Here is a 58,885-nt window from a genome sequence, read left to right as displayed (position 1 = left end):
ATGGGACGGAGGGACCTCTCAAAGAATTGTCTATAATTTTCAATTCGTAATGTTTTTAATATGTAATATGAATCTTGGTTGATAGATCTCAATTAGTTTTATTATACAAAATCTTCAAAATCATAAAAAACATTATAAAATGTAAAATATAAGTATATTTTTGAAAGACACGAATTTCAACAATTGGACAAACAAATTGGGACCGAGAGAGTAGTATTTTGTAGAGAAGTACAGGGAATACACATGGTAACTAGAGATTCCTGTGTCCATGAGCATTGTTCTAGTTTGTGTCCACAACCATGATTTCAGACTGAAATGATGTCCAGATATTTTAGCATAGTTCAAATTATTCCGGAAGACTAGCAAAGTCTAGAAGTTTTAGGAACATTCTAGTTCTGAGGTCTAAATGTTTCTAGAAAAACTTCAAAGTTTTCGGAAAAAATCCCAAGAGAGGTGGTGATGATCTGTAACAGGGAAAAGCTCCAGTGGTCTTAAGGTTTGGAACATTAATTTGTTCTTTGTGAGTTTTGACATTACAATCTATTAGAACCAAGCCCTTTTATTGTTGTTTCATATACCATTCAGCCAAATCCCCTGGGTTGAATGGACTGTACTCTCTCTCTCTTTCTTTCTTTCTTTTTCTTGTCTAACTCTATCTTTTCCTACCTCATTCGATAAAGTTTTCATGAGCTATGTTAGGAAAATATTTTTTAAAACATGCCAAAAATATAATTATTTTTTGTGCCATTTCATGCATGTGGGATTGAATGGCTCTACATATAATTCTATGCAAAATATACATTGTATTATTGTGTTCTTATATTTGTTTTTTGAGTAATTATTCAATAGTCCGGGAGTACTGCTGCGTGATACTCCGGATCACTTTACAACTATGCATTCATGTGAGCTCTACCGTCCAGACTAATGTATAATTTCACTTTTTTTTTTTTTTTTTGGGTGCTAATGTTCCTATGTACCTTAATTTTGAATTCTTACTCGAATTCTCTGTTCTTCAATTTTTTTTCTTCCCCTACTATTTTTTATCCTTCTTCCTAACCCATAAAAGTTAGATAATATAAAAACCATTAAGCACTTTGGTTTTCGTCATCCAATTTCTCGTGATTTTGATAGTCAATTCACCCACTATTAAATGGGCGGTGATATGTGCTGTTGAAATCTCTTAAACCCTTCTCCACATATTAGGCAAATCTCTGGCGCGGTAACCACATGCAGCATGCATATATGTTGCATCCATGGTTGATTAGTCACCTCTAGCCCTAAATACCTGCAAGCAAATGGCATGCCTCTGTCATGTAAGTGAGGAATAGGATTGATGCTGTGCTCATCCTGCTCGGATCCTCAAGTTTCAATCACAATTCCAAAATACTAAATTCTAGAGATCAAACTCAACAACTCCTCTGAGAAAACGCCATCAAAGCATCCATCCGTCACATGAAGTTTCTGCAGGGTCCTTTAATTAGACCAAGTCTTTTTGGTTGTTTTCTCTTGATTTTTATTAGCTTTATGCCAAATTACGTGAATTATTCGTTCGTCTCGACGAGAGGGATCTGAAAATTATAAAAAAAAAAAAAAAAGTCGAAAAAAGATAGGCCAGGCTAGAGACATTTGGCCCAACAGCATTACTGCATATGAGTGCACTTAGGTGCCATGAGTGAATGAGGTGAGGAGTTAAACTCGTGTTCCAAAGTACTAATCTAACTTTTCTAGTAATATTGACTTTTGACGATAAAAAAATGACAAAAAAGATAATCTTTTAGTGTCTTATATGATTTTTTTTTTTTTCAACTATGGTTTATATTTTTAAACTTCTTTGATCACTCTTGTTGAGATTAACGATTTGATGTAAAACTATTCCTTTCTGCTGGATCATATATCATATCATAGATGCTACAACAACATTGTCATTTCTATTCCGCAAACAACAAGATCATTCCCCACAGATGCTACAAGAACATGGTCATCTCTCTCTCTCTCTCTCTCCCCCCCCCCCCCCCCCCCCCCCCCCCCTCACTCTCTCTCTCAAGGTGGCACATGCAAACTAGTTGTACATGAATATATGCACATGTTATATGTCCCCTCCAGAGTGTCAATTACAACTGTCAAGTAGCACAAGTTGTCACTTCTTCACCACCAAAAATAGCCATAACCCACAGATTTGTCACTTTAGGCTCATTACCTTTTCTTGTCACCTACTGTACCCCATGCCATGACCCAAAAAAAAAAAGCTCTCAACTCACCACTCCTGTCCCTTTCCAGATAATTGTCCCCAGCTCATGCATGTGAACTTTACCTGGCATTCCTCAAATAGTGGAAGCTCTATTAGATCCATAAGAAAAGACAGGAAAAGGGCAAAAACACTGGAAAAGAGAAAAATAAAAGAGGATTTTTGGTTGTGAGACTGTAAACAAAGGCTCCTCTGTTAGGGAATTTCTTTTTCTTTTCTCTCAATGTATTGGTAGCTATATCTACATGATTATATCTTAGGATACTTTTATTTCAAGATTTTAACCGTAGTATACACATATATGCAGCAATACTGGAACATTATCATATGTATGTATGGACGCGTAGGATGAACATGCTTTACGATTTAGATGTGTTGACGTATGCTATGCTAGTAGACCACCGGTTAGCATACAAATCGATAAATGCATGTTTGTACCCAAAAATCGTATCCTTAGATAGTGAAAATTGCACACAACACTAATTCCACACGTAAACACTAAACACCGGCCATTATGTCTTTGGGATCAAAACTAGTGACAAGATCGTGCACATCCTTCAACAACAAAAAAATTGCTCCATCAATCAATGCATCGTGAATCTAATATTGATCATATGTGTTCAACAAGGAATTGGATTCTCTCAGGTCCTTAATTTGGACAGAACGAGACAGTCCAAATCGTAAAATTACCAAATGTCATAATGCTCATATGTTGTACATACGTCTATAGGTTCTTAGATCCCAGCCATAAAGAAGAGATCTCTACGCACATATTAAGTATTACGTAACTCATATTAATGCTAAAAACACCCGGTGACTAAAAAAAGTACTCCACTAAGAATAAAGAGTTTTTAGTACAAGATAGGAGACAAAGAGAGACTATCTCCATTTCTAGCTGCAATTTCTAGAGCCCAATTATAAAAGTACTTAAACAGCTAGTTGCTGCTGTTGTTGTTGATGCGAGGCTTCATCTTCACTAGAGCACAATTGGAGCTTTTGTGACCTTACTCCAATATTCAAGGACGATTCTGCTATATTTAGTGGTGGTTCCACCAACAACATCCGCCTTTGCAGGTATGCACAATAGTTGTGGAAAGTGGTGGGGGTGACATTTAAATGGAACCCTAATCCGAAAAGGAAATCCACTTCAAGGAAGTTCATCTCTGCTGTGGTGATTCCTCCCACTTTTGCATAGTACGCATTGTTGTAGTACCTGAAAATTTTCACAACCACAAAAGAGGAACACAAGTGTTACTAGTTTTTGTCAAATTATCAAACTAACCTTAAAAGGGTTACTTCTGGTTCAGCAAAGGGTAATTTTTTTTTTTTTGGTACTTCGAAATATAAAACATAAATTATTCTGGATCAGTTATGGAGTGTGAATCATAAATGTAAAGCTGTTGCCATGGAATTTAGAAACTATGAGAAAAGTTTCCAAATTCACATTGGAGAAACAGAGTTTTACAGCTGGCGCTGGCTGGATGCTTGATGTAAATTGCTTTTCCCACCCCCCCTGACACCACACCCCTCCCGGTCCTACATCTTTTTTCCGTTTTTACCCTCCCTCAGCCCTTTTAATTACCTCTCTCCGCCATTTTAATTTTAATTGGTCCTGGGCTCTGCTAGCCCCTAAAACGGTAACGTTTGGGTTGAAAAAAATTCTCACCATCAATTTGCAATCCTATGGAGCAGAAACGTAATTATGAGAGCCTTAGAGACAAAATTTGATTATGTCTCTTTAGAATAATATGATCAAAATAAAAAGATCTTCACACCCGTTCAAACGCATTAAAAATTGAAGTACTTAATTTTTTAACCATATTTTTTAATATATAAACGGTATAAAAAAACATTAAGTGCTCAAATTTTCGCTTCGTTTGAATCGGTGCAAAGATCTTGTTATTCTGATTATATTGACAAGATCTTTGCACCGATTCAAACGGAGTGAAAATTTAAGCACTTAATTTTTTTAGACCGTTTATATATATTAAAAAATATGGTTAAAAGATTAAGTGCTTCAATTTTTAATGCGTTTGAATGGGTGTGAAATTTTTTTTTATTCTGATCATATTATTTTAATTTATTTCTTTATTTAATTACTCATATCTTTTTAAGGTCTTTCAACAAAACACCTTAAGACTTATTTTTTAGTTCTAAGACTCTCTTAGGCCATCCACAGTGGCATAATCAAAAATGAATAATTAAAAGTTGACACATCAGCTTTTGATTATCCATTTAAGAGGTTGCTAAGCTTAACAATATTGAGGTCCACAATGGTCACTTCTAGTCCATAACTAAAATAAGGGATATACTACAATTCCACTCTCTCCTCTTGTGTTTTCCACTATTGATCACTTCTCTCCATTACACTTTTTTTTTGGCAAAAATATATCGATTTTCTCCTTTAATTTTGAAAAAAAAATTGGTGACTTCCTTCCCTAATATTATGAATTTGGAAAAAAAATGTACTCAAAAAAAAAAAACAACAGATGTGTTCTTGAATTTATAAAAAAATGTAAGGTTTTTTATGTATTCAACCACAGGGGAGAAGAACGAAAAAAGAATAAAAAAAAACGTGAAATACCTTAATGCGGCGACAATGAGTTGAATTGTAAATAATTGAAAAATATGAACTTCACTTTTGGAGGAAAAGAAAAAGAAAGAGTTTGTGGCGGAAGAAAATGAGATATAAAGAAGGCGAAGAAAATAAGAAGAAAATACCATTTGAAACACGCGTGTACATAAATTTTAGAACCAGTTAACTTATGTGGTGCGAGATCCACAAATTTTGATTATTGAAAAATGTTGCTAGTTTTGGTTATCCAAAACCCAAAATTTGATTATTTCTAAGAATGTTGTTAAGTTTGATTATACCATTGTGAGCCATCTTTTATCTCAATATTGTTAACTTTAAAAATAATTTGCTTTTGATTATGACCATTTAAGATGTCCTTAGGATGTCCATTGAAAGGCCTTGGAACCAAAAATTTATTACGACCATTTAAGATGAAATGATCAGAAAAATAACAACTTTGCACCGATTCAAACGGATTGAAAATTGGAACACTTATTTTTGTAACTATATTTTTTAATCTATAAAGGAGAAAAAAATAGTCGGATAAACATGATCAATTGAAACACTTTTTTTCTCTCTCTCAATTACTTTAAAAAATCTAGAATTAGACTTGAACCTATTGTGTAAGAAAGAAAGAACAAATTTTTTAAATGTAAGAAATAATAGTTTGATTAGTAACATGGATTGAAAATTGAAATACTTATTTTTTACACCGTTTATATATTAAAACATAGTTAAAAAATATGTGTATTAAAAAATTTACTACGACCATTTAGGATGAAATATTTGGAAATTGAAACACTTATTTTCGTAACTATATTTTTTAATCTATAAAGGACAAAAAAAGAAAAATAAAACAGTCGTATAAACATGATCAATTGAAACACTTTTTTTTTTCATAATTATTTTACAAAGCCTAGAATTAGACTTGAACCTATTATTAAAGAGAAAAAAAATTCAAACTAAAAAGAAAGAAAATGAAAAAAAATGAAAAAAAAAAATCAAACCGGAATGGAAAGAAAAGGAAAAAAAAGAAAGAAGGAAAGAAACTGTAAAGAAAGAAAAAAAGAAAAGGAAGAGAGAGAGAGAGAGGCGGGGGTAATTTCGGAAAAAGGGAGGTGGGGCCGGGGGGTGTGTGTGTCAGGGGAGGGGGGAATAGCAGCTCTCTGCTTGATTTACAAGTTTATGAGAGAAATTAAAAAATTTCAAAACGTTCGATGCTTTGATTCCAAGAAAGCACAAAAAAGGAATCAAGGAGATGAGAGACCCAGATAGGAAATTCTAAGAGAAAAGCGGCGGGGGAGCTGAGGGGCAGCAGCCTGCTGTCCCGGCTGAATGGGGTCTGCATTGGTTTCGCTCTAATAATCGGAAACGTTCACTTCGTAGAGCTCGTCGAGTAGAACAAGCATACCAAAAATTAGCTCGATCGAATATCATTAAATGCTTGATCGGAACACATATAATTTGCCAATAATGGGTTTCAGTGGATTTGATCCAGTGTTTCGGATCCATTCTTTACAAGATAAAACTGTTTCGATAAGGCTCTTAATGATATTCGTTCAAGCTGATTTTTGGTACACTTGTTCTACTCGACAAGCTCTACGAAGTGAACGTTTCCGATCATTGGAACGAGACCGATGCGGACCCCATTCGGCAGGAACAGCAGGCTGCCAGCTTCCCCGCCTCTGAGAAAAGCCACGTAGACTTGGACTCCGTTCCAAAAAACCTTCTTAAAAAATAAGCAGATTATTTCACATTTTCAAACTCAAAAATAACGTAAATGAAAAATAGTTTTTTTATTTTTTTTGCACCGTATAAAAGATCTTGATGAGATCTATCAAATAAGATCTATATTCGTAAGAAAATTATTTGCGTAAACATATTATTTTTGAGCTTGAAATTGCCTTCTTAAAAAATAAGTACTTATTTACAGTTCTGGAACGGAGCCTTGGTCACTTTAATCATCTTTGATAATAAGCAAAAAAAAAAAAAAAAATTGAGGTCGGGCGGCAAAAATGATTTTTTTTTTGTGAATTCTCTAGTTTCGAAGTGAATAATATGTTTTTGATAAGTTGGGATGCATGGGTCCGGACAACCTGTACCGTCGAACCAAAAAATCCTCCGAGAAAAATGACCAATCAAAAATTGAAAATCTATCTACTCCACAGGGGGTACAGAACTCCGGAAAAGAAACCCAAGAATCTCAATTTCGTATCCACCAAGCACCGAATCTCTACTCAAAGGAATGGAAAAAGCCAGAAAAGAAATCCAAGAATTTCAATTCCCCTACCCACCAAACACCAAATTCCGTCATCAAAAGTAAGAAAATACCCAAATCTCAACTCGAAGGAATTGGAAACCCAGAAAAAAGAAATCCAAGAATTTTAGTTCCCCTACCTAGCAGGCGCTAAATTCAGTTAACAAAATCAGCAATTTATCCAAATCGAAAAGAAAAAGATATTCGATAGAAGAAGATCCTAGAATTTCAAAAACACTCACATATCGTCCATGAATTTCGCGGCGACCATAACACTAGTGATGAGCAACCGATGGACATTGAGAGAGTTGATTGGCAGAGAGGGCTGCTTCTGCATGAACCGGTCGAGATAAACGTACGCAACTACGAAGCAAGACGGGCTACAATTGGCATATTGGAAAATCCTCTCCAAATAGCTCTGGATTGAGATGCTTGGCCTGGTGAGGCCATGAAAGACTGTGATTTTCTGGGGGTGGAATAGGCCGCTGAGATCGTTCGATTCCGCCACCCTTTGGAGGAGAGAGGAGAGATAAGTGATGAGTTTGGGCATCACACTCGGGCTCTCCAACTCTGCCATTTGATGAGCAAAATTGTGTTGATTTGGTGAGGAGTGTTGAAGTAGTAAGGTTTCTATTCTGCTTATATAACCAGCAGACGTATGGTAGTTAATTAGGTAGGTACTGTATTTTTTGTGTTGACCAAAATAGCCCTAGGGATTTAAAGTATGGCTGGAATCTCCCCCACCCAAGTGGTACTAGTGTTTTGGCACTTTTTTTTTATTCAAAAAGCTCATAACTTGTGATGGGTTTTGAATCCTTTTTTCAAAACTTGATCTGTAAAAGAGGGAAAGGCAGATTAAGAGGACTAATTGTTGGTTCATAATTTCCAATAGATTGAAATAATTATGCTTTACTTGAGTGTGTGAGCGTTATAATTCTTGGGTACATGCAATCTTTCGTCTCGATAAGGAGTGAGAATCAAAATTCAACGTTGATTCACCCTGTGTTATTCGTACGTAAGATCCATTGAAGACTTGGGAGTGCGAGCGTTATAATTCTCGAGTACTTGCAGTTCTCTGTCTCGAAAAAAAGTGAGAACTAGAATTAACCGTTGATTCACCTGGTGTTATTCGTACGTAAGACCCATTGGAGAAAAAATGCAAGATCATTCTTTTGTGTTTGGAGATTTTCATGATTAAAGGACAGGCAATGAATAAGATATAGTGATGGGTTGCCATACTTATCATGTGATTACATGTGGATTAATGGTGATCCTAGCTTATGGGTCCCACTTTAGACATCTAGCATGTGTTGTGATTCTCCACATAGTTGGGGCGACATAATAAGGATTTGTATTGTTGTTTCCATGGTGGAACTTCCACTGTGGCATTAATACAGGCTGCTTCTATAATTAGCCATACAAAACAGAAACAGAAAAAAGAAAAGAGTTTTAGAACTCAAAGCACACAATTTAGGTTTAACTTGATCATATAAAATTGTCCAGAGTTTGTTTCCATGCCAAGATTTTTTAGTGCCTAACCTTTTTCTGTTAATTGTATTTTGTTAGTTTACGTAAATTAGGTGATTGCCTTTTAATCTCATTGCTAGCAAACTGAATTTTACGTTAAATTTGTGAAACTGTGTACAATTTTAGTTTGAGGAGAGAAGGAGCATCATGTGACTTGTATCCAGCTAAAGTATAATGTTGTCGTTGTATGAGCACAAAAGAGTATAGCAAAATATGAAATGACGATTCAGAAGACACATTTCCATTCTCCAGTGTTTTTATTGACTACGTACCAACTCATCCAGAAGTGTATCGACTGAAGCTTATAAGCCCAGCTTTTGTATTTTTTTTCATTTCAAAATCTATATCAGTTTATTACGCAAACTTTTGCTGTGAACAACTAAAATAAGTTGATCAAAGAAAAACCCCATGAATATATTGAACTTCTGGCTTAAGTTTGTAGCAGAATGAGTTTTTTCTTAAATTATTGGATTATGAGAATTGTGACAGTCTAGGGTTCAAACCTGTAAGCTTGGTTGACAGGAGTTGTGGGGAGATTTTTACAGACCCAAGTGTAGAAAGGGAAAACATAAGGACAAGTTCTAAAAGGGTTAAAAAAGGCAGGGGCTTTACAGCAAATAACGTCTTGGCGACGCAAAGTTATCCCTTCTATTGGGGGCGACTATTCGCAGTCTCATATTTTCTCCTTTAGCCCGTTAAAAATTTCCAATTATACTCGAAAGTTAGTTACCGAAATTGAGATACATTTTTAGCATACAATTACCGAAATATAATATTTTTTTCAACAGCTATTTACCAAAAATGTATGTTCGGCAGTTGTTTACCGAAGGTTGAATATATTTTCGACATGTAGTTACCTAAATATAATCTTGTTTTCAACAGCTATTTACCGAAATGTTATGTATGATTTTCAACAACTATTTAACGAAATGTAATGAACTAAGGGAGAAAATACGGGGCTGCGAATAGTCGGCCCCCTTCTATTTTGTCTTCCTGCTAGCATATACGTACGTACAATATATAAATAAGCATGTCACAGCCATTAAACATTATTATTTATTAATTTGATACACTATTATTGACAATCTTATCTTTCTGGATTTGTTTATCTTTTCTTCTAATGCGGTAATTGGATTATAGATTCAACTAATGAGATCACTAGTGTTCGATCAAATAAACCTTTTTGCATATTTCTTTTGATAATGGATGAAATAACAAACAATAATTATTTCTACGATTAGTTTATCGAGTAACACTACAGAACATAAGGATATTTGTGGTTTGGTTTGAAAGGTTACGTTTGTGGAGGGCGATCGATCGATGGATAAATCAGTATCCAAAATGATAATACAATAAATTATCGGAACCTTGGAAAAAACCCTAAAATATAATGTGAATCGGTAATACTCAACGGTAGTGTCAAACATAGAAGACGACGTGCGAGGGTTGTGACGACGAGTTTCAAACGGCTTGAAATTCAAAATGCGCTCGCAGTAGTACAATTCTAGCTTCGCCCCTGATTCAAACACAACCTAGGGCGTGTTAATTTCTAACAAAAACGATATCGCAAAACATCGAAAAACAAGAGTAGGTTAAAACTAGAAACGAAGGGCAACAATGGAATAGTACTGTGTGGATCTGGAAAATGGCAACAGGGAAAACAAGAATGACAAGCTGGAAGCATGTTTTTTCCCGTGGAAGCGAAAAAAGGGCAAAGCATGTCGTATAAGAGATCGTGCTTCCCCAGCCTGTACACTTGGGATCACAAGCCTCCCTGTGGGAAATTATTCACTGCTTCTAGACACGCCGCAACGCATTTTGTGTAACTATACATTCATCTCGATTTTACAAATTTAGGTACAGGACCCACAAAAAATTGCGGGTCACAATAACACGTTAAGCTATGTCTATGAGCAGCGAATAACTTCTCCGGCGGTCAAGACTATTTGCTTCATTCTAAAGTCCAAGATTTGAAACTTCTCATGTGTCATCAACTCTTTTGGGACTAGTTCATACAGAGCAAACTGCTGACTTTAAATGGCGCTCCCGTTAGCAGACGGCTGGATTAATTGGTTCTCCAAGATTAGTTGATGCGCGCCAAAGCTGCCCGAACATCCGATTATAAAAATAAAAATAAAAACCTTCTTCAACACCATGTGTTGTCCATGTGACCCTCCTTCTCTCTCTTCTCTGACCCGCATATTTCGCCAACACACCATATAAATTTAGACCTGTGTATGTGCTACCTATACATATATGAGAGATTTATATATAATTGTAAAACGTAAAAAAGCAAGCAACCCACATGGATGATCCATCTAATCTAATGTTGGCTTCCTAGTGGTCCTCCCTCTAAGATTTTAAAAGCTTAGAATATGACCCTTCAATTTTTCCAAAAACAATTTGAAATCAGGCTAGAGATTGGGATATTTTCAAGTTAGTACTATTTTAGATTGAACAAAAACCAGAACATCGTATCGTGGCCTGTATGGTCCTTCTTTGCAATGGGAGTCCCAGATAGTTGTTTAACAGAGTATTTCGGAAGCAATAGTGTCCCTTGTCTCACTTATTCGACTGGATCTTACGGAACCTGCTCATGTATGACATGATTTGAATGTGATCATAGAAAAGATTCTTTTCGAGTGGACCAGCCTAAAAAAGATTCCAAGTTAACCCCAAGGGGTTAGCCGGGTAGTCTTAGCTTGGGACTTAGGGTTTGCTCTCACCTGAGGTCTCACGTTCGATTCCCCTTGCTAGTAACGCTTCGAGCCACCTCATCCCCACGAGTAAGCGTACAAAAATATTCTGGGAGATGCTTTAGGAATTAGTTCGAGATGTGGACAAATTGGCCAGGATATCCTCCATATGTATATCGGAACGGTTCAAGGGATACCCTAAAAAAACACTCATAATCTCAATCTCATAGTTTCTGATTAAATTTTTATGATCCGAACCGTTCAATGTGTGCAGAATGTGATTTTAAGGGTGCACACAAGAAATTAGCAAAAAAAATGACCGGGAAAGGTTTGATTTGAGCAGTTTTTATTTGAACCGTTCAATAAAAAACTGTTCGAAACTGTTCAGATCAAGTCCTTCCCAGTCATTTTTTTTGCTGATTTCTCACGGGTACCCTTAGAATCACGTTCTAATCACATTGAGCGGCTCAGATCATCAAAATTTGATCAGGAACTATGAGGTGTTTTTTTAGGTGTTTTTTTGGGTGTTCCCAGAACCGCCCCGTATATATATGTATAAAGATTGCAAGTTGAATGTTAAATTGGGACCGCTATTCAAATACTAACAAAAGAAGCATTGCACTCGCAGAACCTAACAAAATCTCAAGAACTTGTAGAAGTTTGATAAATGAATTCTGTTGCTTGTGGGGTTTAGGGAATGGGTCTCATTGGATAAAAAAAATTTTTTTTTCAAGCCTTAGGTCTTTTAGTTGGCATCTTGTCAACTACTTGTAATTTGTAGCCTTTCAAAAAAAAAACTAGTAATTTGTTTAATTTGTTTGGTATTTTTATTCTCTCTTCTTCTGAAAAAAATGAGAGGTCGAGAGGTATGGTGAGTTTTTGCTCGTGGCAGCACTAGAGCAGTCCATGTTTTCTATTCGGTGCTCTCTGAATTTTTGTGTGTGTTCTGATAGAACAAGGACGTTTCATGCAGTGCCACGAGATATCCACCAAGGCCGTCTGCGACATTTTTAGGATCCAAAGTGAATCTACAATGCAGGACCTCTTTAGTACTTAAGCTCCGTTTCGGAACGTAAAAAAAACTCTTATTTTTTAAGAAGGCAATTTCAAGCTAAAAAATTATGAATTTATTGAAATCTAAAAATATGCAATATGAATCTTGTTTGAAAGATCTCATCGAGAACAATAACCAGTAACTCAATTTACAAAGTTAAAATAGAACAATGATCATTATAAAAATTCACGCAAATACCTTGTCATTGTTCTTGCATTTTAACAGCAAAAATACTCCCCCTTCCAATTTCGGTAGTCTCCTACGAAAAGATATGTAATTTTTGAATTAAAAAAATAAAGGACTTCCGTTCATAACTTTTTAACTTTATTCGCACCAAATTAAAAATCTTGAATACTTCGCACTGTTCAATTTCGGTGGTCTCCTACGAAAAGACATGTAATTTTTGAATAAAAAATAAAATACTTCCGTTCATAATTTCTTAATTTTATTCGCATCAAATTAAAAATCTCGATTAGTTCTTCAATTTGGTGCGAAGAAACTCGAAAACTCATGTATGAAAGTACTTTATTTTTTTGATCCGAATACTACATGTTTTTTTGCAGAGAACTATCAAAATTGGACGGAAGGAGTAGTAATTACGGGTCTTGTTTTTCAGACTTATTTTTGTCTACTTATTACTAACACTCTACATGGTAGGGTACCCCTAATTAAGTATACTTTGGAAGCCTAGACCTTGTTCCCCTTGCCTCACGGACGGGCATGATACCCACATAAAAGTGAAAGGCACTACTCAATACGCTAATCAAATTCAATACGATTGCCTCATATTTAATCAAATCACACAAGCAAGGGTTTCCAGATGATCGATATACATATCTTGAATTGAAAGAAATCAAATGCGAACCATTCGAAAGGGGGAAAAAAAAGAAGAAGAAGAGTTTTCGGCATATTTAATGAATGGTTGCTTTCATCGAGAATCGAGATCCACCAACTTGTGTCGTTAGATCAAGCAAATCAATAAATTGTGATGCTTTCGGTGACTAAAGCCTGATGTACCATAGCATGAACGGCCATTAACAGGCTTGATGAGTAAATACAAAGACATGTCCAGATCCAGATACTTTCAAGATGCTAACAGGTACTAAATTGTTGAGATAAAAACTTCGAGGACCAAAAAGACGCAAAACACATAATTTGGGGACCGTTAACATGTTATACCCTAGAAGCTATTTTTGGGCCAATCCCTTCAAATATATACTACCAAATAAGGGGACGACTATTCGCAGCCCCGTATTTTCTTCCATAGCTTGTTAAAAAATTTCAATTATACTCGACAGTTAATTACTGAAATTGAGATACATTTTCAGCATACAATTACAGGAATATAATATTTTTTTCAATAGCTATTTACCGAAAATGTATATTCGGCAGTTGTTTACCGAAAGTTGAACATATTTTCGACATATAGTTACCGAAATATAATCTTGTTTTCAAGAGCTATTTACCGAAATGTTATGTATAATTTTCAACAACTATTTACCGAAATGTAGTGGGCTAAGGGAGAAAATATGGAGCTACGAATAATCGCCCCCCAAATAAATAATAAATGAGAACAGCTTTGGGAGGACACCATTGCCTCAATCAAGCTAAACAATTGAAGCTTTTGCGAGTTTGTATGGACGAAGGATGACCTGAAACAGATTCCCAAAAACCATTAGATAAAAGTATACAACAGAAGCAACTAGGTTGATTCACTTCCATGCCCAAATGCACTTTACCCATTCTGGAGGCTCGTTTAGCAAAAGAAAGGTAAGACCCTGGAAGATTCCGAGTTTCCCGAAAGCACTAGATGATTTCCATGACAAGAACTCTCTTTCCTGAACTAAGAGGCGAAAAATAAAATCGGAAATCCCTTCGCCTCAAAATAGATATGATTCTAAGCAAGCGAGACGTCAATAAGACTGTTGGAAAGTAGCTCGTTGATGAGCTTTTCGGATACATGGCCATTCTTATCGTCATCAACCTTGCCATGAGTACTACCTTTCTCCATTCGTCGTTCCTCATCAGAAGTTGAAGAGAGATAAGTCATGTAAGCTTCATCTTCAAAACACCCCACTTGCCTCAACAACCCCATTAAAACGTCCTTGCTTTCCGTATCTTCATTTTGTTCGCATATTTTGAGAATGGAAAACACAGTATGGGCCCTTGGTTTCCACTTCTTCTTTGATCCATCGACCAAAAGAGCCTCCTTCAGGCAAGACAACGCATCAAAAACCCTATTTTCTTTAATGTACCTTTCTGCGAGAGTCTCCCATGTCTTTGAATTTGGCTTTCCTCCTAATACAATCATTTGGTCAAACAAAGCCTCAGCTTTCTCCAAAAGCCCATTTCTAACATAACAAGACATGAGCACATTTACTATTCGAGGTTCATTATTTGACTTCCCGAGCTGCCATTCCTCGTAAAGTTGTTCCGCCCCTTCAATATCACCCAGCCGAACCAAAGAAGAGATCATAGTATAGTAACCCAAATTTGGAATGCGCGGAAATAGTAATTTATACACTTTCCAAACGCGATAAACCTCCTCCCTTTTACCAACACTACTGTACAAACTAATAACATAATGATAAGCAACTTTATCCCAACCTTTGATTCTGCTTTCACCCTTCTTTATACAGCTTTCTGCTTTTTCAAAATGCCCCAGTTTAATATAAATCGCAGCCATGGTGCTGAAAGTACTCCAGTCGGGTCTAATGCTATTCCCCATCATCGTTTCAAACACTTGTTCCATTTTTTCAACAGATCCTTGGGCCCCACAAGATGATAGCCAGATATTATAGGAGTAAATATCTAAACATACGTTTTTCTGCCTCATCTCTGAAGCTACCAAGTCAACTTTATCATACTCTTCAAGGTTGACATAGAGACTCATCATTGAATTGAACGGCTGCGAGTGCATGACGTGACCTTCAGCTTTCATTTTCTCAATTAAAGACTCCGCCTTTTCTCTCGATTTAGCCTGGACATAGGCATTTAGAAGAGCCCCATGTGTTCGCTCATCCTTGAATGTATCTGGCAGCTTCAGGAAGTACTCTTCAGCATCTAAAACTCCACGCACCTTGGCTATTAGACCTAATTGAATTGCTGCATCTCTGGTGGATGTGCTATACTTCTGTGCTCTGTTGTTCATCCACTCGTATACCTGCATGATGGAAAGATGGAAAAGGAAGAAACAGAAAGGAAAGAAAGATAAATGAACCTCAGCTGGAAAATCAATTAGTCACATGCATTGACGTCCCACCTCAGTCCATGATGACGGGACAACATTCAACAATAAGAAAAGAACCATGTCCAAACTCCAACCAACCAAATGAATTGCTTCATGGGCCTATACCAGTTTCCTAGGATAGAACTAATTTCACCGCTATCAACATTGATACATCTGTATACAAACTGCCATAAGTAGTGAAAACTCATCATCACAGTATGAGCATTAACTGTTCTCCGTCCAATCAAGAGGTTCCCAAATACTGTAAAATTTGGATTGATGCAAAGCTGCTTAAGTTAATACACGAAAACATGGATAGAACAATTCTTATGATGCCCAATTATAATACGATATACAACTACTTGCGTGCGTTGTTAATGTAGAATATAGAAGTTGCTGTAGCTTGTAAGTGCAACAATTCAACTGCTAATACGTAATCGTGGAGAATTCTAGCCTGGCACAACTGCAAGCTGACTGGTCTCCTATTTTTTAACTCCTACTCGATGTTGGACAAAGAAAAAAAATTAGGAATGGAGTACATGTCTATGGACATGCAATTATAAGACAAATGTAAACTGATAGCTAAAAATACATAACAAAATGAAAAGTACATCAAGAAAAAGTCATTCGTCAATTACACCAAGCAATTTTTCTGATTGTAATCAAAGCACATATACATGTAAGAAATTATGATCTCCATATCATAACTTTCTGCAGAGCGAATCCAACTTTTCTAAAATCACCAAATTTATGGCTTAACTTTGGTCATCCCACATTTTCCAAATGTCTTTACCATACAGATAATCGACTCTATTTCTGCACCTGCTCAACCAAAATTCAGACCATGACCATAATCTGGTAAATTCGGTGATCCAACAGGCTCTTCATCCAAATGTGCAAATCGTCTTTCTTGATATTCACTGGCTACTTGTAGCCAGTCACTCTCCCTCGCTATGTACGAAATTTACCTCTCTTGTTCAGAAGTTCTCCCCTTTTCTACTCCGTTTGTCCCTCTCTCTTTACATTCTCTTTCCTTCCTTCTTTCATGACCCCTTCTCTTAGATAGGGGTATGAACTACAATTCCATTTCCGGCCAACGACAACACAGTACACAATTTAATCACAAATGGGTAGGTTAAATTATATGCCTTTAATCCACTGCAAAGCATTTGTTTGGAACTTTTAAGACTTCTCTTCCAAATTGGTTATGTTTCTTTGATTGGAAAGCAAAAATAGAGGGTAGTGTTAGAATGCAAGGGTGAAAAAATGGATAGACAAAATCCTCTTTTTTCCTATTTTGGCACTTTTCACTAGCTAGAGTACTTAGAGCATCTCCAGCTCTGACCCATCTTTTTACCCGAATTTGGGTCAAAACTCCATTTGGGCATGCCTTCTCCAATGCTAACCCTTATCTTTACCTAGATCTAGTGTTTTTTGTACTTTCCCTCCAAATTTCGGACCCAAATGCCACATTTGCAAACAATCAGAAAGTAGAAACTAGAAAGAGGTGCAGGCAAAAAAGGGTTCGATTTTTAGTGTGTTTTTACTCAAATTTCGAGTTTGGGTAGAAAAAAAGGGCAAGAACTGGACATGCTCTATAAGTTATAGAAGTAGAGTTGGAGTTGCTCTAAATACCTCACCTCAAGAGCACGCTTGTACCGCCCAACTTTTCTCAGCTCCGTAATAATCCTCCCAAGCTCCCACTTACTGACCCTCTTCCCTTGTTTCTCGTGCTGGTTCAACACTCTCTCAGCACCCATTTCTGTATCCTGCATAAACGATATCCTCTTGTACAATCCGCTCCATCCTATCGTCGATTTTCCGACATGGGATACAGAACACCTTACAATTGGGTATTCCTTATCACTAATATGGGCTTTTCTTCTAACTGTTGGAAGAAAGGTCGAGCTGCTGCCAAACCCAGATGGGAAGGAGAGAGAGTGAGAGAGATTTGAAGAGAGAGAGACTCGGTGGTGCTCAAGAGGAGACTGTGAAATAATGGTGGAGTGATGAAGCATGGCGGTGGTGTTCTAGGGTTTAGGAATGCTGCGAAGAAGTGACGGTGGAGGGTTTTGGGGAGAATTTTTGGTTTGGGTTCGAAAATGGATAGATTTTGGTTTGGGGTGAATTACGGTAAAGTGGACAGAGGGAGCGTGCTGTGCAGCTTCGTGCTGCACAGCGTGCTGCACGGCCTCCGGCGAGGCTTTTCCGGCATCGGTCCGACGATCGGAGACGTTCACCGCGTAGAGCTCGTCGAGTTCTACATGTGCACCAAAAATCAGCTCGATCAAATATTGTTAAGGTCCTCATCCGAACATATATAACTTGAAAAAAATGAATTTAGTAGTTTTGATCCAGTGTTTCGTATCCATTAGGATTCATTTTTTTTCAAGTTATATATGTTCGGATGAGGCCCTTAACGATATTTGATCAAGCTGATTTTTGGTCCACATGTAGAACTCGACGAACTCTACGCGGTGAACGTCTTCGATCATCGGACCGATGCCGGAAAAGCCTCGCCGGAGACTGTGCAGCACGCTGTGCAGCACAAGCTGCACAGCACGCTCCCTCTGTCCCGGTAAAGTGCTATCAAGTTAGAACTGTTTTCATTTTACCTCCTTCGTTTAAAACTTGACGGGTCGATCACTTCCGTCATAACACCGTTAAGAGAGTTAGGCAGAAGATCTCGCGTGGCTAGCGGCAAGGGGTGCAAACGAGCCAAGCCGAGCTTTATCATGTTCGAGCTAATCTCGTTTACTATAAGAGCCTTAGACCGAGTTTGAGTTTGAGCTCGGCTCGTTTACAAAAGAACTTGGTTTTTTTACTTAACGAGCCGAACTTATACAAACGAATTGAGCTTTTTCGAGCTGATCTTTAGAGTGTGAAGCTCGGTTTATTTACTACACGAGCCAAAATCCAAATTCGAGCTCGGTTCGATTTCTAAACAACTCAAGCCTTATTGAGCCGAGTCACAAATTACTTGCGAGCACATCATTTGTTGTTTTAGGCGCCTCCATAAGTAAAAGTAGGGCTAAAATATTAGTAGTACTTGAAACGAAACGCGGCCTTGTGCAAGGCCGCATAGATGCACATGAAAACAATTGGTTATTTTAGGGGTATATATCTTGATTTTTATTCTTTTCTAGTTGTGTTCAGATCGCTGGACTACTTGAAGAGAAATTTCCGAAATAAGGAAGGAACCAAATAACAGCTTGACTTTCCTCCCAAAGCAAAGAACCACACATGTGAAGAAGAAAAATTATCAAAAATTTATTTTCCATTCCTTTCCTCAAGTTCCAAACACCAAAACTGCTAGACACGCACACTTGTGCCCAGATACTTGCACATTTGAGTGTCTGCGCACTTTTATGCGTCTCTAACATTTTTCTCCAGGCGCAGCAAGAATCAAAACACTCCTCACAGTCAGCCTATATTAGTTACATCATGGCTGGTTTAGAACTCACCCAAACACAGCAAAAATCTAAGAAGCATATGATCATCACACAACCTGCTTTTGCACCAACATATCACTCTCTTGTAGACAACGGCTACAGTTTTCTCTCATCACACGCAATCCATATGCGGATCAACTAAGCAATATAGCCGAGACTAAGAAACTGAATGCAAAATTTTTGAGACAGGCAAAAACAAGTCTGCAATAGTTATCAAGAACCAAATGCATATCCCTGAAGTTCTTACAAATTCATAGGCTTTGAATTTAGGTTATAATCTATCTCGGTATAATCTTGAATTCCCTCTCTCTTAAATTTAGACAAATCATACACTGACTGGACACGGCTAGCCATTTCAATGAACTTCAGTTGTGGGTGACATTGGCAGGAAGATGGAATTCCTTTCCTGCAGTCCAGGTTTCTTCTCATTATCTGCCACAAGATGCCAAATTTCAATGACAATTTAGTGTTTCTAGACTCTATGTGCACGCAGGAGAGAGAGAGAGAGAGAGAGAGAGAGAGAGAGAGAGAGAGAGAGAGAGCGCTTCTTCCTTCAAAAACAAATCTTGACGATTTTATTTTTTTCAAATTTGCGCATTTATTATACCACATATCAATTCCATCATTCAAGAAAAAAATTACCCCCATCACACTTTGAGTCGGAAGTGAAGACCCAATCTGCAATGGTAGGAAAAGTAGATGTTTCACCATGCTAGCATCAGTGATAGCAAAGAACAAACAAGCCCTACCTAGCCCTAGCTACAACAGCAGCAAAATAGATGAGTTCACTTACATGTACATATGCAGGATTCCTTTCTGGAGGCTCATTTGGCAAAAAAAGTAAGACTCTGGAAAAGAATTTCAGAATCTCTGCCAATTTTAGCAAGCAAGAATAAAGCACTAGATGATAACCACGAGAAGGCAATAAACTCTCTTTTAGGAACAGAAAGGCACAAAACAAAATGAGAAAACCCCATAAACCCTTCACCTGATCATTCTTTCATTAACACATGGAAAGAAGAATCATTGAAAACTTCCCTGTAGTTGGTTGACAAGTATTTCAGCTCCGTAAATATCCTCCCCTTCATCGCAAACAGTAACCACCCCACCGGTCGAGGGAACATAGGATTTATAAGCTTCATCTTCAAAACATCCAATTTGACTCAACAACCCCATTAAAACGTCCTTGCTTTGCATATCGTCATTTTGCTCACATATACTGAGAATGGAAGAAACGTTAACAGGCCTTGGTTTCCAGTTCTTTGATCCACGAACCAAAACTGCTTCCTTCAGGCAAGACAATGCCTCAGGAACCTTCTTCTCTCTGATGTGTCCTTCGGCAAGAATCTCCCATGTACCTGGATTCGGCTTTCCTCCTAATTCAACCATTCGGTCAAACAAATCCTCAGCTTTCACTAAAAGCCCATTTCTAGTGTAATAACTTAATAGCAGATTTACTATTCTAGGGTTGTTAGTGGGCGTAACAGACAGCCATTCCGCGTAAAGTTGTTCTGCACCTTCAATATCACCCAGCCGAATTAAGGAAGATATCATAGTATGGTAAGCCATCATTGGAGTGTTCGGAAAGATTGATTTACAAACATTCCACACACGATAAACCTCCTCCCTTTTACCAACACTACCATATAGACTAATGACATGATGATAAGGAATTCTATCTTGACCTGTGATTCTGCTTTCAATCTTCTTTATACACTCTTCCGCTTTTTCCAACAGACCGACTCTAATATAAAACGAAGCAATTGTGCCAAATGTAATCCAGTTGGGATTAACAGTACTGTCCTGCTCCATCTGTTGAAACACTTTTTCCACATTTTCAACAGATCCTTGGGCCCCAGAAGATGATAACCAGATATTATAGGAGTACATATCTAGAGGTATGTTCTTCTGCCTCATCTCTGAAACCAACAAGTCAACCTTATCATACTCTTTAAGGTTCATGTAGAGAGTCATCATCACATTGAACTGAAGTGGCTCCATGGGGTAACCTCTAATTATCATTTCCATATGTATAGACTCTGCCTTCTCTCTCATTTTAGCCTGGGCATAGGCATTTAGAAGAGCAGCGTATGTTCGCTTGTCCTTTGATGTATCTGGCAGCTTCAGGAAGTAATCTTCCGCATATAGAGTTCCACGCACCTTGGCAATTAGATCTAATTGAATTGCTGTGTCACTGGTGGTTATTCCAAACATCTCTGCTCTGTTGTTCATCCACTCATATACCTGCACAATGCAAAAGTGGAAAAGATAATTCCAACCGCACTTAGATTTTCTTCTTCTTTGCCATGCATCAATTCGATCAATTTCTTTGGCAAATCGGTAATAACCAAGACACAAGAAGAAAATCTAATAATAACTATACCCAACAAACCTATACCAGTTGCATAGAAACTATTTCACCAATGACCACTATTACTATGTATACTTATTCAGCTCTCCTCCAATCAAGAGGTTCTCAAACATCGAGCTCTTCAATGGTCAGGCAAATACATAGAAACATGAATCCCAAGGGGTTAGCCTAGCGGTTAACACTGGGACTTCGGACCTCCCAGGTGCTATTAACCCTTGAGGGAGCAATTTATACGGGGCTTTAAATGCGAGGGAGGGGATTAATTGAGGGATCAGGATTCAGGATAGTCCGGGCACCCTCAGTTATCAAAGAGCACCACGTAGAAAAATGAATGCAACTGACCATAAGATAATACCCTAAAAAAAAAATTACTACAACAACAAAAAATCATCACCAGCAATGCAATTGGATATTTCTCCAACATCAAGATTTTATAAAACCCAGTTCAGATATCTATCAAGCCAATCAATTTAAACAAAATCCAGAAAAAAAAGTAACAAACACCCATGAAACATGACAAAACCAAATCACAGTACGGGTGAACGCCTTGGCCCCCAAAATTTTGCTAAAATGAGGCCCCCAAAAGTTGTGTAGCACTTATGAAATGTAGGTGTATGAAATTACATTCATGATTCATTCAAAATGAGTATGGCAAATAGTTGAAAATTGATTTTATGAGCATAATTAGTACTTTTTGCCGCTAAAATTGCAAGAAGAGCGATATTAAGTGATTGTGTTAATCCCAAGAATTAGTCGATCTGCGCGTAAGTTGGCCAGAAGCCTGAGATGATTGAGTTAAATTTCGCAACAATATGCCTCATTTGAAAAGTTCATCTTGTTGAATACTACTACGAGTATTTTCCTTTTTGAAGTCACGACATCTTTCCTTGTTGAATAACGAGTCATATTGCTCGTAAAATGCATAAAGGGTACTAATTTTCTTAAATTCGCTTTGCCTGAAGAGAATATCATAGAAACCCAGAAAAGTTTCAAAGCTAGTACCTCAAGAGCGCGGTTGAATCGCCTGAATTTCCTCAACTCCTTAATAATCCTATGAAGCTCCCACTTGGTGAGCTTCTTCCCAGCTTTCTCACAGTCGTTCAACACGCTCACGGCGCTCACCGCGCGGTCCTTCATCAGCGAAATGCTCTTGTATATTCCGGTCCACTTCGCCGCGGGCCTCCTCTCGTAGTCCAAGGTTCCGTAGCTGTGAACCTGCGATATGGAGCACCTGACTGCTGGGTGCTTCTTGCCGCGAAACCCAGATGGGAAGGAGAGAGAGTGAGAAGAGAGAGGTGAGGAGAGAGAAACACGGCGGTGGTGGAGAGGCGACTGTGGAATGGTGGATTGGAGTAGCATGTTGTCTGATCCTCTGGGGATTTTGGATTGCGGTGAAAGTGCTTTTGACGGTGGGAAGGTTTTGAGGATTTTTTGTTGAACGAACGTAGGGTGCGAAATTGCCCAACGACCCCCCTGGTGTAAGCTTTTTATATCAAAAACACCCATAAACGTTTGGGAATTTTCCATTTGGACACCCCAACTTTCATAATTAACAGACATTGTAACCATGTTTTTCTTTGATAACTCAGCTCAACTGATCCTGTTGGAGTCGTTGTAGCCATGTCGACCATGTGTATTAGCACAGAGGTAATAACCATCCTACTTCAAATTACTACTAGTTTGGAATTTGAAGAACACGAAGGCCAGTGGGGGAGCCACAAAATGAAACCGGGGGGGGGGGGGGGGGTGGGGGAACTATGAAAGGACTCATTTCAAGTTTTTATTGAACGGTTTTGATAAATTGAAGAATTAATCTAGAGTATTGTTGTTATCATATCATTTGAAAACATACAGTGTTATTACTGCACGATCTCCCTTACATAATTTAGGGTGCTCAAAATAAAAAGAAATTGGGTTATATAAACTAGCATTTATTAATTCTTACAGATATCGTATTACTATGGACGAATGAAGTTTAAACTTTAGCTGAAGTTTTTATGATTCTTGAATGCAAAAAGTTCGTTGACCAATAAAAGTCGGTATTCAAACCTTCCTCAATTACGAATTTTTTGTGGTAATATACAAAATTTCATGGCTCAAAATACGAATTGCATACCGTACACCTAAAAGCATGGGTGTTTAAAACTTGATGGGTCGATCACTTCCGTTATAACACCATTAGAGATTTAAATGGAAGATCCCACGTGAGCCATGACTAGTGGCGCACAGTGCAAACGAGCTTGGCCGAATTTTGTAGTGTTCGTGTTGAACTCGTTTACTAAAAGAGCCTCAAGCTCAGCTTGTTTACAAATGAGCCACTTCTGGTTTATTAACTTAACAAGTCTCTCTGTAAACGAGCCAAGCATATACAAACGAGTTGAGCTTTTTCGAGTCAAACTTTAAATTGTTGAACTCGGCTCATTTACTACAAGAGCCTAAAATGGATACATGTGCTTAGAGCTGATAAGATCCATTTAGTCGAAGTTTACTATAATGGTCGGACACTCAATTATCAAAAAAAAAAAAAAAACTCGATATGTTAAACAAGTATGCATCCTAATAGTAATATTCTCCCTCCAAAAATCAAATAAAAGAGAGAAGTTTTTTACATAAAAAAGAATGTTATTCATATAGTTTGGTTGAGAAAAGAAAATGACATGAATGTGCAAAACAAAAGGATAAAGCAACTTAAAAGGTAAATACAAGAGAGAGGGAAAAAAGGAAAAAAAGAAAAAAGAAAAAAGGGGGATAGAATGACGAAAGAGAGTGAAAAGAAAATTTCGAGAAATGAGAAACTTCATTGATATCAGATAAGATAGTTCAGTCATACACATAACAATCAAACAAACAAACAAACAAACAATCAAACTAAAAAAAGGGTACGAAGGACCCAAACATAACAGAAGACTCAAACCCATATTGAGAATTTAAGCCTGACGATTCAGCAAACCCCACCGGCAACACGGAACACACAAACATCAACACCTGCAAAACAACTGTGAGGAACATAACCTAAAGTATAAATCAATGGAAAGCAAGACGTTGAGTAATACGACATGTATGAGGCAAGTACGTCGAGGAAAATGTCCAATATAAGAAAGGAACCAAAAATCGGCTCGACTTTCCTCCCAAAGCAAAGAACCAAACACGTGAAGAAGAAAATGATCATAACTTCGCTTTCCATTTCTTTCCTCAAGTTTCAAACACTGAAACTGCTAGAGACACACACTAGTGCACAAATACTTGTGTAGTGGACCGAACCCGGCTCTGGCCTCGCCAGTGTTCGGCTTCACCGAGACATGCCGGTCGTCGGCTTTGCCATCACTTCGCATTCATCAACGGAAAGAACCATGTCAAGCTCGGCCACCTTTAGGAGGTGGCCCCGTAGGCTATTTTTCTTAGCCTGGAGTCCCTTCAGGCTCGGCTACCTTTCAAGTTCGGCTTCCCTTTTAAGGTCGGCTTCTCTTCATGCTCGGATATCCCATACGCTCGGCTACCCGAACGATCGATCATGCTCGGCCACCTGCACACTCACGTGTCGCCCCGCGTGCTGAGGCGGTTACGCCAAAGGATAATCATGGGCGCACGTGGGGTGTGCCAGCTCGCACCAAAACGGTTACCAGATTCACCCGGTGACGTCATGGCGACGTCGCCTGACCCGTGCAAGGCACATGCCCGTGCTTGGAGAGCAAGTCAAGGAGACTCTATAAATATTGAAGGATAACGCCTCTGTAGAGGTACGCACTCTCATACGCGATTAACCACTCAAAACCCTAGTCTCTTTCCTCTCTTCCTACACGTACTTATCCTCTCGCCGGAGGGCCTTGCCGGGCAACCCCCGGCCAGGTCTTAGTCGTGCGCTCATTGTGCAGGCGGCGAGGAGAAGGCTAGGCAAACATTGGACCAGCGGAGGAAGGACTCGAGCCAGAAGAGATCACGGGCCACACAATTGGTGAACCCGACGTGAAACTTCTCAGCCTCTGATCCAAACGGCTCAAACGCTCTTACAATTCACCTTCCTCTCAAAAAGACGAACGAAAACTCAGCGGCGATGGGCGGAGATCCACCAAACGTCTCAGTTTCTGGAGCCAAAGACACCAGTGGAAACGCGATCCTCCCACCGTTTGCAGAAAGGCACATGTCCATCTCACTACCACCGGATTCTGGGCTCTCTCCGGCCGCAGACGACATAACAACGGCCTACATCCGCCTTCTGCAACGGCGAGACGACGAAAGAGACAACGAACTCGCAGCGCTGAGGGCGGAAGTAGCCCAGATGAAGCAACATATGCAGGACGCAACCCCAGCTGCCTCCAGATCCACCGGAGGCGGACGACGGAAGCGAAGAAACTCTCCTCCCCCTCCTCCCCCTCCGCCGCGGGACCACACCAACGAGGCGGGCCATCGCGTCTCCGTCAAAGACCGCCTAGGGTTTACGCCAGAAAAGGGAGACGCCCGGGAAATTATCCTCTACAAACGACCTGCAACATCTGGTACACACCATTCAAGGTCCCACCATGAGCGGACCCGCACCAGGGACACCGAATCATTCACGAGCACGTACTCGACTGGTCGCGCGGAGTTCTCTCGCACGACGGCCTCACGCCGAAGCCGAGACTCCGTCGAAACCAGGCGCCACGTCTCTGAACGCCTCGGGGGGATACCACCAGAAAACTTGGATAATGAAAATGACGTTCGGCGGAATGGCAAAAGCGTGCGGATCGAAGGGGCGGAGGATGGGAACAAAACCTATTACGATAAAGAGAAGTCGGTTAACCACCCCCGTAGGGAGACAACGGACCTACGGGACAAGCTTCGCAGCCGTGTACGCGAGAAAACCTCAGAAAGAGAGAAGCACCCAAAGAGGCCGCGGACGGACGAGCTTGGCAAACCACCGCGCCCTGGATTCGAACGGCAACTAAAAGACCTCGGTATCTCACCCTTCACCTCCCACATCATCAACACTATCGCCGAACCCAATTTCCACCTACCAAAATTCACCAAGTTCGACCCAAGCACCTGTGAAGCTTACACTCACCTCATTCACTTTCGTCAAACCATCGAGTTGTGCACTACAAAGGACGAGATTAAATGCAAAGCGTTCCCATCCAGCCTCGGCTCTCTTGGACTCCAGTGGTTCAACAAATTGCCCGCTGGATCCATACGGAACCTGGCTGACCTTGAACGCGCCTTCAACACCCGTTTTATTACCAGTAATAGAACAGCGAAGGAGCCTGAATCCTTGACCCAGATGAGGAAGCTCCCAAATGAAACACTCAGGCACTACGCGGAGCGGTACTGGCAACTTTTCAATGAAATTCCCGGAATCGATGAGTATTGGGCCGCGCGTACCTTCAAAAATGGGTTAGAATCTGGGAGCAAAATACTCGATGAACTGGCCATTCGACCTCCGCACGGCATGGGAGAATTAATGCGTGTCGTGGAACGTTTTTGTGCTCTTGAAGAGTTCTACGCAGACCGGGCCGCTCAGGGGATTCCCAACTCAACAGCTTCCCTAACAACAACAACCCCTCAGCTGCAGACACCAGTCGCAACTCAACAATCCCACCCAAAGAAGCACGTCAACAACATCAAGGAAGGGAAGAAACGCCAGCCAAAGGAGCACGACTACGTGGCTGAAACCACCCACTTCAAAGAACCCATCTGGTCCTTCCTAAAGGAAATCATGAGGCAACCATGGTTTGAGTGGCCGCAAGGCAAACTGGGCACGGACAACGGCCAGGCGGATCAGAACCCAAGAAAGAAGTGCTCATACCACAATGAGCTCGGCCACTACACAACGGCATGTGCTCCATACAAAGCATTGTTGGAACGACTGGCAGCCCAAGGCCATCTCGACCAATACATTGATCGAGCAAAGACGCCAACCCGCCCACCTGTCGGAAATCCCAACCCCAACGAGCCGCGGCCAACGATACATGTCATCCACGGCCCAATGACAAAGGAATCCGAAGCACATCTCAAAGCCGACCTCGATCGCGCCTCCACTTCTAAACAAGTGCTTGCGGTAAGACCCGGGTCAAAACGCCCGCGTCCGGACGAAACACCCAGGTGGACCATCACTTTCACGGAGCGCGACCTCGAGTTCGTACAAACTCCACATTCTGATGCTCTTGTCGTCACCGTGCAAATCGGAGTCCATGATGTTAAGCGAATTCTCATCGACCAGGGAAGCTCAGCAGAGGTGATGTATTACGACTTGTTCAAAAAACTCGACCTTCCAGAATCGGCCCTACAACCCGCCGAAGTCCCTCTCATCGGATTCAACGGGGCACCAGTTTGGCCACTTGGACGGATCTTCCTTCCGGTCGTCGCAGGTTCAAAAACGTTGACCGTCGAATTCATCGTCGTCAACGTGCCAAGCCCGTACAACGCAATTCTTGGCCGAACCTGGCTTCACAACATGCAAGCAATCGCTTCAACCTACCACCAAGTTGTTCGCTTCATCGGCTCCGACGGACGACAAGAAGATCTAAGAGGTGACCAAGTCGCCTCGAAAAAGTGCTACGTCTCAGCCGTCCACAACTCCGCCAAAGCTAAAGAAGTACAATGTGTTGAAGTACCCAATTTGAACGTGACCGACGACGTTGGCCAAAAAGCCGAAGACAAAGCAGAGGAAGATCTCGTCAAAATGCCGATCAACGAAGATGGCTCCCGTTTCTTCTTGATCAGCTCTTCTATCAGCGAGGTCGACCGCGAAGAAATGTTTCAGTACCTCAAGGAGAACATGGAAGTCTTTGCCTGGACCCCCAACGAAATGCCGGGGGTCGATCCAAATTTCATCAGCCACTCTCTCAATATCAAGAAAGACGCAAAACCAGTCGTCCAAAAGGCCAGGCGCTCCGCAGCCGAACACGCCGACGCCGTCACCGAAGAGGTCAAGCGTCTGCTAGAAGCAAATGCAATTCAAGAAGTGCAATACCCAACGTGGCTGTCCAACACCGTTGTCGTTAAGAAGAAAAACGGCAAATGGCGAGTCTGCGTGGATTACACCAATCTCAACGACGCTTGCCCAAAAGATTGGTTCCCACTTCCAAAGATTGACCAACTCGTGGATGCAACAGCAGGACATGCTCGGCTAAGCTTTCTGGATGCTTACCGTGGCTACCACCAAATTGCCATGGACCCTGACGACATGGAGAAAACTGCTTTCATCACGCCTTATGGCATCTTCTGCTACCGCGTCATGCCCTTTGGACTCAAGAATTCTGGTGCGACGTTCAACAGAGCAATATTCAAGATGTTGCAAGAACAAATTGGCTACACCGTGGAGGCTTACATTGACGATTTGGTCGTCAAGAGCAAGCAGGAATCCAACCACTTGCGAGACTTGGCGGAAGTCATCGAAATTCTCAAGTACCACAAGCTTCGACTGAACCCAGAGAAGTGCGCATTCGGAGTAAGCGCAGGAAAGTTCCTCGGGCACCTTGTCACTCGAAGAGGTATTGAAGCCGACCCCAACCAAATCAAGGCTGTTAAAGAGTTGCGCCCACCAAGAACAATCAAGGAAGTACAGCGGCTCACTGGGATGGCAGCCGCTTTGAACCGATTCATCAGCAAATCATCGGACAAGTGCCACGCGTTCTTCCACGCCTTGAAGGGAAAAAGCCGGCGCAGCTTTGAATGGACCCCGGATTGCGAATCTGCTCTGACCGAACTCAAAGACTATCTAAATTCCGCCCCGCTGCTGGTGAAACCTAAAGAGTTCGAAATTCTATATCTCTATCTCGCCGTGTCCGCCCACGCAACAAGTTCCGCACTCATACGACGGGAGGGCGCCGAAGACAAACCCATCTACTTCACAAGCAAGACGCTCCTTCCAGCTCAGACACGCTACCTACCACTTGAAAAATTGGCACTTGCTCTCGTCACAGCGGCTAGGAAACTTCTGCCTTATTTCCAATCACATCCCATCGTCGTCTTAACGGAGCACCCGCTCAAAGCTATCTTTCGAAAGGCAGATCTCTCCAACCGTGTATCAAAATGGGCTGTCGAACTTGCAAACTTCGACATCAGCTTTGAGCCACGAACAGCAGTCAAAGGCCAAGTGTTGGCCGACTTCATAGCGGAACTCACCCCAGAAGACACAGTGGTACTCAATGCTCCTATCCCAACGGAAGTTGCAGATACTAGCCCATCAACCAAACAATGGCACCTTTTTCAAGGAGAAACTTGGCGGCTTAACGTCAACGGGGCTTCCAACAGCAACGGAGCCGGAGCCGGGGTAGTCTTGGTCTCACCTTGTGGAACACTTCATGAAAGCTCCATCACCATCGACTTCCCAGCCACCAACAACGAAGCAGAATATGAGGCCCTCCTCGCCGGCTTACGCTCAGCCGTCGCAATGAATGTCACCAACCTCGCTGTCTACTGCGATTCCCAGCTCATCGTCAACCAAGTACTTGGCGACTATGAAGCGCGGGACCCTAGAATGCTGAAATACCAAACCGAAACAGCCAGGCTCATCTCCCATTTCCACAATTTCAGCATTGAACAGATCAACCGCGAGCACAACGCGCACGCGGACGCACTTGCGGGCCTCGCCTCGGCATCCAGAACCTCAGAATTCAGAACCATCAACTTCGGCAGCATTGACCACCCATCCTATGAACCCACTCTAGAGGTACTCAATGTCGAACTCGGTCCCAGCTGGATGGATGAAATCGTTGCGTTTCTAAAGCACGACACCCTTCCCACAGACAAGAAGGAAGCTTACCGTGTGCGAAATAAGGCCGCTTACTACTGGCTTTCTGAAAGCGGCCAACTGTACAGGAAATCCATCTCTGGGCCATACCTCCTCGTTGTCCACCCCACCCAAATACCTGAAATTCTGACGGAACTTCATTCAGGAAGTTGCGGCTGTCACTCTGGCGGCCGCTCCCTGTGTCAACGCGCCATGAGTCAAGGCTACTTCTGGAAGAACATGAAGAAAGACTGCGAAGAGGTTGTCCGCAAATGTCGACCGTGCCAGCTGTTTTCACCTATCCCAAAAAAGCCAGCTCAGGACCTCTCGCCCATCACTAGTCCCTGGCCCTTTGCCCAATGGGGGCTTGACATCGTGGGAAAGCTGCCTACAGCTCCTGGAGGCTTCAAGTTTCTGATTACAGCCACAGACTACTTCTCCAAATGGGTTGAAGCAGAGCCTCTCATAACAACAACTGAGGCGGATGTCCGAAGATTCGTATGGCGAAACATTGTTACCAGATTCGGCGTCCCATACGCAATCGTCTCCGATAATGGAACTCAATTCGTCGGCAAGGACCTCACAAACCTTTGTGCCGAATTTGGGATACGCTTCTTCAACTCCACCCCAGCCTACCCACAAGGAAATGGACAAGCAGAGGCCACGAACAAAACTGTCTGTGCCGGCATCAAGCGTCGACTGAACTCCAAGAGAGGAAAATGGGCTGAAGAACTACCACGCGTTCTATGGGCCTACCGATCAACACCAAGGCGATCAACGGGCCAAACACCATTTTCAATGGCGTTTGGCATGGAAGCCGTCATCCCATTGGAGTCCAAGTTTCCAACTCTCAGGACAGAAACGTTTGATCCCAGAACAAACGACGATGCCATCGCACAGGAGCTAATTTTGGCGGAAGAGAAGCGTGATGACGCTCGCCTGCACCTTGCTGATTACCAGCAACAGGTGGCCAAGGGATATAATCGTGGCGTGCGAATCAAAAAATTCAAGCCGGACGATTTGGTTTGGAGAAAAGTTGTGCAAGCCAGCAAGAAAACCAAATTCAAGCCCAATTGGGAGGGGCCTTTTCGAATCGTAAAAGTTGCTGGTGAAGGTGCCTACGTGCTGGAGGACATGAATGGGAAAGTTCTAACTAACCCATGGAATGCACAGAATCTCAAGAAGGCGTACATGTAGTTGAAATCCCGAGCAGTATGCCCCATGTTCGGCAACTGTCTATCCTATTTTCCTTTAAGTTGGCTTCGGCCCAAGTCTTTTTATTTCAAATTGTAATTCCATGTTTGGGAAATCAAGGAAAAATTGTCCTACAGTTGTCTTTTGCAAACTCCAAAAAAATTCTTTGTTATGTGCTTTTCTTCGGCAACACTAGCCGACCACAAACGATGACCTCGGTCACACCCACAAACGGCTACTATGCCTCCGCTTCGGCCACTATTACTGCCCAAAAGAAGCACAACGGACATCAGGTCCACCGAGCCCGACAAAACAGTCTGGCTCCGGTTCGGCTCGGCAAGACTCTAAGGTCGGCCATAGCCTGGTTACACTCACATTTTGGTGAGCAAACCACCCACAAACATATCCCTCAACCAACTTAGCTAGGGGCTTGCACCTCGACAAAGCCCCACCACTCAATACACTTGAAATGACTAACATAAACGACCAAGCAGAACTACAGGCTCGGCAATTCCACAGCTCTAAACTACAACGTCGAGCAAATACCCATATGCTTTAGCCGAACATAGACCAAAGTGGGGGCTACGGATACATATCATGTAAGAACACTCAAAACCTGTGGCCACGCTAATTTAACCGAGCACAGCACCATGCCCGGCACTTTGTTCATACCAATCTCTTACATTACTTTGGTCCAAGCTCGGCAAAAACTTAGCAACTACACACTTGAACAAACTACAGAATATCAGGGAGCAAGCATTGCAAAACGCTAGTCATCCATTAAAAAGAAAGCATTGAAAAGACGAGTTCGGTAAAAACATCCACAAGCCAAAACAACCATTACACCTGGTACGGCAAAACTTCTAAATTCAGAGCCGTCCAGTCCAACAAAAAATAAGAGAAAATCCTAAACTTGGGGAAGATCATCAGCAGCGACATCAGCATTCTTTCCACTCCCGTCTTCGGCAGCTTTCCCATCACTAACTTGAGCTCGCGCAGCATCCTGACTGGCAGCTTCAGTCGCGCCTCCTTCGGCTTCATCTGCCCTCTTTCCACTTAAACCTCCACCACCTTCGTTGTCGGCAACAGTCAGGTCATCTACATCCTCCTCACTCTCCGAAAACTCCTCTGGAGGAAGTGGTGCACACTCATCGTCGGTATAAGGCAACACAAGCTCGGGCACCTCGGCTGCAGGAATCGACTTTGTCAAATTCATGTCCGCCTCGAGCTGCAAGACCCCACACGCAGCTTTTACCCCAGCCTTGTATCCCCCACGGTACGCAATGGGGACCCGGGTTTTGATCTCTTCATTAACCATCGATCTAGCCTCCCGAACATACTCGGCTCCTGCTCTGTCATACCCAGCCTGGTAGGCTTTTTCATCAACTTCTTTCATCTTCCTCTTCTCTCTTCTTAACACCTGACCAAGCTCGCGCTCGGATTTTTTGACCTTCTCCAATGCATCATCCCTCTCCTTCTCGAGCTCGGCAATCTTAGTCTTGGCCGACTTCAAGGCGTTCTTTGCAGCCTTTGTTTTTTCACGCTCGGCTTTTGCGTCATCACGATAACGCGTCCTCTCGGCCGCCAGCAGATCAGCCTGATCAGAAACTCGCAGCAGAGCCTGTCCTGCCTACAAAGAACAAAACAGTTATGCCCAAAAGCAAAAACAAATGCCAAAAAACTCCATATCTAAGGAATCGAGTAACAAAATACCTGAACGAGGTAGGCGCTAGCATGAGCAATGCTCGGCTGCAGCTCCCGGGGAACCCTCTCCATATCCCTCGGAAGAGCCAAACCATGCAGCACGGTAACGGCGAGGCCTGGTTCCAGCTTGACACTATCGTCAACACTTATAACTCTACCCTCGGCCGTAGCAAATGAAGGCGCGAACTCCTGCAAGGTCACTTGACCCGCAGAGCCCGCCGACTTCTCCACGGCTTTGGAGCCACCAGCAGCAGATGAATCAGTTTGATCCTTTAGCACTGGCGTCGGCGGCCTGGTTGGAAAGAAGTCACGAGTAACCTTCTGTTTCTTTGAGGCAGGCTCAGTCGTTTCGGCCTCCTTCTGCCGAGCGAGAGCACCGTCCCTGAGGTTAATCTTCACCACGTTCCTTCTGCCCATATCTTCGGCAAATTCAGGTATTAGTGTTCGGATTGGTGGGATGCTGGCACCTAGAAACTCAGCCGGCTGACTCTCTTGAAACCAAAAATCCGCGGACTTCTTTAGAGTGGGAAACTTCACCCTTGGCTCCTTCTTCTTACCAGGATTGGGGGCAACACCTCCAGCCTCTTGTTCACCAACTGTCTTCTTCCCTTTACCCTTCGTGCTCGGTCCTGCTTCTCGCCCCCTTCTCTTCAATTTTCCCTTGTACGAAGGTACGTAGCCAAGCAACGTCGGCGCGTCACGACAGATCTGAGCCTTTAGCGTCTCGACGTGCCCTTCTACGGCAAAGGACTGCTGCCTCTTGGTAATTGCTCGGTGATCTGTGAAGAGAGATCGTCGGCCAAATAAAGAGTTAAAATTGCAGTAGAAATTAAATTGTGCTCGGCATATAAAGGGAAAGGAGTTGAACCTCGAAAATCTTTTATCTTCGGCACTGAGTGCAGCCTCAGCAACTGGTCGCCAAACTCATAATTTCCACTAACTTCAACATAAAAATTGGCCCATTTATCAGTATCGGGAAGACCATTTATCAAGGGATCCTTGCCACTACGTGTCGACAAGTACCTACGGTCGGTCTTGCCGTGCCTGGACATGATATAAGTGTGGAAGAGGTCGGCGACCGTGAATTCTAGATTATGGAGCTCCTTCAGTTTGATCGCCGACATCACTATCCTATAGCTATTTATAGCAAAGAAATGAGGAACTATGCCGAATTTGGCCAGCAGTTCCCTCAAAAATGGGTGAAGAGGAAAACGGAGTCCAGCTTCACAGATTGCCATGAGAGGAACCGTTATGTGTTCGGGGTGGTCTTCCCTCTTATCCCTTATTTTGTTACTGGCCACCTGGCTAACGACGACGTCGTCAGGGATATTGTACGTTCGGCAGAAAGCATCGTACTCATCAGGCTGGCCGCTGAAATAGTGGGCATATGGACAAACCTGCCCTCGCTCGTATAGATCAGCAACCTCCCTGTTCTCTGATGAAGTTTCGGCCGGAACAGTACGTGAAGAAGTTGTGGCCTCGGTTTGGGCTCGGAGCCTGGACTCCGCCTCGGGACCAAGTTCGTGCTCGGAAATAGATTCCGTACTTGTGGTAAAAGTTATCTCAGGCGCAGTGTCGTACCCGCCGTCGTATTCATAGTCGCGCTCGGCATTGGAGTCACTAGATCCAGACATATTGGAGGCAATTGAAGAGGCCTGTCGTCGGCTTCTGTACCTCTCCACGTACGCTCGGATCACGAGGTTTGTGGAATCGTCCCCTGAACTTTCAGAGTCGGATGAAATGATGATAATCGAGTGAGCCAGACCTAACAAAGAAAAGATTGAAAAAATGAAAAATCCTCGTCGTCGGCTAGAAGACAGAGGCCATTCTACGTTCGGCTACTTAAAACTGGCCCACTCTATTATCACAATCCACAGGTCCGTGTTCGGAAATCGAGGACGTATGTTGACGTCCTCGGCCAAATCCGTTGTCGGCCAAGCTTGTTAACAACATACTGATGCTCGGCCAGACCTTGTCATCGGCCCAGATCGTCAACAACAAGGATTGGGGCTCGGAAGAACATGTTAGGGCTGAAGATGAACAGTCTGCCATCTCCAGCGACCCACTGTTTACTTGAGGCAGCGAACCCAAAAAACGAACAGACTATGAATAAAACTTGCATAAACCACCATAATGTTAGAAGAAAGAACTCATACCTGAGGTTTTTAACGAAGATCTGCTGAAGAAATCCCAGGAGATCAAGATCAGAAGTCGAGTGGGTGTAACTTCGAGTTCTGGAAATGGAGTTCTAGAGAGAGAGAGAGAAAACGTAGCTTCTCTCTCCTCCCCTCACCCTTTATATAGGATTAGGGTTTGAGGTTTGAAACTCCCGCCCATCATTACACCGCCGAACTTTTGACTATTCAGCGATTAACACGTGGCAAGAAGAGGACAACCTGCAAAGCTTGCCAGCCGTCCTCTCGCTGGCCGTACCCAGCCATGGAGCGACATCTGGCACCCTCCCACTGAGATTCTGCACCAACGGCTGATATTGCTTCCCAAGAAAGGATGGGATAAAGCACGGCTGAATCTCTTCCTTGAACAAAAGTAAAGTGACGTTCGGTAGTCCTTGTGTTCGGCCAAGGCTTGATATCAATCCCTACCTCGCGCTCGGCATCAGTAGAGATTGAGGGGCTATTGTAGCGGACCGAACCCGGCTCTGGCCTCGCCAGTGTTCGGCTTCACCGAGACATGCCGGTCGTCGGCTTTGCCATCACTTCGCATTCATCAACGGAAAGAACCATGTCAAGCTCGGCCACCTTTAGGAGGTGGCCCCGTAGGCTATTTTTCTTAGCCTGGAGTCCCTTCAGGCTCGGCTACCTTTCAAGTTCGGCTTCCCTTTTAAGGTCGGCTTCTCTTCATGCTCGGATATCCCATACGCTCGGCTACCCGAACGATCGATCATGCTCGGCCACCTGCACACTCACGTGTCGCCCCGCGTGCTGAGGCGGTTACGCCAAAGGATAATCATGGGCGCACGTGGGGTGTGCCAGCTCGCACCAAAACGGTTACCAGATTCACCCGGTGACGTCATGGCGACGTCGCCTGACCCGTGCAAGGCACATGCCCGTGCTTGGAGAGCAAGTCAAGGAGACTCTATAAATATTGAAGGATAACGCCTCTGTAGAGGTACGCACTCTCATACGCGATTAACCACTCAAAACCCTAGTCTCTTTCCTCTCTTCCTACACGTACTTATCCTCTCGCCGGAGGGCCTTGCCGGGCAACCCCCGGCCAGGTCTTAGTCGTGCGCTCATTGTGCAGGCGGCGAGGAGAAGGCTAGGCAAACATTGGACCAGCGGAGGAAGGACTCGAGCCAGAAGAGATCACGGGCCACACAACTTGCACATTTTAGTGTCTGTGCACTTTTTTATGTGCCTCTAGCATTTTTCAGCCTGTAGTTGGTTGAAAAGAATTTCCTCTTCGTAATATCCTCATCTTCATCACAAACAGTAGCCACCCCACCGGTCGAGGGAACATTGAATTTATAAGCTTCATCTTCTAAACACCCTACTTGACTCAACAGCCCCATTAAAATGTCCTTGCTTTGCATATCGTCATTTTGCTCGCATATACTGAGAATGGAAGACACGTTTACAGGCCTTGGTTTCCAGTTCTTTGATCCACGAACCAAAACTGCTTCCTTCAGGCAAGACAACGCCTCAGAAACCTTCTTCTCTCTGATGTGTCCTTCTGCAAGAATCTCCTTCCCATGTACGTGGATTCGGCTTTCCTCCTGATTCAACCATTCGGTCCAACAAAGCCTCAGCTTTCACTAAAAGCCCGTTTCTAGTGTAATAAGTCATTAGCAGATTTACTATTTTAGGGTTGTGGGTGGGTTTAACAGACAGCCATTCCGCGTAAAGTTGTTCTGCCCCTTCAATATCACCTAGCCGAACCAAGGAAGAGATCATAGTATGGTAATCCATCATTAAAGTTTTCGGACAGATCTTTTTAAAAACATTCCACGCACGATAAACCTCCTCCCGTTTACCAAGATTACCACATAGTCTAATGGCATCATGATAATAAACAATTCTATCTTGATCTGTGATTCTGCTTTCAAACATCTTTATGCACTCTTCCGCTTTTTCCAACAGCCCGACTCTAATATAAAACGAACCCATTAAGCAAAATGAAGACCAGTCGGGATTAACGGTACTGTCCTGCTCCATCTGTTCAAACACTTGCTCCACCTTTTCAACAGATCCTTGGTCCACAAAACATAATAACCAGACAATATAGCAGTCCACATCTAGAGGTATTTTTTTCTGCCTCATCTCTGAAACCAACGAGTCAACCTTATCATACTCTTTAAGGTTCATGTAGAGAATCATCACCACCTTGAACTGAATTGGCATCATGGGGTAACCTCTAATTATCATTTGTGTGTGTATTAGACTCTGCCTTCTCTCTCATTTCAGAATTGACGTAGGCCATTAGAAGAACAGTATATGTTTGCTGGTCCTTTAATGTTTCTGGCAGCTTCAGGAAGTAATCTTCCGCAGCTAAAGTTCCATGCACCGTGTCAATTAGATCTAATTGTAATGCTGCATCAGCAGCGGTCATTGTCATTCCAGACAAATCTGGTTTTGTGTTCATCAACTCACATATCTGCACAATGCAAAAGGGGAAAAGATAATTCCAATGCGCTTAGATTTTCTTCTTCTATGTCATGCACCAATTCGATCAATTTATTTGGTACATCGGTAGTAACCAAGACAGAGGAAAATCTAAATATAACAATACCCAACAAACTAAACTAGTTGCCTCCTGGGCCTGTAGCAGTTGCATAGAAGTAATTTCACCAGTGACCACTAATTATTATGTATATTTATTCAGCTCTCCTCCAATCAAGAGGTTCTCAAACATTGAGCTCTTCAATGGTCAGGTAAATACATAGAAATATGAATCCCAAGGGGTTAGACCAGCAGTTAACACAGGGACTTTAGGGCCTCCCAGGTGTTATTATGATACCACCTTAGACCGTGTAGCGGATTCCTGCCTTAGACCGTTTCCAAGTATAATGCGAGACAAAGGAAGCTTCACACTGCCGGTTGTGTGGTTATCTCCAATTTCCAAATTCTGAGTAGAGGAACCTGTCAAGATTCCGACTACAGGTGACTCATTCATACTCTTTCATGTTCGCTGGATTTACAAGGAGACATCTACTAGTATTTGCGATCCAGGTGGAATATTTCTTCGAAAAAAACTCTCCTTTTTTGGCTCCAATAATCCTCCTAGCTTCTTCTCTAGTGTTTGATTCTTCAAAGTGCCACACGGGCTCCAAGGGGGATGAATTACATGTATGATGAATTAGGTGTTTCTGCATGTAAGGTGTGAGAACCCCAAAATGTCCCACGTCGAGAAAAATAAGAAACATGGAGTGATTTATAAGATAAGGCTCACCAGCTACTATTAACTTGAGGTTAATTTTTTGAGCCACATGATTAGGCTAAGGGTTAATAGCAGATTAGCTTGGGTGGATCGTTATAGTTGGTATCAGAGCACAATCTTAGTTTACATGGTGGGGGCCACCTCTAGAATCTGGTAGGAGCACACTGATGTGCTATACAGACTCACAGAGCTAAGTGCCACCATAGCCACCAGGTTGTTGGGCCAATGCAACAAGGACATTGCATCATAAGGTGGGGAGATTGTGAGAACCCCAAAATGTCCCACATCGGGAAAAATAAGAAATATGGAGTGATTTATAAGGTAAGGCTCACCAATTACTATTAACTTGAGGTTAATCTTTTGAGCCACGTGGTTAGACTAAGGGTTAGCAGGTCTGCTGGGGCTGGTCGTTACATAAGGTGTTTGATAAAACTACTTATCCATATTGAGTGACTCAAATGGTGATTACTTTTGTCAAAGTTGATGGTGTTTAGATTGTAGGGATTGTGTTTGATACGATGCCACACAAGGATCCTATGGGATGGAATGTCACAATTGAGGGACATGCACAGTACGTAAAATTGAGGGGGCACTATATTGGTGTCACAAAAGGGTAGTGGAGGCTATTGCAAGGAATGGGATCACTTGTGTGTTTCATTGAACATATGGCACACTGAACACTTCAACTGGAGACTGCGCAATCCAGTTTTGCAACGTTTGGTTGGTCCCCAAGTCCTTCTCACCCGAAATAGGGTGGTTATGCAATATGAAATTGAAGATGTGCCACATGTTCAAGGCAGTTTGGTCTTCTTTTATGCTGAATTGGGTCTTTTGGATTGCGCAAGCAAAGTGTTTGGTGAATGCTTGGCCCATATTTAGTGACTTGGATCACAATATTGACTGCTAGTGCTGAACCGTTGGTGTTGCTCTTGGGAAATGCAGGTAGGGTCCCATTTTAAAGAAAACGGAAAACCCACCAAAGTTTCGAAGCTAATACCTGAAGAGCGCGCTTGTAATTCCCGTATTTCTTCCACCCCTCAATAACCTCGATAACCTCCTCCTTGGAGGGTTGGGGGAGGAGCGACACCACAAAGTCCCCAAACATATTGGCCAATTTCGATATGGAACACCTGACAACTGGGTGCTTCTTGCTGCGGAACCCAGATGGGAAAGAGGGAGAGTGAGAGAGAGGTGAGGAGAGAGAAACACGGTGGTGGTGGTGGTGGAGAAGAGACTTTGGAATGGTGGACTGGTTTGCGAGTAGCATGTTGTTGGGGGGTGGGGCGGTGTGGTGGAGTGCAGTGCCAGTGAACGAATGCAGGTGGAAGGAAAGGGTTTTGAGGATTTTTCTGTTGAACAAATGTACGACTCCTTGTGTAAGCATTTTATACTCATCAAACACCCACCAGCGTTTGAAAATGTTCCATTTCAACGCCCCATCTTTCATCCTAATTACTACTAGGCAAGTCTTTGTAACTAACTAGGGGTGCCCAGCGGGTCCATCGAACCCCTAAATTGTCGAAACAGAATCGCCCGCAAACCCACTTGAGGTATCGTACAAATAGACATGGATCATAGTATATGACTTTTGGCGGATTGGATTTAGATCGGTTGGGACAGTTTTCTAATATATGAACCGCGCAAAAAGCAATCGAACCAACTGAAATAGACAACACTCATAGACGGGTACAAATGGAGAAAATGACAAATCACGGCGAGTAGTTCACTGAATAACCCTAGTTGTAACCATGTTTTTCTTTGGTATTTGGGCTGCATCCCACTTATTTTAATTGTATTATCTGAACCTTAAGACCTCTTAGGTCTTGGACTTTTGTCCCTTGAAATGTCTTATTGGTTGGCAACTTGCCAATCTAAAAATTTGGTGTCTCATTGGTTGGCAACTTGCCAATTTAAAAATTCGGTCTTGGATAGGCATCTATTGTCTTTTTCCTTCTTAGTTTTTGTAATCATCTTTAAAGATTAATAAAAAAATTCACTGTTCATAAAAATAAGCTTATTATACACAGCTTACTAATCCTGTTTGTTGACCATGTGTCTTAGCAAAGGGGTCGATAATCATCCTATTTCAAATTAGTTTTGAAAGGTAAAGAACATGAAGTAGATGTATGACATTTCTGGACCTTAACTTGTTTGTCTAAATTCAGACACAAAATAAACAAGTGATAACAAAGCAGGACCCATGCCTTCTTTTCCACTTTTTGTACACTTAGAAATCGAACAGCTGAGAATTCATTTTCCTTGCAAACCAAACGAAGAAGAATCAGCTTCCTGTATGGAGTAGTTTTTTTCTTAATTACTCTCTCTTCCGTTCTCTTTTTCATAGTAATCCTTGCGTAAAATGGTGAATACATGCGCGATTATAACCTTCGATTAGTTCTAAAACACACATGCTGGACTATGATTCTCCAATGATTCTGTTCGTGTCCATCTAGTTTTGTACTTCACAAGATTGCATATAAAAAAACAAAAAAACAAAATTGTCACAATGCCCCAAAATAGCCGAACTAGCTTGAAGTGAATCTAAATAAGCACTGAAGCAGGTGTTTTTATCTGGATATTTCCTCCGACCAGAAATGGAATAACATAAGTAAAAAGGAGTAAGCAAGAGAATTTTGATAAATATAGTGATTTCTCTTATAGGAGTATCATTTTGCGAAGAAAATAAATTATAAATAATTTTACAAATACGACGAAAGAAAACAATAAAGCAACTTTAATCAACGAAGAGGGAAGAAATCATTTCAAAATATGTAGGAAAACAAAATTTTAATTCCCTTTTGTCCAGAAACTGAGAACCAAGGCAAAAAGGAAAATCACTTTTAATTCCAAAGAGAGAGACAACCAAACTTCCTAGTGCCAGTCGACCTGTTTTACATGTAGCATGGCTGTTGTAGAACATGCACAATTGAACTTCACTTCCAATCTAGCTGATCAAAAAACAAACCGCAAATGCACCAACTAGTAATCGTCTTTGATGAGGGATACAACGTAGATGCAACTAAGAGGATGTACGCAGAATTTCAAATACCAGCTCAAACAAGTCTGCAGTAGTGATTGAAAACCACCTACCATTGCTCTTCTGCTGAATTCAGGACCTTGGATGTACTTCCCAGAAGTTCTTGACAAATTGTTAGGTTTTCAGTACAGACAGTAATCCATCTCTGTGTAACCTTGAATTCAGTCTCACATATGATGAGCCCTGCCCTCAGTTTTGGACTGGACTGGACTGGACAAGCAATTTCAATGAATTACAGATGTGGGTGAAAATAGTTGGAAGATGAAAACCCTTTCCTGCAGTCAAGGTCTCCTCATTACCTACCACAAGACCAGTTCAGTTACTAGTTCAGTTTGATTCAGGTCAGCCTAAAGCCTTGAATAGGGAAACAAATTTTTGAGATTTGGTGATTGTATCCAGATATAAATAAATGCATATTCCCGATTGATGCATCGAGAGAGACCTCTTCAATTTCTACCAAACAATCGAATACTGTAGGCCCTTCCCCAATAAAGTCATGAGCAACCTGGCCAATTTCTATTCATAACATCCTTGCTTCTGATATTTCCATGAATGAATACTTTGGGCTCTTTGACCTGCAGTGGAAAACATTAACGTAAATGTGGTGGTGCTATTTGTATCCGACAACCACGAATGTCGTTATATAAAGCAAATCCCTTACCAGTGAAATGGGAGGAATACCAATTTGAAGACGAACCCTGGAGAACCCACTTTCGGCAAATAAACACTTGAATCCATGGATGTTTGAATGCTCACTATTGCCGCAGAGAGAGAGAGAGAGAGAGAGAGAGAGAGAGAGAGAGAGAGAGAGTTTACCGGCAATTAAAGACAAAACAACAGGCAAAAGAGATACGAATCATAAATTGAGAATCAGTAATGCATTGATATTTGAACGCTCGAAGGGCGTGGACCAAAATATACCTGATGGGTGATTCATTGCCATTTTACGACACCAAGTCAATAAATTTACCCCAGCAAACACACCTAGTATGTGCATCATTTCACATCGACTAGCAGCATACTCATGCAAAAGATCTAGATGCAAGCAATATGAATATACCATCTCAATACCCTCTGTTGTTCTCTTTTTCTTTCTTTTCATCCGCCAAAAATTTTAACTCCTTGAGGGACAGAAATGATGGCATTCACGCCGAACTAGTATAGTATGACTTCCCAAATTATCCATCTATTTTACCCTACGAAAGGTATTTACAGTAAACTAGAAAAAAATATTAAAAATACATGAAAACATAGAACATCACCTTTTAAAGTGCCACATGTAAACATCCCAAAAATGGATTAGGTAGACCAATAAAGTCTGGAGTAAAAATTTCTATTGTCTCTACTTCTGCATAGTATCTATACGTAGGGGTGTGCGTGAGTGGGTGTGTGTGTCTGTATTCACAAATAGTCAAACTAATAGATGAACAACTTTGTATTGTCTCTATTTCTACATATATCGTATGTGTGTGTGCGCGTGCAAATAGTCAAATCAGTAGATGAAGGTTCAATTCTACCACCACCTCCTTTCTCTACATCTACATGCAGAGACTTACGTATATCCTTGTAATTTGATTCTGGTTCTCGAAACACTCATCCTCATTTACTCGGCTCATTTTCTCTCTTGGGGAAATACGTCAAGGATGGGTTTTATGACAAATATGGATCATATGTGAGAACCTGTCATGTAACTGCAAGGCAGCATTGATAAGCTTCTTGCCGGGAGGGGTGGATGCCACATACCACAATCATCCAGGAATTAGTAAAAATCCTCATCCCGCAACTAAACAGTTCTCACACTGTCACACATACTTTCCTCTTTGTTGTACAGGGCTCTTACTTTTTGTTATTGAGTTAATGAGTGTACTCTATATTTGGGATATCTTGAAGGGAGTAGCTGAGGAGGGGAGAGGTAGAACCATGGATTCTGTACCCTTAAAGCAAAAATCTTAGGTATATGAAGGTTCATAGATTTATAAAAAGAAGCTACTGAAAATATGATGGACAACTCACTTCAGAAGATAAGTGAAATTCGTCTGGTCAAATTCTTGAATAGGTATCCCTTCTTCTTTACAATACCTGCAACAGCAATGATATAATTGTGAACTTGCTGCTGATGATGCCTTTTCTTGATATACTAATGTATCACGGTCAGCTAAAAAAAATATTAAGGTAGTAAACTGCAGAAACTTAAAAGCAAAAAATCAGATTATTTGGTGTAACTCGGGGATATTTTTACAAGAATTTCTTACTAAGTTATTCTGATAAATTGTTAAACCAACATACAGCGATGGCCATCACAATAACTGTACCATGACGGATTCAAAACAAAATTTCTTACATCACGAGGGGAGTGAGACAATATTTCTTTCCATTCTTGTTTGTGGCTCATGATCAAGTGAGAAACAAAGAGAGAAGATACAATACAGGGAGAGAACAAAGAGCACTGAAGAAAGGGTGCAAGACACCTTCAAAGCTTCTTTTTTTTCCCCAAGAGGAGATGAATAAGAGAGGGAGGGAAATAAAATGAAGCCCATTTCAAACTAACTAACATTATATTCTTGAAACTCAAGAAATTCCTACAAAGAAAAAAAGAAAGCACTTTTTTCTTCATTTACAAACATTAATTGTTTTCATTTATCTACTTCTGCTCTGACTATAACTTACGTCTTAGAGGTACACATATCTATTGATGGTATATGTTACAATCAAAGGGTCATATGTAAGGATGCTTTTGAAGAATACATGACTTCAAGTCATCTAAAATTCAATATAGAGGAGATCAGATGACAAAAATTTGTCCCAGAATAATGGACAATCAAACCATTTTACTTGATCTTAACAAATAAAATATCATTCTGCTTGTTCCAAGCATCTACTTTAACTCCACTTTCATGCCTTAAATAAAAGATAGGTGAATCATCTCAAGTTTTTCTTGATTCAAATACCTCAAGGACAAGATCTAGCAAAAAGTCCAGTGATTGATAAAGCGCGCCTAGGCGAGGCGAGGCGTGAGGCGAGCCTGTGACGCCTCACAGGTGTGAGGCGAGGCGAGGTTGGGTGAGGCGGGCGACTCGGCGTGAGTCGAACGGCTAGTCGCGAGGCGACTAAAAAATCGCGCCTAGGCGTCGTTGGGGCAAAATACAAACTAAGGACGTCTTATATTCCAAAAACGCAAGCAGAACATACCTCTCTGCTTCTCTCCTCTAGGGCGTCAAACGCCATCAGATCTTCAAAGCTCAGAGGTAAGATCAGATCTCTCTCTCTCGCACCCTTCTCTCTCTCTCTCTCACACCTCTCTCTCTTCTTATTTTCTTCTCCTTTTCTTCTTCTTCTTTTGCCGACAGGGTGTGTGTGTATATATATATACACACACACGCACCCTTCTCTCTCTCTCTCGCATCCTTCTACCGTTGGTCTTGGTCAGTCATCAGTGGTGCAGCCACACATACACACGTATATGCTGGGTCTCTTCTTCTTTTTTTTCACGCATACACACATAATATATATATACACACACACACACACACAGTAATTATTAATCAATTTGTATATATTAATACTACTGTTGTTGATCATATTTTATCTCCTTTGTTTGTGTATATATTGTAGATGTTGAATAGAACCGATCCTATTTTATGAGCATATTTTATGTATTTTACTATTTTACTAGTATTTCGTAAGTTGGATTGTTGGTGATGTTTATTCTTGTTTTGATGGTAGGAGTGAATATTGGTCATTTATGTAGTTTATATTTCTTTTTTTTTTTTAAATGCTCGCCTCGCTTCAATGAGGGCTTTGTCGCCTCGCGTATTTAAATCACTGGCAAAAACCAAAGGAAAAAAGTTCCTCTGCATATGCTTGTGTGACAGACTGATAACAGATGCTGCCACTCATGTTCAGGTTTATTGGTTAAGTGGTAGGCGGTTCAACAAATGAATCCCTTGAAAACCATTTCCCCATGTCCATTGTCCATCGCCACCCTCACTGCATATCTCCCCAGTTAAGTATACACCACCAGCAACTTTGTATGCAAATAGCACAAGTTGAAATGCTTTCACATGATCATAGAGTTGAATACTCTTTAAGACTTTGCAAAGACAGGCCATGTTTCCAGTTCTGTTGACGAGAGATAAACGGCATGATGCATTTATCACACTAAACATGTCTCCATAGGATTCCAGAAACCATCATGGGATTTGACTCTAACTATATACAAACCATAATCAAGATACCTCCATGGAAACTCGTATTCACAAAAGCGGGAGATTCCATTCATTGCTGAGAAGGGATCAATGTGAACCCACCGTTCAGTTGAATTGTTTGTAAGAGAGCCTGTCAAGACAACCATACCAATTATCAGTAAAAACATAAAACACAAAGAAGACATAACACATGCATACATTCTTGTATACCAACACCAAGCGGGAGATTCCATCCATTACATAATTTCAATTTATTTTATCATACGGTAACCTGTACAGTGCTAACTCATAGAATTAGCACCAGCTGATATCCTTACAAGTATCTACTTTATAAATTAAATGTCCACATACAATGGAAGACAAATGACTTCTCAGTTCGCACAATGTTAATCACTTTTTGCTGTTATCATAGTTTTCAAAATTTTGCATTTTTAACTTTACCTGAATTAGCCTCATTTCAGAAGTGATGTTATTTTTTTGTTTTTTTTTTTTTGATCCTATGTTATTTTTTTGTTGAGAAGAGTTTCAAGAAGTACATATCTTTCAACTAATTCATCAGAATTTCTCAACTCTTCCTGACATCATGCAATAACTGTTCGTATAGCAAATGTACCTACATGAGGATACACAAGCTTTTCACTTTGCAGACGTGATTCTTTAGAAGCTTTGGAGTACCTCATGTGGAGATGATCTATATGCCCAATACAATAATATAAACACCCATGTAATCCCCGATCCTTCCCTTACAACATAAAAAAGGAGAGAACTTCCATTTTTGAAGGCCCTCAATACTTTTAAGGGTAATGGCATATATTTGACATGAAGTACGAGCAAGAACCAAAATTCTGTTGAGTTTAGAAAAATATAGGATTTGTTGTGAAGCTTTGCAAGCTGTGTACTTTTTCCCACTATAGAGTTTAGAAGTCCTTTTCTACACTACACATCCCCCACCCTAGTGTTCTATAACCAAAAGTTGCACCTTGATTCCTATTGTAGTTAGCCCTCGGCCCTTTCTAAAGCTGCCTTACATCAACTAGGTAAGTGAAAAAGCTTCCTAAACGGCACAACAATGATTGACAAGACAAACGATCTAAATCTGCACATTCCGTTTCTAAAGAACTACAGAGACAGACAATGGTAAATAAAGTGTTGGGAAGTATTATACACTGATTTGACTTGGTAGCAAACAGAAAATAAATGAATGCTCAGCGCGCGCGCACACAGAGAGAGAGAGAGAGAGAGAGAGAGAGAGAGAGAGAGAGAGAGAGAGAGAGAGCTGACCCTTCTTGTGCAAGTCCTTCAGAGCATAACCACTAGGATAATTCTCGTATGATGCCATAAAAGTTATGATGGTGCACCCTAGACTACAAACGGGAAAATGAGTACATACAGTCAATACAACAATTCTATTTAAAACAAAGAAACTCGCCAACCTGACCATGAGCAATCCCAGCAAAACGATATGAAGCAATTTCCAAAAACTCTTTTTCCTGTTGTTGTAGCTGCAGCAAGCGACCTCAGAGTTAATTGAAAAAAATTTGCATCCAAAATAGATGAAAGAATCACAAAATTCTTTTGTCACCGATGATATGAAAAACAAAATTCCCCTATAACTGAATGTAAAGAAGTTCAATATAGCAATAATTGCAACAACTTCATTGATAGCTTAACATGACTCTCAAATCCCTCTCCATTATTTTTCATTTTAACAGGTTGCATTTTCAAGTGATGAAAAAGTTAACCTGGTCATCAAGGGTTGAAATTTTGTTCAAAATAACTAACATGATGAAGCCCCAATCTGCACGCTAAACCTAACCCAGTCAGTTGGCATCATAGTAGCAGGATCCTTCTAAAATGGGTGCACTCCCAAGACGGGAGCTCAAATCGTCGCTCCCAAGATGGGAGCTTGACGGGAGCTCGCTTGTAACTAAGATGGGAGCTTATCGGGCCATTAAGGCAATTATTCTCTTACTTTTAAGGGAGTTATGCCATTGTGGAAGTAAGAATATGAAAATCATATTAGTCAAGAAGTTTTGCAAATTGTAAATATCTAACAACAAATATCAGGAAAATAAGTATCACTTTTCCTTCAATGGTTAAGTATTTAATGATATTTTATATCCATATTTATCTATAATCTATATACATTGCTTAGGCGCTCCCAACTTCTAGGTACCTCTGCTCCCGCCCCCGTCCCTGCTCCCCCTTCGTGCTACCAAGGTTGGCATTATTATAGCACACCATGATGCAACAAGACCTACACTAGTCCATTCGATAAAATCGATGCTCCAAAGACTCAAACACTCAATGGGCACATTGCTAATACGACAGTCCATTGTTCAAAAATGCAGTCAGGTTAGTGGGTCTCATAAACACCACCATAATATGATAATGACTGCACTCTAAAAAAGTTTTTGTTGACTGTGAAGAATAATTGCACCTCATGTTATGCCATCTATAGCATGCATCATAGACATAGAGTACCCGTCTATACATCCATTCCTTCAAAATACCCGATAAATTAGTTGAGATGTTAATTAGGCTGAAAAACAGCATACATTCTACTAGCTGCAATTGCTGCTGATAAGTTGAAAATTGGAACAGAACTAATCACAAACCGAAGCTCCTGCAGCATTGAGAACGCGGACAATTAATACATGTACTGTGTGCATAAGAAAAACTGACCTTATGGAACGCAAATATGCAAAAAAAGCTGAACTTCAAATATGCAACACAATACCTTGTGTGGAAGCTTGGAGTAAAGCAAAACAAATGAAACAACTGGAAGAATGTAGAACACAACCCTTCTATCAAGGAAAACCCCGAGCTGCAACAATTGTGTTACATCAAGGTGAGAACAAGGGGATGAGAAGGGAAAAAAATCAGTGACTACTTCCATCTCAAGTTTGACGACTGTCAAAAGATTGAAGTTAATCAACACCATATTAACACACAATGTTGTAGACCATTTTTTCCCATTATCGACGGAAAAAATATTGTCCCGCTATAAAAGGAATATATTAAAGTAGCCATCCGTTTGCAAAGAAAATCCAAGCGACATGTACACAACATAGCGCTGGGGGCGCTTACAGTATTTTTATTACAGCAGTGCCAAGTGCTGTTGTAGCTGCTTAACCCTATAGCTTACTTTGTGAAGGGATTTAAGGAAGGAAAGGATGATGTAAAGGAAAACATATGACAGCAATGAAGTGAATCAGGCAACAAGCTTAAAATGTTCTTGGATTTCCATCATCTATCTTTGTAAATCTGCTTTTGAATTCTGATTGTGATTATTACTTTTCAGCTTGCAAAGAGTACCGAGCATGTACACAGGAATGAGAAGATTAGCAAGGCAAGAAACGGAACATATTACAGTTCTAGACTCACCAAAAAAAGAGGATATGCTGCAAGCAACGAACGGGGAAGTGCTGAAGTGAAATACCAATGGAAGGGATGTGTCTGGGAAGTATATTTGAGGAACAAACGCAATGTAAACACAAATAATGCAAAAGCTATGCCATGGTAGTTTGATAAAAGTTTTGAGATGACAAAAATAAAGGAATGCTAAAGTTAAAACCATTCAGGAACCACAAGGTCATCAAATATACTATAAAGGAAAAAACGAAGGTGCAGATTAACACCAAATGCAAACTCATACAGTGCATACATTATCCAAGTAAAGTCCAGTCATCACCTACAGTTTTGCCAAGTCTCACCAGTCACCACCATTAGCATGCCAGAGAACATGGTTGTTTTATTTCATTCATCCAGCTTATATTTTCACTTTCCTATATTTCTCAAACAATCCAAGTTTTCTACTATCTAACTCATTTATCAGTCTTATCTGAGAATAATAATATACCTGAGAATATACCGCTACAGACACTTCCTCTGCAGTTCAATGACCTGACTCGATTACCATAGAGTCAACCCTCAACAAATTAACAATAGATGGTCTAGAAAGTCATAACATGATAATATACTGTTCAAATATAACGAATTTTGTCTTCCAACCTTTCGTTCTCGAAAGTATATAAATTGTAAACCCTTTGTCACACAGTAATACTTATTTCATACTGTATTATGGTGCTTTTTTCCATGCTATAGAGAGTTTAACTGTTACAGGTTCAAAGGCAGACCTTTAATCCTTTCAAGAGTCCTCATTCTAAAGTCTTTGATGAATGAGTCCTAAGAGGCCAAATCAAAACAAACACTAGTCAAACGAGTATGATCATGAGAGAGAGAGAGAGAGAGAGAGAGAGAGAGAATAAAAAATTAAGGCAAATGCTAACCAATGCCCCGGGGAACAAGTTAAGATGCAATAAAAATAGAATATGCACAAGTTAGGGAGCAATAAATATGGAAGGAGCAAAGCGCCCAACCCCTATGGAAACTAAACAAACACACCAAAAAGGGTGCTAACTGTTTATGAGCATGAGTATAACAGCCCCTATGGCACATGAACGTATGCACACAACAGAAAGGCAAGAAACCAGTCATATAACATCCCCCGCCCCCCAAAAAAAAACTTAAGGATCTCTAATGTATGGCAGCAGTTGCAGACTCATCCGCAGTACGCACCAGCTTACACATATAGAGCAAACACATTTCAGACAAACATGATGAGCATGCATAAAACCAAATCTATGAACTATTGAACTTGGACACCTAGTTAGAAACTTCGCCTAATCGCACAATAAAAGTTTCGTGTATAATATAACCCCTGGTAACAAAGGATACACCCCATTCAGAACTTCGGTTCAAGACGGAGTTGAACCATAAAACTTGAAACTCAGGCCACACGAACTTCTTCCACATAATTGTATCTACCAGCACAGTAAGACCTGAAATATAAAGTGGAGTTTCTATCATCGAATGACCAACATACTTCCCAGAACATAGAAGACAAATGCAAGTCATGGGTATCAAATAAGTTTTGGAAAACTATTCCACCAACCTATGCAAAACAAAGCAGTTCCAATGCAGCATTTCAACGCTTTCCACAACGTAATTGATTTGGTCTGCATTCATACATGAATAGCCTAAAGCTGAGGTGGAAGTCATGATAAAACACACATTATCATGTTTCAAAATATGCTCAACAACGAAGACTAAGCATGTATTACCCCCCCTAATCATTTAGCTGTTGGCCACTGTTGATGCGGACCAAATGTTTTGGCCACCACAAGATATCAGCTATTGACATATACGCATGAGGCAAGACGTCGATATAAACTGGTGTTCAACACAGAAAAGGGTCCAACATTTAAAGTAAAATGCCTTGACAGTGGGGCACAATGTTCAAGCCTCTGATGTCTCAAGCAATGAAATGCTTTTGTCAATTGAAATAAGCCCATCTACTTTAGGCTAGATGGCATCCCTCCCGGCCATACCCCATTTAATCATGTTCTTACCATGTCCAAGAAAAAGCCTCCGACCTAAGCTATTTGTGTCGGGGCATGGTATGAGCAAATTATATGAGAAAAGAACCTCAAAACTCATGAGTATTTGCTAACATTGGTAGCTAACAAATGTCTCCATCCGATAAATTATAGCATCCTCTCAGAGAATTTCAAAACCAAGACCAAGCAGTCATCATTGATGGAGTAATACTTCAGATGGAGAAAATATGCTTATTGGTTTTCTGACTGCTCACCCCACATTAAGGATTCATCAATTCCTCAAAACTGTAGAAAAGTGATATGTTCTTCACACATACCTATGTGGTTTGGAAATGCCATGTAGAACACCAACAACAAATTGTTGAGGTTGATGGTAAACAATCATTAAGTGATGGGTGCTTTTTGTTCATAATGCAAAGGCAATGAATTTATGCAGAACTTTCGTTTCACCTTTCTTTATCACTAAAGTTTAAATCAACTTCTTGAATCATTTTGATGTCCATAGTGTGACCAAACTCCAAGCATCAGTCCCATCTTGGACTTCAAGTTTCAATCAGTATGCTCATGACTATCGCACCTTCTAGATCCATATTTCATGCATTATAGGGCTGAGATACATAAGTTTACAAAACATCTGGGCAACAAGGATTCGTTTCATCAAAAAGGTAGTCTTTCATCTGAAATTGCAACAGAAAGAAGTGTATATGGCCTTACTAATGGTTTGAAAGACATTAGGGTGTTGTGTTCAAAGCTACAGAGATTAACAAAAAGTTGTTAAGCATCTTTCCTATGTCGGTATAGCAGATCAAAACCATAATGCTACCACACCACAACATCACTATGAATGAATGCTGTAATTTTGCACTACACAAGAGAATCTAAACAAAGAGATCATTACAGTCATGATAAAGAAGTCAACAGTTGTCTATGTAGCCAATTATGTCTGTTATACTTCTGAAGCATTAGTTATGTGTCGCAACAAGGTTTACTAGTCCATTCCTTCTATGACTCAGTTTCTTCATGACACATGGATTGAATTAATAGATCAAAATAATTATCAAACTTCAAACATATAACACGGTGTAAGCAAATTTGAATTAAAACAACGCCCACCTCCTATTGTTCGGATCTCACACATTAGAGCACATGTAATACATTAACAAGCATAATATGTTTCCGGTGTATAAGGCAACCAAAAGCATAAGGGAACAACCACTGAACATACCAGCAGAAGCTCTAAGCCCAGAGGGCAAAGCAGTAACAGTGTGTCGCATCTAAATATGAGTGTAGCAAAAATCTGACCACAAGAAAACAGACAGTGGAGAGGTTTTTAGAACAGCAACAAGAAGATGCCAATTAACTATACAGTTTATATTTTCATAACTAGAAACGACACAATAACTCTCTCGGAAAAGCAAAGATTATGGGAATCTCCAAGAACAGAAATTGTATATCCTTTTCTCTTTTGAAAATGACATGTTTATGCAGGAAGCTCAACATGGGGAGTCAAAAGCTAATCCCTACCAATGGAGCAAGACATCCCTTTATCCATAAAGACAAACTAGAAAATATAGATCTGCAGATAAGCTCACGTAAAATTTAGTCATTTTGGACATGGGGTATACATACCAGACAGTTTAATGCTGCATAAAAGTGCCCCTTCAACCAATTACCATAAGCCAGGTTGACTGCATGATTTAATAGACGTTAGCAGAGCAAGGAAGAACCATTTTCAAGGCATAAATCTCATTTCAGGGGGGTGGGAGACAACATTCAATGAGCATCTAGAGGGTAAAATAGAACTGAGCAATTACCCAAACCAAGTGCCATTATATTTGGAAGAGGACGTGTGCAGTAGAAGAGCACATGAAACTGGATTCCAGTCAAAATCACAAAGAAAGCTTCAACTTGTCCTCCAAACTTCTTCCTAATCTGCTCTACGAGTTATTCAGATTAGTAATTCTATAAAATGAAACCCTAAATATAAGAAGCTGACCCAGAGATAACCTATGCAGAGAATATTTATTTTACTAGTGCAAGACTAAAATAATGCTAGAGAAACAATATGGAGAAAAAAAAAACTCGGAACAGTAATAAATTTCCAACCCCAACCAAAATATTCACAACTTTGAAGTATTTGTGAAATACTTACTAGAAAAGAGAGCTTCCTATAGAAAAAGTGTTTCAGATGCTATAAGAATTACCATATCAAATCTTAGCTAAACTGTCGCCGAGTATAATTTTATTAGCCTTAAGAGACAAGATACACAACTTAGAGAAGGGATTTAGCGACTCGAAGGCAAGATATATTCAATCAAGTCCTGTTCGGAAAATGGATACGAAAATAAGCTTGTGAGCCCTGTAGATCATGGAGAAGGGTGGTTCCAGTGAAGTTTACCTTACGGAGTGGATTGGTCTTAGATGAATGCCAAAATGTCATGAAAAAAACCCTCTTCAGAATGGCATCCGACCATGTTGGAATTGATTCAGGAGTCGAGCAATTTTGCTTGTCGGGAATGGTCAAATCGTGCAATTCCTGAATTACGTTGGGTGCGGGCAAAAGGAACATTTGGAGGAGACATTCTCATTGCTCTCACGTTGCAGTGGAGAACTACAGATAAACTGGGCCACTGCCTTCAGTAGGGAGGTAAATGACTAAGAAGTGGTAACTACTGGATCGTCCCTAGGTTCTTCATGCCATCTCCCAAATAGAGTAAGGAACAAAGGTTTTGAGATGGATGACGTTGAGGTCCGGCCATTTTAAAATGAGCTATTTCTATGAAGCTTTGTCAGGCAGTATAGAATCTCCCTTTCCTTGGGGAGGGATTGTGTGCCTAAGGAGCTGTCAAAGGACAAAGGTTGTCTTCCCTCCGACAGCAGCTAATGGCAAAAATACTCATCAATACTTGAGTAGGATAAGGCAGCTTGATGTTAACTGGTGTGCATGAGTAAGCAAGGTGAGTTGGTGAATCACCTTCTAGTGATCAGCAGCTCCGGATAATTGGGTCATGACCATAGGTGTGTTAGATTGATGTAGGTATTCCCTATTTCATTTGGGGAGGAGGAGATTCGGACAAAGAACAATGTCAGCAAAGAAACAATTGGGCCCCATTTGTACCCTCTCCTCCCCCTTGTCCTCGTTTATTCAAAAAGGTTGATACAACAAGAAAATGACCCCTCATAGGGGGACTACATGGGGGATTACCCAGTATCACCAATATGGTACTAATAGTTTATTCCATCATCCAAGCTACCAACCCTCCTATCCAATAGTCAAAATTAACCATTATCTCTTTAGTCCACAATAGAACTCCTTTAAAGTGAATACACATAGAAGTTTGATGAAGGATGACAAGTACCTAAACGAAAATTATTATGCACGCACCTGAATACGAAAATATCTGATTGTCCACAAGATGATGCAACCTAACACCAGACGAACTAGCCCAAACCAATATAAGTTATTTTCATTGAAAAAATGCTAAATAAACTTTAAAGATCAAATAGTCATGATGTAAGTGATATAAGAGGAAAGAAGATATACTTACTGAAAACATAAATAAAGAATAGAGAAGATATGAACACCCAATGGTTATATAACAGTAAAACAAGCTTAAGAGCCGGCAGCCAGAATACATAAGAGGCCCACAGGGAATATAATACCAGTCCTACAGCCGATTCATGACAATAATTTGTTCTCCAAACTATTAGAATCAATATTAAGAAACACAAGGGAATGGGAGAGGAATGGGATTTAGAAATGATCTACAGAACTAACGTAGGATTGATTATGAAATTAGTGCCTGAAGCTACCTGCAATAGGAATTGTTGTTAGGGCTTTGATGGGGAGGAAACAGTTTTGGAGTGGAAAAAAGGTGAAATTTGGCTTGATTCCCAACATTCATGGCTGCAGGAGTTCCAGATTTGGTACTGTTTGAAGGCTTTGAACAAACGTCAGAGTTTTGACTTCATACAGTAAACTGAAGGCGAATAAGTAGGAAGCAGTTTTATGGCTGATGATTGTTCGAATGCAGAGAGTTTTGAGACTCGACAATTTCATAGACCACTTGGCACAGCAAAATAACCTAATCACTTGCATATGTTTGAGATTAATGATGACATACAACCATGCCCAATCTTCCATCAATTTTACCTGCAAAGAGACTATAAATCTTTGGCAAGTGGAGCAAACTCATCACTGATACTGCTGGAGATGCCAAAATTGATACAAGGATGGCACCTACAAGAAAGATATTACTCAACATGAAGCAACTTTAACCTTATCAAAACACTGAAATTCTAGTCATTATAAATTTTAACTTTGGCCTTCTCAACACTATCATCAATAAACCAACTGAACTTCACCCTCTTAGGAACACTGCATAAGTGATTTATGAATGTTCAGTATAACTTAGTAATTTACCATTGGGTACTTAAAGTAGGATCTCAGAAGACATATGGACTAAGAATGATGGATACGACCAGGCAAAAGTATTAATACCATAAGCAAAAAAAAACTAAGGGAGATGATATAGATACACTTGGTCTCGATCAAACTGCTTCACTTAGACAATGTTTTCTCCGGTCCTTGTCCCTCCAGGACTAAGACATACTCAGTCTCCAGGCAAGCATTCCCCTTCCATGACCTCCGCTCATCCCACTTTGCTTGCCCTTCAAGAGACCTAGACCTTAAGGCCTACACCAAGTAGCCTATTCTGATCTCCTCTGATTTTTACACCTCATCCCTGGAAGGCACTGTGATGCTAACAATACCTTCCCAGGTAGTGAGCAGAGGCTAAGAATCCTCTCAAGGTTGAGCCTCATGGGGCTGCTCGGGATCCCAAACGAGCCAATTTGGAGGGCAGAGTTGGGATTCGTCAATGTGCCGCTACCCATCCTACCTAGAGGGACTTGCACTAGAAAAAGACTGCCGCAAGATTGCAAGATCAAACTTTGAACAGGATGTGTCGCTCCATAAGGTGAATTACACCTACCTGTACAGCACCTTGATACAGTCTCCAAGGCTAGACATACATAACATTGTACACCCCAATGTCTGACAATGGGCAGTATGGGTATTTCAAAAACCTCCAGATTGTCAAAACCGAGAGGGTTTGGCTGCCTATTCTTGAGCATGGACACCGTACACAGTTGAGCTACCCCCCATACTTTGGCCTTACATAAAAAAAGACATCCTCCATGCATGGAAACTGGAAAGGATCATCGACCAACTGCTTCCTTCGAAAACTCAGAAGTTCTACGTGCTCCTCCATGCTTGCAAGGCAAATCAACCAACTCCTTCCTCCAGCAAACTCAGATGCTCCCTATCTGCTCCCACCCTCTCTCCCCTATCTGAGACCACCAGTGCACTCATATCCCCCACCTCTAGTGGTTCCTTTCCATCTCAACTCATATAATCTTGCTAGAAAGCCCTGCTCTCGCCACCCCACCCAATCAGTCACTTCCCCTAAAGAAAAGGCCAAAGTTCTTGACCCACAAGTACGCTTTCATCTCCACAAAACCTAGCAAGATCCTCAACTTAGGCAATTATGAACAAAGGTACATCCAGCTAAAGCATGACCAACTTGTAGTAAGGTTAGTTGACACTCAATGTCACTTGTCTTGGATTTAGTTCATCCCAATTGCCCAATATCACAAACCTCACACGGTTCGATGTAGACCACCTCAAATAGACACATTTTTGTTGCACGCGAGATTGTTCTTTGTATACATAACTGATGTGCAGGCACACACAACTTTGATAAGAAAATTTCTTCATCTAATCGACTATTCTAATATACAAAAGGAGAACACCAATTGGTGTGAACAAAATTTTGAAGTTGTGTAACAAAAGTGATATCCAACATTGTCCAAATAAAAAAACAATATTTTACTACTTGTATTATAACGTGAATTAACTGTTAAGTCAAAGTAGTACACTTGCTCGAACTCAAGTACCCCCTCCCACACCTGACATATTCACACTCGCACACATAGAGTCTGTGCCCAACTTCTTGTCTAGTTATAAAGACAACGTTAATACATGATAAACAGACATATAAGACCTAATAAAACAAAAGGTAAAACTTACCAATGAACGTTCGCGGAACAACTCCAGGGAACTCCAAATGGTCATACTGATGACACAAACAACCTAAAAATCAGTTCAAACTTCAAGTACAACGAAATAGCAAGGGATAACAATCAAAGAACCAGACAATCGAACTTACATCCTCCAAGTGATGCCTATGGTATAAAACGTCGTGCATTGCCTAAAACGAGCCAAAAAAAGAGTTGGTTTGGTTTTCGATTTCGATAATTCGAATAACGCAATTGAATCACTAAAAATTGACGAATACAGCAGTTACCTGAACATTGAAACTTTCTTCCACCTTGGTGTACGGTACCATAAAGACGTAAAACGCAGCAACGGATCCAAGAAGCAAATCATAACCTATTACAGACTCGAGTTCTTCGATCAAACTAGAATATATGCATATGTTCAAAAAAAAAAACTAGAATATATGCATACATAGAATACGCAATATACGCAAATTGATTCGAAGCTAGACTGCCAGAGTGTATTGCAGCGACTTACCATAACGATCCACGAAATCCGATGAGTGACGACCCCGACCCATTCTGCGATTCGGGGAGGGAGGGAGCGAGAGGGAGAGAGAAAGAGAGATGGAACAATTGGTCAGGCCCCGATTCTATGCCCTGACCAATGCTGATTCAAATTCACTTGAAGGTCCAATCAGTTCCACCAAAAAAAAGGACTTTTTTTTTTCAAAGGTTTTGTTCTTATTAAAAAAAATATTGTGTTTTTTAATTTTATACCAAATTTTTGTGAATTATTGAGTTGTCTCGACAAGAAGAATTGGGAAAGTAAAAATGTCGAGGAATCGGAAAAGTAAATTTTTTTTATTTTTGTCTTTATCCAAATATTTTGGAAAATAATCACTTTCCAATAAAAAAAGTGGGGGGTTTTTTCATGAAAAGTGGTTATTTCCTAAAATATTTGGATAAAAAAAAAGTGGGATTTTTTTTCATGAAAAGTGGTTATTTTCTAAAATATTTGGATAAAAATAAAAAAAATATTTTCCGAATCCTCCCGTCGGAACGAATTCAATAATTCATAAAAGTCTGACGTAAAATTAACGAACGCAAATTATTATTTTTTGAATAAGGACAAAACCTCCAACTAGTGCTACAAAAGTTAAGTGAAACGGCGTCAGTAGTTCAAATTTACTTGAATGTTTAGTTCTCACACATCAAAGTGAATCTCAATCATTAATTTTATTTTTTGAAACATATTCAGAAGGAAAAAAAAACACTCGGGGTCCGTAGAGTTATTTTTTGGCAGCCGTGGTGGGAACCTGTGTTTTCTATTTTTAAAGAGGTTGCCTTTTTTCACAGAGGCTCTGTAAAAAATGTTTTCGCGCACGCCTCATCTCACCGTGGTAATTGACGGTCCGGATTTTAAATAAACTATTCGCGCGAATAGTTTATTTAAAATCTGGACCACACAAAACACTTTTTGACCGGTGAAATTGTTCACCTCCATGAAAACCTTCTCTACGGAGTCTCCGTAAAGAAGTTTTTCTCATTTTTAAAATGTACATATGAGCCTTAACATCTATATATTCATGAAATGCCTTGCTTGAAGCCTTTCTTTCACGGAAACCATTGCCCCTTTTGCTTGCACCTGTGATTAATAAGTTTTTTCCAACCAAAAGCCATGTGCCCGTAGTAATTAAAATTGCTAAAAACATACTAAGAGTTAAAGGATTGCTATGGCCTAACAGATTATGTGCTCTGCCTTAAATTGATTAT

At 40.8% G+C, this 58,885-nt stretch overlaps 6 protein-coding genes across 12 annotated transcripts; all 6 read right to left on the bottom strand.

Annotated features, from left to right (window-relative positions):
* Positions 1–3,059: 3,059 nt before the first annotated feature.
* LOC131331831 (cyclin-U4-1) lies at positions 3,060–7,709 on the bottom strand. Its single transcript, XM_058365765.1, has 2 exons — positions 7,320–7,709; positions 3,060–3,458 (listed from the first exon to the last, which is right to left on the bottom strand). The coding sequence occupies exons 1-2, from the start codon at positions 7,652–7,654 to the stop codon at positions 3,173–3,175; spliced, it is 621 nt and encodes a 206-aa protein (XP_058221748.1). The 5' UTR covers positions 7,655–7,709; the 3' UTR covers positions 3,060–3,172.
* A 6,223-nt stretch (positions 7,710–13,932) lies between these two features.
* On the bottom strand, positions 13,933–17,867 carry LOC131331830 (pentatricopeptide repeat-containing protein At1g02150-like). Its single transcript, XM_058365764.1, has 2 exons — positions 17,224–17,867; positions 13,933–15,517 (listed from the first exon to the last, which is right to left on the bottom strand). Exons 1-2 carry the CDS (start codon positions 17,599–17,601, stop codon positions 14,252–14,254), a joined length of 1,644 nt encoding a protein of 547 aa, XP_058221747.1. The 5' UTR covers positions 17,602–17,867; the 3' UTR covers positions 13,933–14,251.
* A 1,345-nt stretch (positions 17,868–19,212) lies between these two features.
* LOC131331828 (pentatricopeptide repeat-containing protein At1g02150-like) lies at positions 19,213–22,815 on the bottom strand. 2 transcript variants are annotated; one of them, XR_009201536.1, is made up of 3 exons: positions 22,409–22,815; positions 19,829–21,279; positions 19,213–19,467 (listed from the first exon to the last, which is right to left on the bottom strand). XR_009201536.1 is itself a non-coding variant. In XM_058365762.1 (2 exons), exons 1-2 carry the CDS (start codon positions 22,763–22,765, stop codon positions 20,059–20,061), a joined length of 1,578 nt encoding a protein of 525 aa, XP_058221745.1. In that variant the 5' UTR covers positions 22,766–22,808; the 3' UTR covers positions 19,584–20,058. The 2 variants fall into 2 exon arrangements, 1 of the variants encoding a protein (XP_058221745.1); XM_058365762.1 differs by lacking the exon at positions 19,213–19,467 and having other exon boundaries at positions 19,584–21,279; positions 22,409–22,808.
* A 13,563-nt stretch (positions 22,816–36,378) lies between these two features.
* Positions 36,379–37,372, bottom strand: LOC131332541 (pentatricopeptide repeat-containing protein At1g02150-like). Its single transcript, XM_058366847.1, has 2 exons — positions 36,827–37,372; positions 36,379–36,744 (listed from the first exon to the last, which is right to left on the bottom strand). The coding sequence occupies exons 1-2, from the start codon at positions 37,370–37,372 to the stop codon at positions 36,379–36,381; spliced, it is 912 nt and encodes a 303-aa protein (XP_058222830.1).
* On the bottom strand, positions 37,107–39,679 carry LOC131331829 (pentatricopeptide repeat-containing protein At1g02150-like). Its single transcript, XM_058365763.1, has 2 exons — positions 39,403–39,679; positions 37,107–37,622 (listed from the first exon to the last, which is right to left on the bottom strand). Exons 1-2 carry the CDS (start codon positions 39,670–39,672, stop codon positions 37,383–37,385), a joined length of 510 nt encoding a protein of 169 aa, XP_058221746.1. The 5' UTR covers positions 39,673–39,679; the 3' UTR covers positions 37,107–37,382.
* A 1,459-nt stretch (positions 39,680–41,138) lies between these two features.
* On the bottom strand, positions 41,139–57,756 carry LOC131331826 (dol-P-Man:Man(7)GlcNAc(2)-PP-Dol alpha-1,6-mannosyltransferase). Of its 6 annotated transcripts, XR_009201535.1 has the most exons (21): positions 57,648–57,752; positions 57,418–57,503; positions 57,280–57,321; positions 57,141–57,186; positions 55,203–55,289; positions 54,435–54,490; positions 52,864–52,981; positions 52,679–52,737; positions 52,275–52,346; positions 50,605–50,668; positions 50,388–50,491; positions 49,035–49,106; positions 48,388–48,474; positions 48,206–48,273; positions 47,081–47,149; positions 46,929–47,011; positions 45,678–45,777; positions 43,456–43,521; positions 42,104–42,197; positions 41,885–42,017; positions 41,139–41,741 (listed from the first exon to the last, which is right to left on the bottom strand). XR_009201535.1 is itself a non-coding variant. In XM_058365757.1 (20 exons), the coding sequence occupies exons 1-20, from the start codon at positions 57,688–57,690 to the stop codon at positions 41,937–41,939; spliced, it is 1,497 nt and encodes a 498-aa protein (XP_058221740.1). In that variant the 5' UTR covers positions 57,691–57,756; the 3' UTR covers positions 41,139–41,936. The 6 variants fall into 6 exon arrangements, 5 of the variants coding, with proteins under 5 accessions (XP_058221740.1, XP_058221744.1, XP_058221743.1 ...); XM_058365757.1 differs by having other exon boundaries at positions 41,139–42,017; positions 57,648–57,756; XM_058365761.1 differs by lacking the exon at positions 57,648–57,752 and having other exon boundaries at positions 41,139–42,017; positions 57,141–57,203; positions 57,418–57,500.
* Between the last annotated feature and the right edge of the window lie 1,129 nt (positions 57,757–58,885).

Source organism: Rhododendron vialii, chromosome 7a, assembly GCF_030253575.1.
Source record: "Rhododendron vialii isolate Sample 1 chromosome 7a, ASM3025357v1".
NCBI classification, from domain to species: Eukaryota; Viridiplantae; Streptophyta; class Magnoliopsida; order Ericales; family Ericaceae; genus Rhododendron; species Rhododendron vialii.
Note: the sequence above shows the minus strand (reverse complement) of the source record. Positions and strands in the feature narration are given on the sequence as shown.

What these genes read in the sequence shown, in the direction of transcription:
- LOC131331831 (XM_058365765.1), bottom strand. Translation starts at nt 7,654, where the DNA reads ATGGCAGAGTTGGAGAGCCCGAGTGTGATGCCCAAACTCATCACTTAT. An exon ending in GCGAAATTCATGGACGATAT is followed by an intron (nt 3,459 to 7,319) that starts GTGAGTGTTTTT and finishes GAAAATTTTCAG; the next exon opens with GTACTACAACAATGCGTACT.
- LOC131331830 (XM_058365764.1), bottom strand. Translation starts at nt 17,601, where the DNA reads ATGCTTCATCACTCCACCATTATTTCACAGTCTCCTCTTGAGCACCAC. An exon ending in GGTACAAGCGTGCTCTTGAG is followed by an intron (nt 15,518 to 17,223) that starts GTGAGGTATTTA and finishes TCCATCATGCAG; the next exon opens with GTATACGAGTGGATGAACAA.
- LOC131331828 (XM_058365762.1), bottom strand. Translation starts at nt 22,765, where the DNA reads ATGCTACTCCAATCCACCATTCCACAGTCGCCTCTCCACCACCGCCGT. An exon ending in GATTCAACCGCGCTCTTGAG is followed by an intron (nt 21,280 to 22,408) that starts GTACTAGCTTTG and finishes TGCATTGTGCAG; the next exon opens with GTATATGAGTGGATGAACAA.
- LOC131332541 (XM_058366847.1), bottom strand. Translation starts at nt 37,372, where the DNA reads ATGATGCCAATTCAGTTCAAGGTGGTGATGATTCTCTACATGAACCTT. An exon ending in CCACCCACAACCCTAAAATA is followed by an intron (nt 36,745 to 36,826) that starts GTAAATCTGCTA and finishes TGGTTGAATCAG; the next exon opens with GAGGAAAGCCGAATCCACGT.
- LOC131331829 (XM_058365763.1), bottom strand. Translation starts at nt 39,672, where the DNA reads ATGCTACTCGCAAACCAGTCCACCATTCCAAAGTCTCTTCTCCACCAC. An exon ending in ATTACAAGCGCGCTCTTCAG is followed by an intron (nt 37,623 to 39,402) that starts GTATTAGCTTCG and finishes TGCATTGTGCAG; the next exon opens with ATATGTGAGTTGATGAACAC.
- LOC131331826 (XM_058365757.1), bottom strand. Translation starts at nt 57,690, where the DNA reads ATGGGTCGGGGTCGTCACTCATCGGATTTCGTGGATCGTTATG. An exon ending in CAGCATATCCTCTTTTTTTG is followed by an intron (nt 48,475 to 49,034) that starts GTGAGTCTAGAA and finishes CAATTGTTGCAG; the next exon opens with CTCGGGGTTTTCCTTGATAG. An exon ending in GAAGGACTTGCACAAGAAGG is followed by an intron (nt 45,778 to 46,928) that starts GTCAGCTCTCTC and finishes TTGTCTTGACAG; the next exon opens with GCTCTCTTACAAACAATTCA.